Source organism: Zingiber officinale, chromosome 4A, assembly GCF_018446385.1.
Source record: "Zingiber officinale cultivar Zhangliang chromosome 4A, Zo_v1.1, whole genome shotgun sequence".
Taxonomy (NCBI): domain Eukaryota; kingdom Viridiplantae; phylum Streptophyta; class Magnoliopsida; order Zingiberales; family Zingiberaceae; genus Zingiber; species Zingiber officinale.
The window spans coordinates 53555095-53627183 of NC_055992.1; the positions used below are offsets into that span (position 1 = coordinate 53555095).

Genomic DNA, 72089 nt, shown 5'->3' on the forward strand with positions numbered 1-72089 from the left:
CACCTATTGGATACAACTTGGTTGTTGTTGTTGTTGTTGTTGTCGAGGGCATTTTGACAATTTGAAAATTATAGGAGGCATTTTAAAAAGTAGGTAAACCTTGGGGGTGAGAGTGAAATGGAATTTACCCTATCAAATTTGGTCTTTCCTTTTTAAATTCTTAAAAATCTAAAAGACCTAACTCAGTACATCATTCATTTTTGTTTCTATGTATTATCCTCTTTATTATATAGGAATGCTACCTAGCATTTATTCTACAAGAGAAAGGAAATTTACAAAATTTTCAATGCGAGCACATAGAGGGTAAAGCAAATTAATGTCTAAGTATGAAATTTACAAAATTTTCAATGCGAGATAGAGGGTAAAGCAAATTAATGGCTAAATATCAAGAGAATAGAAGCAAAAGCAAGATGATCATCATTCATTATTTTTTTCATTTTATAAATGAGGTTCTACCCAAATTTAGTTCCACAAAATCTCTCCAATTCAATATTAGAGCTACATGTTTGAACCATACCTTTGCCCATAAAAGTCCATCTAAAAGTGATAAGGTTAGTATTCCTTTGACACTTTGGGCCATTCCATGTCTTAATAGTAAGTCTTGGCTTGACACTTATGCCCTCTTATTCTATAAGATGGACAAAAGAAAGAATGGATTGCATGAGAGTCAAGACAACTTCCTTTGTTCACTCGAGGTAAAAATGATCCGCGAACGAATTGTAAATCCACGGGTGGATAAAACAAGTTTTTATCCTTTTAAATTTTCATAACAGCTCAGGCCGGCGAACTCATGGCCACGAGTTACTCTGGTGGCTTTGCCATGAATCACAATCGTAGTGAGCACAATCTCTGGCTTGGCTGCAAATTGAGATCGTGAACTTGTGGCTAGGCCATAAATAGTTCACAGTCCAACTACGGATCTAGATTACTTCCTCTTGCGAGGGCTCTCACTCCTAGGCCCTTGTGGATACCTTGGTCACTTCCCTTAGTCTCGATTTGACTGAACTTTTTTTCTCAGATAAGACATGAAAGTTTCATTGATATTATGTTTATAATAATGGGTGAGAAATTACAATAAGCGAAATTACGATTTATATTTCCTTGAGGCTAGCTAGGGTTTAGTCAGAGTGGGGTTGCAACGAGGTAGCGTTAGATATAGAATCATCAAGATTTGAGACATGCCATGATCTTGGTATTTCATTCTTGTCCAAGTACTTTAACTTGAATGTCCCAAGGTGCAACTCAATCTTCATTTGATAGGGCCCTTCCCACATTAGTGTCATCATGCCCTTCTCCTAGGGTTGACTTGCCGCCAACTTTTACATTACAACATCTCCAATTTACACAAGTTTCAGTCTAGTTAGGATTACTAAATAACGGGTGAGAATTTCTTAGGACCTTCAATTCCCTCTTCCTTACGGTTTTATTGTAACGTTTAGTTGCAACCTAATTTAGCCATGCAATTTGAGTGCAATTTGGGTGGAGGTTTGGTATCAAACTAACTCCAAGAGATTTAGGTTTAACTTGAATAACTTAGCTAAGCCTTCTGGATGAAGTTAGTCATCTCGAGTGATTGCACTATTACCTCAATTGAGATTTACCTTTGCCCTGAACGATTGGAAGGTGATTCCCCTATTCCTACATAAGGCGTGGTCCTATACAACCATAATATGTTTGGCAGATCAGCAACCGACAAGGTACCAAACTTTGCCGCTCACAGATTATTCTGTTGGGTACCTCATTTGTCTATTTGTTTGCAAATAAGTCATTAATGTGAACTTTAGATTGCTTCCATAGATTGTGTAGTATTGCTTGAATATGTCCTTGCTGAATTGTGTTTCATTATTTATCACCAACTTCCTTGATAGTTCAAATCAAATTATGATATTCTTCACAGGAATCCCTCTAACTTCTCTAGCAAATGAGTTCAAACCAGTTTCGTAAAGTAGTCAATGGCTACTACGAGGAACATCCTTTTCTCTTTCTTGAGTGGGAAGGGGCCTATGAAGTTTATGTCCCATTGTCAAAACGGGTTTTATGAGGTGTAGTCATCTCTACAGCCAAATAGTTAAGGTACTTTGGTAAAGTTCTAACGTAGTTCACATGTCTTTATCAGCTCAGGAACATCTTGTTGAAGGGAAGGCCAAAAGTATCCAACTCTCATTACCTTGAAACAGAGGTTGCAAGCACCACTACAGTTACCATAAATTTTCTCAAATATCTCTCACAAGACTAGCTAATCTTCTGGGGCTACAAACATTTCAAGTATGCCATGGAGTAGGACCACTTGTATATGGTGTCATTGATATAACTTTACCTCGAAGCTTGTGTCCTAAGCAACTTTTAGTTAGCTTGTGTGGGGAGGTCTCCCTACAAGAGATAGGTTGGAACCCCCTCGACCCAATAATTGTTATCTATTATTGTGTTAATACTATGCCCCTTGACCGTCTCTATGACAACTTCTTGGGCCCTTTCCAAGGAGATGAGAATCTCTATCTTGGATAGAGCATTCGTCATTGCATTGTGATGTACTCGTACCACAAGCGTACGGTATCGTCAAGTAATAAAAATATCGTCCACTTGGACCGTGTTGTTGAATACCAAAATATTTGCAAAGGACGTTATCTAGACAATCGAAAAAAGTAGTGTTGTGGGAAGAAAAACAAGAGTGATTGAACGAATACAATGTGAAAGCTAATTCGGAAGGCAATTTTAGGATTTCGATTTCACCATAATGTTTATTAACGAATGCACCTCTTTATTTCTACGTATAATTATATTGAAGATATTTGTTCAAAGGTAATTGAATGTGTTTACGGGAAGAAGAGAAGAAAGAAAACACCGATATGTCTATACCAATTGCAACTCATAAAATAACTTGGGATTAACCCTTTAAGTTCGATGACAAATCATGGAAGCCTCAAGAGAGGTCAACTACTTTCATGGTAGTCGTGCTTGGAACGCTTTCTTAAGGAGGTTCGTGATCTCCTAGATGCTACCCTTACTTCGTGAGAGGAACTCTCAAGTCAGTTCTAGAGGTTAGAGATTTTGGTTTTAAGTTTGTAACCTACTCTCTGTGAATCTAAAATATGTTTATATGCAATGGTTATGGGTTAGGGTTCAACACTTGGTCTATCCCAATGAGCTTGCTATCCAACTTGAACCTAGCAACATAGATAGATGGAGAGAAAAATTAGAACCAATTAAGAATCATACGCATCATTAATAAAAAGAGGATCAATGCATTATTTCGTCAAATAAAACACCAAGTTACTCCCTAATCCTAGAATTAGGAAGACTACAATGTTGGAGTTACAAGACAAAAACAAGAAGAACATCGTTCTACAACTAGAAATAAGACTTAAGTTTAGAAGGAATTCCGTTGTAGACGATCTCGATGTCTTCAGAAGAACTACACACACTCCTCGACGATGGAATAATCTCGAAACCTCGAACATGACTCTCTTAAATACGATTTCTGTCACAAACCCTTGATGATCTTTAGCCTCTACCTCCTTGTCCTTTTTAGGGTTTAAAGGTTGCTTGGTCTCTAACGAAACCCTACAAGAAAAAATGGAGGAAACAACCACACACGCCATGGTCGTGTGGCTTACTGGCTGATACGGTCCAATCCACAGATGACAAGGTCAGGTCGTGTTCGCTATTGAACCTCGCAATGTTGCTCTGATTGCGCATTTTGCCTCCAAGTATGGTACAAGTAGGCCTTGTATGGTGCTGAAATGAGGCTTTCCGACTTCAATGCGTCTAAATGCTGAGATCTTAATGTCCTGTTAACATAGAATACAAAAGAGTAGTCTTCCGAACTACAAAGATGAAAATGTTAGAAGATAATGCAAATATGCTCATGTAATATAGGAAATTCATGCATAATAAGATGAAAAATATAGGCATAAATCACACACATCAAATACCCACGAACTTAAACTTTTGTTTGTCCTCGAGCAAAAACCTACAACTAAAATCTATGTGAGTGAATGAAACATCATATCCCTAGCAAGTTCATTTAGTTTTATTGAGCAGTATTACTAATGGGCAAAGGCATACGAATTATTTTACTAAGACCTAACTTTGAAGTTCTTCATGCACGGTGCAATGTAACTCGATTCTAAAGTATCAATTACTAATCTAAGTTATTTCGTCATTTCATCATGTTCCCAGAGTTATCCACACAAGAAAAACTTATCTGCCGTATGCAAGAATCGTTCCTCCTAATGCTTTGCATTATCCACATAAAGTCTCAAAGGAGCACTCGATGTCGAGATTAACGAATAGATAAATACCTAATTATTATTTATTTCTTATTAAGCACACTTATCTACATTGGTAGCGATTTTTTTTTTCCAATTCGTGTGTTTCTCTACTAACCAAAATGTAATTAAGGGTCCCTTATGAATACTAAGGTACTAGTCCAACGAAATGAATTGTACCTTTTTTCGGATACTTCAACTCTCAAAACTAAGTTTTACGTGTATGTGAAAAGAGATACTATACATGTAGGCATACATTGAAATTTCTTCAATTCAACAATGCTCATGTCCTATTACTACAGCTAGAAAATATGAATCGCCAAAGATATGAGCATGCTATTCTTAAATACATTAAATTTTAACATGCTAAGGTTATGCTATAAGAAACAAACAAATAAATGCATGTTGAACATGATAAGTCATGATAATGCAAAAATTAAAAACAAATAAAGAGACATGATGCATGATGGATAAAGAAAAACTAACTAAACTCCCCCAGACTTAAACTACACATTGTCCTCGATGAAAAAGAAATAACGAAATTAATTACGAAGGAGAAGGGGGAGGAAATCAATCTTGATTGTCATTGTGTCAAGGAGGGACACAATCGTGGTGTGACATGTTTCCTCCTATTCTCTTAGCCAACATCTCCACATCATTAAATGAGTAACCTAATTGGAGATGGCCTTGGTGGCAAAGTCAAGTTGTGGAAGTTAAGCTCTAGTATGCCAGTTATGAGAATTGAGAGAATATATCGTTAGGATAGGGTGGTTCTTAGCTTAGGTGAGATTCAATCATTAAGATGGTCATAGTTAGAGTTCTTGTAGATTAGGGAGTCGAGCCAACCAAGGAATTGACTTAGGGTGATTAGTAAGCGAATGGAATGTATCTATTCGTGGCTAAGTTGACTGAACAATCTACTAATTTGTGGTGTAGTGGTCAGCCAATCGATGAGGAACTCCAATCGACTATTGCTTGATCTTGTAAGTCTACTTCAATGGTTGGATGACCTAAGGGTAAAATGGAGTAGTCAACTGATGGTGTGATCCAATCGATTCAAGTTGTCGTTGGTAGCCTAGCGTTGAAGCGATTAAAGGAACCAATTGACTAATGGTGGATCCAATCGACTCAGTGACAAATGAGCTATGCAACAAGTGAAGATTGAAGAGGTTAAAGGCATAAAGGGGAGTAAAATGGAGCTTTGAATATTGAAAAATTAGTGATTCACTAGATATTATTGAGTATTTCCTTATAATTCTTTAAGCTTTCCTCCCTGAGCTTCTTGTTGTATGAAGTTTCTTTACATCTGGAAGTTATATGCAAAGGAGAAAAATAGTGAGTTTTCAAAGTGACTCATTGACAAGTCATAAACCATGGAGTAGGAATGAGAGTTCTAAACTACTTTATATGCCTATGCTACTGTAGTGACATTCTTTATATTTTCATTTCTATTGGAATTCTGTTATAGGTACAATGGATAATCACCCCTCTCTAACTATCCAACCATCTATCGCAACCGGTCCCAACAATTCATTCATGCAACAATCTTACCTGAGAGTTCATATCTGCATCCCTTTAAACTAATTGAGGTCCTAACAGTCACACCCCATAACATCAGGGATTTGCATGCTCTCAAATAAATGTTTTAAATGGGGCATCTATATAGATACGTTTATTGGTGCTGGAAGCATCAACTAATCAAACTCGTGTTTTGATATTTGGCAAAGGTTTAAAGTTAAGTTATGTTGTAATCTAACAAGTTTAACTTAGTGTGCAGGAAAGTCCTAAGTGATCTTAGGCAAGGTGAAAGTCCTAATTGAGGCTAGGCAAAGAAGTCCTAGTGGACATTAAGCAGGTGGAAAATCCTAGTTTTTTTTTTTGATAAAAGGTAAATGTGTATATGGAGCGAAAGGGACATATAGCAACCACGACACATGGCTTCCGCTCGTCATGTTCAAACAAAAGCCAGATCAGAATAGAATGTCCATAGGGCCGCCTAATAATATAGCACTGCACTCAAGGATTGACACTGTACATAAATATAGTGTCGCACACAAGGATTGACACTGCATATAGAAAGCACTAGGTTGGTGTATGCAAACACCAACTAACATCACAATCACACATGATCTCCGGTACGTACACAATCAAACAACCACACTAACATGCATCACTGTCACTAACGTATGTCACCATCGTCGCCATGTGTTCACTCGTGGCTCTCCACCTCCGCAAGCTAGCTCTGGCCAATCTTCCCGTCGAGGAACCAACTACACCTGGCAATCCCTCATGGTGGAAAGGCCTAGTTACGACTAGGCAATGAAGTCTTGGTCCGTGGGACTGGTTAGAGTCTTGGTAGATTGAGGACGTTGGGCGAAATCTTAGGGTCCTAGGGGTCACGGAGAAAGGCTGGACGGGTCGGGGTTTGGATGTCCAACGGAAGGTCCTGAGGTCAAACGTCCGAACACTCTGGATGATCAATTTGACAAAAGGTAACCTTTCCTAAGAGGAGTAGGTGAGGACGCGCTCCCCATAGAGGGAATAGTAGACATTAATCCGACCTAGATTTTAACGAAACTCGAAGTCAGTACCAGACAATCCAGAGACAATCCAGAGTGTCAAAATTTACCCTGCTTTATATATTATTTATGCTTATGCTAATCTTGTGTTGCAAAAAGTTGATGGCTGAAAAAGAGGAGTCCAGACGCCTGGAGCATGTCTAAGCACCCGGACGTCCAAGCACCCGAAGTTGCTCAAGGTGCTTGAGTCAAGGGCTTCGAGGGAGCACCCAGGTGGCCAACCTCCGTCGCCGCAAGCACCCGGACCATCCAAGTCCCCAAAGTTGCTCAAGGTGCTCGGAACGATAAAATTCATATGCAGACTGAGTTGGAGTGCATCAACTGATCGACCCATGTAAGCGGTCTAGATGCTCGGAGGTGGTCCGAGCACCTGGACATGGATAAACTTCCTAAATGAAGTTTCGACGATGTGCAGCCACGTCAACCCTGTGGGGATGCTCGGGGAGTGTTGGGATATGCCTGATATGGTGTGTACTAAAACACGTTTCGTAAACATACACAGCGGAAGACTTAACGATAAATAAAATAATTTATTACATCATACACACCATTCGCATGCAAGATACAATCACGCAGACAAGATCATAAAACAAAATGAAATCAAATAATAATTATTCTAGGTATACCTTACGGATGACCTGTAACGAGAAGAGCATCAACCTTTTGCGATGTTATCAAATCTTACCTCTATTCGTATCTACATCGAGCTCTTCAAGACAACTCCAAGAGAATAAGCTTCGCCTTCGGAAGATACTAGCCACGAGCGAAGGAGAAGGATCAAGAAGAGGAAGAAGCAAAAGGAAGATCTTCATCCTTTGGGTGGTTCACGAAAACAAGAGGAGACCCTCTTGTTATAGTCGGCGACAAGAGAGAGGGAGAGGGAGAGAGAGGTATTGGGTTTAGGTTTCCAAAACCTAATCAAGCCAATAATGATTTGTGTATTAATTTTCTCTTAACTATATCAATATATAATCTTCTTTAATAAGTTGGATCATAAAACCCAAATCCAACCCATTATGCCTTAACAAAAAATTAGCCCATTAACCTTTTGGTTTGGTTCACAACTAAATTAAGTTTGTTCATGGTTAAACCAAATTGGTTCATGGCTAAACCAAATAGGGTCCAACTCTTTCATAAGAGATGTGGTTTATCTACACTCCATAATTGTTTTATATATGGTCCAACCAAACATTTATCTTTTGATCTGAGAACCCTATTCTCTAACTTGTTTTACGTCTTTTAGAGACTCATAGTGCGCGTGACGCAATAGGTTCCCGGTTTATCTTGGTCATTCATAATTAATTACTTAATTATGAAATAATCATGAGTGACATCTAGTAGTACATCATGATCTCAATTAACTTGAAAATCACAGTTGATCTCAGAACTAATTCTGAACTCTTCAGCAGTTACAGTGAATCATGCCTCGTTCCTTTTACTTGTCTTATATCCACTTAGTTCAGAACATGGTCTGTGTCTGCTCCCACTTGGCTGACTACGTCACACCTAACCCAAGTAATACTTCCTCGTTCTACAAATTTAAATTATTCGTATATGTATATAAGAGTCTCATACTCTTAACATGTGATGCTTTGGCCAAAGACTTTGAGTAATAATCCTAATGAGTGGTCAAAGGGTATATGTCTTCTCACATGGAGCGATGAATCCTTTGTAGGTTATCTAAACACCTTCGGACACTTTGACTTATACTCAATTATCTCGGGTCCACACCTCCAAGAGATGCTTGCTTAAGATGTTAAAGTATAAGTTTTTATGACCAAGATAACTTGTATACCTCAAGTTGAAGGAAATTTGCACTCGAGTTGCAGTAAGAACTTCATAGACATATCCATATATATGTAGAAAACCATATGAAGTCTTACAACAAATTACTCTAATGAACTAGTTATCATAACTAGCAAGCACGTTTAACTCTCGATATCCTAATGTCTCCATTTAGTGAGAAATAGTTGCTTGGACGAACCAAGGAATATAGCCCGTGCTAATTTTATAGAATTGATGATGTCCGAATACACCAATTCGACGACTAGGGAAATTTCAATATGTTCATAATTGTACATGTAGAGTTAATCACAAATTGTGATCCAATCACAAATTCTCTCATGCTATAAATTGTGTTGCGAGCATTCAGTAAATGAGTTTAAGATAATTCAAACTTTATATGCACTAAAATAGTGAATGTATATTTATCAAATAAATAATAAAACCAATTGCCTTAGGACATTCATCAAAATTTAACAGAGAGGTATCTAGGCGCCCAGAGTGGGCTATAAAAAGAGAGTTCGACCAATAGCTCAAGAGCATCAATTCGAACGACTTTTGCTCATGCACGCGGCTCCGGAAATGACTTGACGACGCCCAAACACCGCTTCGACAACCGAAATCAAGAATTTTCAGATCTATAGTTGTCAATAACTTTTAAATATTTTATATTGTAATTAAAATATCCTTTGTAATACTTCGAATTGAGGGTGGATTGACCAACGAAGGAGATCGATGATCGCGAGTGTAGGAGTCGTCGAACCAAGTAAATCAAAGTGTTAGCAATTGATTTCCTTTACTATTATTCCGCTGCGTTTTCTCTTTCGATTGTTTTCTGAAAAACATGAAAAGCTACGAGCGCTATTCAACCCCCCTAGCGCATCAATTCTACAATGTTCTATAAGCAAAGGCCTCCCATTGATCTCCATAGTCTAGCACACAAATCTCTAAAAGGTCCTCTAAGGTTTTTGATGGTCGAGTGTTCTTTGTTGGTTGAAAATGGTATCGAAAATTTTATACCCATAACTATTTGCAAATTTCAACCAAAATGTCGACATTGAATGGGATCTTGTTTGTAAATGATACTGAGGGGAACCCTATAAATTGATTATTTCTCTACAATATATCCAAATAATTGATTGAGAGAATCCATCTTGGAAAGGATAGAATATGGCCAATCTGTCCAATCGATTGACTATCATCCAAATGAAATCACGTCACTTTTGGGGCCTTGAAGACCAATAATAACATCCATAGGACTATGTTTTTGTTCCTACTCTTGATCTCGATCTTCTACAACGACTCTCTATTGTTCTACCTTACTCTACCGACACATAAAACGTTTAGCCAGAAATTAGCATCTCTTTCACGCGTCACCAATAATAGGACCACTTAAGGTCCATGTGCATTTGAATACTTTGTGTTCCCGAATACATGGCAAACTGAGAGCCACCACTCCTGAATACTTTTTATTTGTAGAATGTGATTCAAGAAGGTACAACTTAATTTGGATCCATAATACTGCATTAATGTCGCATGAGAACTCTGGCTTTGGCTCATGCTCTAGCTCTCCAACAATTGACACAAGGAGCAGGTATTCCAATTGACAATTCTATTTAGGTGAAAAGTACTTTATAATCAATAAATATCTCAAATGTGATTCCTTTGAGGATCAATGGTTGGTTGGGATTCAAGTTTTCTAGCTAGAGGGGAGAGGTGAAGAACCAAAAGGTAGTGACCTGTATAAAAAAAGGATAGCACAGTTCACGAAGCTCCCGCTATGCGGGGTCCCGGGGAAGGATCCATTATACGCAGTTTTACCTTGTTTTTTATAAGAGGTTGTTTCCAGAATTCGAACCCGTGACCTTTTTGGTCACAAAGCAACAATTTTACCGTTGCGCCAAGGCTCCCCTTCTTGTTTCCCTTATCCTGTTTTTTGCAAGAGGCTGTTTCCAAGATTCGAACCTGTGACCTTTTGGTCATATGACAACAACTTTACCATTGCACCAAGACTCTTCTTCAAAAATAAATGTAGTGAAAAAAAAATAAACACTAACAAAGAATAATACCAATGCTAGCACACTTGATGAAATGCGGTTCAATTACCCAGCTTCTACTTTCTCTGGTGAGCCATCTTCACAAAGATTCTACTATGATTTGTCCCTTCATAAGAGGTAATTAAAAAATCATCTTAAAATAATGTCTATAAGTGATTTCTCCTCACTTAATACAATAAATGCAAAGGTGCTTGAGTTGATGTCTGCAACCTTCTCCAAGTTCTACCTATGAGCAATATAGGCATAACAATGGAGCAGTTTCTAATTGACTTCTATGGAACAATGCCAGCTTAAACATAAGACTACTCTGTTTGGCATGGATTCCTGATGTGGGTAAATTACCCACATAATTACATTTTTTTTATTAACGGCCAGCACATTGTTGTGGGTGCAGTTATTGGTTGTTCTGGAATAATACTTTTGTTTGTTTGTTTGCTGTGATAAATTATATAACATAATCTGGACAAAGCGACAGATGTGGTATAACATGCTCAATTTTATCAACCTTAAAATGGATTTTATTTATTGTCTTCTAAAACTTAAAAAATTAGTACAATTATTCCTTTAATCATGCCTTTTATCATGGGATAACATATCATAATTCATTCCTGCTGTCCACATTTGCCTGTTTCCCGTATTAAACTTTTTGGGGACTACTGTGAAATGGAGTTTGTTAGATATTAGATCTCAATGCAGTAGTACCTATCCTTTTCTCCAAGTTGATCTAGCATTATCTCACTGAGATGTTTGTGTGGTAGACACTGTTAACCCATACTGTGGTTACAGGTGCCCCAATTGCTGGTTCAGCGGTTGATAAAATAGACCAAGTGATTGGTTATGTGAGTATAGGCTATCCTTTTGGTTTCATGGCTTCCATTCTTTTTGGGCGGCATCATGAAACTATCTTGCAGTCCAAGAAACCTAAACTATTTATCATGGGAACAAAAGATGGTTTCACAAGTGTAAAACAATTGGAGAATAAGCTCAAAACTGCTGCTGGGAAAGTGGACATTCATCTGATTGAAGGAGCTGGCCATTTTCAGATGGAAGGGCCTGCGTTTGATGCTCAGATGGTTAATTTTATATCCACATTTGCGGAGTCACTGCAGGGATAACTGTTCAGGTGCAAGCTGCAGAGAGTTATGGGAAAATAAAGGAAGTACATTCTCATCTCCTATTGTCTCATTGTGTTTGTGCTGTTTATGAAATTATTGCTATGGGGAACTGATCATTTTTATGAAATTTTAGCGAGCAAATCCTTTGTAAATTAGAATACGACACTTGGTCCATATCTACTAATGTTGCACATAATGTTATCAAATTGACTATTGTATGAAAGTAGCTTACTTGTGGTAAAACTGATTGAGACAATTTTACATTGTTAATTTGTTTCAAGAGTAAGATTAGTAAAGAATGAAATCGATCCATCGACCTCACTGCAAGGGCCTGGTATCAGGTATGCTTGCTTGAACTGGAGCCGCTTCAAGTTGGAGAAATTTCTTTATGGTCTATGACTTTTACCAAAGAAATATATTACATTTGGGATGGGCGTTATATCTTTGCATCGCTGTGAGAAGACTTAATTTGATCCAATTACATCGTATAGCACCGTATTATATGACTTAGCAAAATAAAATACCTATGTTTGACCTCTCCATGTATAAGCTGCTGTGTTAGGACAACTAAATTATATTAAAAATAGATATATAAATTAAAATGATTAAAATTTGACATAATTAAATTTATTTAAGAAAATTAATTTATATTGATATGAAATTAAAAGAGAAATATATTTATATGAATTTATAAAATTTATTGTATTTTTTCTAGATTTTATAGGAGTCTTTTAAATTTTTATTGGAATAAATGATTAACAGAAAAGTCTATTTAGATATATTATTTAAAATAGGACTAGGTTTTAATTATCAAAACCTAAGTTCATTCCTCTGCTTTCCGTCTTTGTTCGCGACAACACAGTGGTCGCCGCTCGCAGGTAGCCACGGGTTCCGCCATGCTCCCAACCGATGGCATCACCTCCATGCGAGACATCGGTACCCCATCCCTCACCTTCTCATCTCTGAGCTGAAGCCAACATCCGCCGTCTTACTTCACCATAGTAAACAAGTGTGCCTCGCTATCTCCCCGTCGAATGCTCATGAGCACCTTGGTTGATCGTCATTGTCTGTCGCCTTCTCAAAGAAATCCTGCACTGTCATCCTAAGAGACCAGCCACCGTCGCTCGTAGCCTCTTCGCATCCGATCTCGGTGCCTCAGTGCGTGAGAAGCCATTGTTGTCCACCGTGAGCGCAAGGGCCACAACCACGTTTCCTTTTGGCTAGCGCACGTGACCCGTCGTGCTAGGCGTCCTTTACCACTGCTAAGACGTCGTCACCGTCGTGGCCCTCCTTCGTCATTCCTCCTGCAGGTCGGGAGACATAGGTGATCATGGTCTTCGCCGACTGTTGTGTTCGTCGCTGTCGAAGAGGAAGGAAGAGAAAGGAAGCCGTGAATGTTATCTGATTAGAAGATTAATCAAATATTAATAAGTTTCATTAATTAATGAAAAAAAAGCTAATTGAATCAGCTTGAGGATCTAGTTATGTAATCAATTTAAGAAATGATGGAGTGATTAAGTGATTTATTAGATAATTGATTTAGCAGGTTAATCAATTGGGTGATTAATTAAGGTTAAATTTATTTATCACATGGTTAACTAAGAAAATTATGAGTCGATGCAATTAGATTAACACTGGATTAGTTAATTGAATAATAATTTATTAACTGTACTACTCATGTTTATTAAATGGATAAATACGATTTAAGGCATAATAAGTTTAATTGGATTAATAACATTGATTAATTAATTAGTTACAATTTATTGATAACGATAAATCACTTATGTGGATATTTTAAATGATTAAATTAAGTTATTAATAATTAAGATAATTTAGATGAAGCAAAGTTTTAATTAATGAAGTTTAATTGATTAAGCATTTATAATTAATTTAGATAAATTAATCAATTAGATGATCAAGAATTGAGTAGTAATGGATTAATATAATCAATAGATTGATTAAATGATTTATATATCCTTAGATCGACTTTGTATCATATATTTATAGGACTTGAGCTCGAAGTAGACTTATAGTTTTTGCTTTGACTTCTATAATTTCTTTGATCTTAATGCATGATTATTAATTGTTATATATTCATTAGACATCAATTACAGTTTATATTGACTCCACTCTATTTGCTTCCTAAGTTGATACTTAGTTACTTGTACTAGTTTGATCTATTTAATATCCATGCATCCTCGTTCGCTATCTATGCTATTTATACTTGTGCCTTTATATAGCAATATTGTAGTGTAGGATATCGAGCATCCTACTAGATGTTTGTTTGTTATTTAGGCTCATACTTATATGATAGTAAGATTGTATTGTAGTGTAGGATATCAAGAATCCTATTGAACTTTTGTTTGTTATATAGGCTCATACTAATACATTAGTAGAGTTTGAAACCATTTATGTAATTAAGGATATTTATTGAATTAAATTATAATTTAATTAGAATTCAAATTTATTTAATTAGAATTTAGATTTATTTAATTAAGGAGATTTATTAGATTAATTGTAATTTAATTATATTTTAAATTTATTTAATTATAATTTAATTAGAATTCATATTTATTTAATTAAGGAGATTTATTGGATTAATTATAATTTAATTAAATTTTAATTTTATTTAATTGTAATTTATTAGAATTCAAATTTAATCAAGAATTTATTAATTTAATAGATGGATTTAGTTAGATTTAATTAAGTTAGCTTATATTTATGGAATTGGAATTAATCAATTAAAAAAATGGTTGAATATAAATAAATTTTATTTTAAAAAAAACAAAAGTGTATATAAAAATTTATATAACCCATGTGTGCAAATTTTTATATAAAAATGTATATGACTTAGTAAATATATAAAAAAATTATAGGACTTAGTATACATACAAAAATTACCACTACAAGAAAAATGTCATTCAACAACACTCAAACGACAACGGTTTTATACCAAACCGTTGTCTTTTTGCCTTTTAACAACGGTTTTAACCAAAACCGTTGTCTTTTAGCAATTTTTTTTGCCTACGACAACGGTTTTTAAAAACCGTTGTCTATTTATGTTTTTTTAAGACTACGACAACGGTTTTTAAATGCTACAACAACAGTTTTTGAAAACTGTTGTCTATGTGCGCTTTTTTTTTTGGATTACGACAACAATTTTTAAAAGCCGTTGTCTTAAGTGATGTTGAATACTAGTGTTTTTTTTTCCTTCGCCGTTTTTTCCCCTTCGCCAATTTTTGCCCCGCTTTTTTTCTTTCCCTCTCCCCGAAAGTTTTTTGCCGCCGCATTCCACCCTTTTATCTTCTCAATCCGTCCCTCTTTTCTCTTTTCACACAATCTCTCGCTCACCGGAGCCGCGTAGGAGCAGCAGCAGTCCACGAGTCCATTAAGGACGCCCTCACCGGCAAGACCTCCGACATGAAATCCACTAACAGTAAGTGTCCTCTACTTCTTCCTCCTGCATCTTCTCGTCGAAAACCCTAGATACTCCTGCATCTTCTCGCCGTCTCGAAGAGCCCGTCAGGGGATCCTTGTCCGGGGAGCTCGCGGAGATCGAGCAGAGGATGATAAGGGAGCACCGGACGTTCAATCGAAGCACCAGCAAGAAAGCGGATCAATGCGCGTGGATGAGGCATTTCATCGAAGGGGACGGCGGTGACCTGGAGCACGTCGCGTTCTTGGCGCTGTGGCTGTCCCGGTTCGTGTTTCCTGGTCCTCCGATCAAAACCGTGAAGCAGCACATGCTTCCCATTGCTGTTCGTTTAGCACGGGGAATAAGGATTGCCCTAGGCCCTTCTGTTCTAGCTAGCTTCTACCGGGACTTGAGGCTTGCCAATGAGTACCTTGTCTTTCAAACCAGCCAAAAGGGCGACCCTTTAGTTTTGTGGGCGCCTTTAGATTACCTCCAGGTCTGGTTGTGGGAGCATTTCTTGGCTTTGAGGCCAGATAAGCAGAACCTGATCGATAATGGCGAACCTAGGATAGCAAGGTGGCATGATGTGGGTAAGAAGTCAGATTTCTCTCTTGTTGTTCAAGTTTTGGAGTCATCGAATTTTCTCTGGCGCCCATATACCATTAGCCTGGAGAATTGGACTAGGCCATCTTTCTACAGAGATGATGGTGTGTGGGTTCGAGGTGAAGAAGCAAAGAACGAAGAGGTTCGAACATTTGCACAGTGTTTAAAGGTTGCTGAGCTTGTTGGGGTAGACTGTGTGGAGCAGTATCTGCCTCATCGCGTGGCAATGCAGTTTGGATTGGATCAGGATTTACCTTGCCACTTTCCTCGTTATAATTCGGCATGGGAAATTGCTTGGGGGACTTACGATATCACTTCCAGAAATTGCAGATGGGTTTCAACCTCTAGTGTGAAATTGCAGATGGGTTTCGTGAGGTATACAGGCTACCAAAATGGGAATTTTACCTACTTCGATTTAAATCTATTCACTGCAATATTTTAGCTCATGATCAAAGTAAACTTAAAGGATTAATCCAGAGCCTATGGAAACTTTCTGAATTCATTTTATTTAAGGTATTCTTTCCTTTAATGGTCATCCCTTTAGTTTTCTTTGTATCAGTATATTGTTATGTTACATATCTTTTTTTTGTGGGAATACTGAAGCTAGTTACATGATTATCTGTCATAATTGCAAATAAAACTAAATTTTTATGTTTGGGGTGTTTTCTGTTGTCAGTCTTATTATTGGGGTACTTTCTGAATTATTTTTAGAGTTCAACCATGTGGAAGGAAAATGCATTTGGTAAATATATATACAACACGACAGAATATGTTGCAATTATGCTTGTCTACAGAGATTTTCAGTTTATTTGTATTTCTTATATTCTCTGTATTATTATTCCTCTATTCTCTGTATCACTTATTTATTTTTTATTTTTTTGCCAAGTTACTTTATAATATTTTACTGTTACTTTTTGTGCAGGGACTTTCCGTTCCCAGATGCAATCAACAGACGAAACCAATGAAGACAAGAAAATATTTTATACTCTATTTCTTACAAAATAGACAAATATTTCTTCACCAATCGGTACAAAGACAACAATTGAAAGTTGTAACTATCTGATTGATAAGTCCTAGGCTATTTGGTTGAGTTCAAGTGATCATTGAAGCATTTTCAATGTTTCATTATATTAATGTTCAAGCTACATAGTAATTTGCATGCCTAGATGTTAAGCCTACCTAGGGCTAGACTGATCTTTGATCTTTAGTTTTTTTATATTTCATTCCTGTATTTTGTAATACCTTTTATGCATAGATCTTGATCTATACAACTTTTTATTGGTATGTTAAAAACATTTTGCTCAATTCATTTTTTTCCAATTAGCGTAAATTAAATTCCTTGACGTTTGCAACTGTTGCACCCATTTCATAATTGATGAAATTAATTGTTTTGTTTAAAGCAAATTTTTATTAGATGTTGTCATTTTTCCCTGGTTATTATTCAATTCTTTTTTTTAATGCATCTATTGTAGTGATGTGGAGATGAACATTATGTTGGAGAGCTCCTTGAATGCAAAGGAGAAAATAATCTCTGAGTTGAATATGGAGCTTCATAACATGGAATCCACATTATTAAAGGGGAGGGAGCAGCATTTGAATGAGATAAAGAAGTTGAATGCACTAATCAATGAAAAGGTTTCAGTTCTTTGTTTATACCTAATTTTTTATACGATAACTGATATGAAGTATAAGTTGCAACATTTTGGCATTTGAGATGACCAACAATTATAGTTCAATTAAAATTTTATCACAATTTCTCGGCACAACAATATGATCTTGGACATGTTTAAAGCTATCACATCCTTTATTAACACAATTAGATTTGATAAAATAGCAATGCTTACAGTTCCTAATCTCTATATCTCTATTTTCTTGCAGGATAGTGCTCTTTTGGAGATAAGAAGAGAACTTCAAGAAAGACCAACCACAAGATTAGTTGATGATCTGCGTAAAAAAGTTAAAATTCTTCAGGTCCATAAAATGCAATTGACCATTGGATTCACCTTCCTAACATTTGTGCACATGCATTCTTCTTTTGGATTCCTTTATACTGTTTGATATTGCATACTCAAGAGCCACGCTTAAACAATTTTGCAATATAACTATACTTTTGAAGATCCACTTAGGTATTTAGCCAGTAGTTGTTTCAGTTCATCTACATTCTTCCTTTCTTTATTCTTAGTAGTTTGTTCCTAATTGATGATGTATTTAGCCATGCTTTGCTCCCAGTGTAATTATTTAGAGAGATAGTTTAACATACTTGTAGTTTGTCCATTGGAGGATTTTTGACGGTACAGTTCAATGCTACAAATTTCACTTATTAAGTGTACATATGGTGTTATTCCATACCAATGCAACAGTGAAATCAAAGGTCCATTTTCAATGCTTTGCTCTCAAGTTGTTTCGGTTAGTAATGATCCTAAAGATAACCTTTTATTCTTACAAGATTGTTCCAGATAGCCTCTGTCACAATATTATTTACAATTTTCCTTTATCATGACTATTTCAGATATATAATTTAACATAATTTCAATTTATTAAGTTAAGTCACAGTCTTACTTGAGTGTACTAACAGGCACAATGCATTCAACAATACAATTTAGTTGCTCAGGAAATAGTTGAAACAAATGCATTAGCTTGTTCATTGATATAGGATATGGTGAAACAAATGCATTAGTTGAAACAAGCTATCACATCCTTTATTAAACAGGAAAATGCATTTTTATTATTCATAGGCATTTAGTTTAGATCAAGTGACATTTCTTTATCTTCTTCTTACAGGTGGAGTTTGAAGGATTAGGAGAATTAAGAAGCAAGGATGAAGAAGATGAAGGATTAGGAGAATTAAGAAGCAAGGATGAAGAAGATGAAGGCATTTAGTTTATCTTCTTTCTTTATCTACTTGGTCTACTTCGATCCAAGTACGATGCAAACATGGCAAGGATGAAGAAGATGAAGGATTAGGAGAATTAAGAAGCAGTGTTTTGTTACTCTTCTAGTGTTGTACATGGTAAAAGTAGTTCAAATGATCCAACTCTTCAAAACTGGATATCAAGATTAGGATGTTGTGTTACTCTTCTAGGATTAGGATGTTGTGTTGTTCTACCTTTATTTTAATAGTGTCGTTGTCATTTTGTTGGCTGCTTTTGAAATTTCTTCGGAATGTTGTAAATATTATTTTCGAATGTTAGAAAATTATATGTTAAATTTTATTTACAAATTTAGTATTTTGAATGATTTATAATACTAGAAAATTGTATAATAAATTTTAATATATTTTTTATTTTTTATCAAAAAAAGACAACGGTTTTTCACTATTGTCGTAAATAGTTTAAAACTGTTGTTGAAGACCCTGTTATTAAAGGTAGACGCTTAAAGACAACGGTGAAAAACTGTTGTCTTTGAAGGAAAAGACAACAGTTTTTCACCGTTGTAAAAACTGTTGTCTTTGTCTTCAAAGACAACGGTTAAAAACCGTTGTCTTTGGGTACCCCCTTTAACAACACAGCCTTTAACAACAGTCCGAAAGGGGCTACGACAACGGTGAAAAACCGTTGTTGTAAGGCTTTTTTCTTGTAGTGTACTTAGTATTTATATAAGAAATAATATAATATATTGATATAAATTTTTATATAGAAATTATACATGACTTAGCATTTATGTGTATAAATTATCCTTCTAATCTTAAATGAAATGTAAATAATATATACTATATATGATATAAATTATAACGTGTATATGAAAAAAAAATGTAGATCCGCTATATTAACGCCCCCTCTAGTGTCGACCCTATGAATATAGAGGGAGGTACATGCAGGTACATAGACGTCAGGCGCATGGTGAGATAAACCCTATAATATGTATATGAAAAAACTATAATATGTGGATAAAACTTAGCATAGAATTAAAAGACTTGGCATTTAGGGATAAAACTTAGTATGTATAAATTTGTAGAGATTATTCATCTAATTAATATAGAAATAAAATAATATATTACTTAGCATAAAAGGTATAATATAAATTAAAAATAATAAATAGAATTAAATAAGGAAAATATAGGATGAATATATATAGAACGTGCACTTAGTAATCAATTAAGAAATTATAGTAGTATAAATTATATATTATGTATCATGGATAAAATTTATATGACTAAGTAAAATATATATGGAATTATATAACCATGGATATAAGTTTTTATCTAGACTTAGTAATAAGTTTTATAAAAATAATATATATGACTTAGCATTTATAAAATTTATAAGAATTAAAACTTAGACCAAGTTCTAAGTCTCTCTTCTATTTAAACCCTCACCTAGAACTCCCCTTACCTTCTTGTTGCCGCCAACCCTAAGGAGATTTCCCCCTCCCTTTTGTTTCTCCACCGGTGCTAGAGTTTCAAGGGAAGACAAGGACTTGATAGCTAAGTATTCAAGGCATGTTCTCAACTATGTTAATGCTTTAAATTAGTTTCTATGTCTAGTGAATTTTAGATTTTATAGCTTATAATGTTTGGCTTGTCTTTCTTGCTAACGATATCATGTTTCAGCCTACTTAAATTGTGCATGTTCCCTATCTTAGTTGATACTTTAGCTAGGCTCTATAAATTGTGAAGTTTTGGATTTTATAGCTTGTAATGTTTGGCTTGTTTTCTTGCTAATGACATCATGTTTAGGTTCTTTTTCTTATCCTCTAAATTGATTGTGAAGAAGTTGTATTTTAGATTTATAGAATTAGTTTAAATTATATTTTAGAAGTTATATATATATAGGGATGTTGCACTACAATTTGGGTCATATTTCTAGTTGCTTTCCATTAGAAGGTAGGAAACTTTTCTATGCTCAATTCAACTTATATAACTAGAACATTTCAGATCTATAGGAATGGTTTACTATTTTAGAAGTTTAATTATCATGATGTTGCACTACAAGTTTCTTCATGTTTTACTACTTGTTTACCCTTAAAAGTTAGAGAACTTTACATGTTCAATTTATAGAGTAGGACTTCCATGTTTTGGATTCTTTAAGGCTTGGGTTAAATTTTGTTTTAGGGGTTTCATTTTATGTTTTATGTTAGTTTTTCAGGTTCATGTATGTTTAGGTACCTTAAATGAGTTCATTATTTTGATTTATGTTCTACTTATCATGATGACTATGTATATATGCTACGTCTAGGTTTTGGATCTCTAGATTAGGTAAGTTCAAGTTGCTTCTTGCTCCACATCATGATAGTTTAGTAGGCTATATGTATGATATGAAATTGCATGCTTGCGTCTAAGATTATGTTCTTCTTATGTCTTATTATGATACCTTATTATGATCTAGGTTTAGGTGGATGTTATGTTTCCTCTTATATCTTATCATGATAATGAAAATTACTTAATGAGAATACCGTGAGGGAAAAGGCTCCAAAGGGAGTTCAATATCGGGTTAGTTGACTGTAATAAAGTAATAATGAAAATGATAAAAATTTAATGAGGATACTATGAGGGAAAAGACCTCAGAGGGAGTCTGTTTACAGGAAAAGACCTCAGAGGGAGCCCAATATCGGGTAAGACAACTATGATAAAATGATGAGAATTTGATAGGAATACTATAAGAGAAAAGACCCTAGAGAGATCCCGTTTACGGGACAAGGTCCCAGAGGGAGCCCAATATCGGTTTCCATGTTAGGCTATGAATAAGTTAGATTCATGATATGCTAAGTTCAGATTCATGTTATGCTATGAATATGTTAAGTTCATGATATACTATAAGTTCATGTTATGCTACAAATATGTTAAGTTAATGATATGCTATGTATGAGTTCATGTTATGCTATGAATAGGTTAAGTCCATGATATGCTATGAATATGTTAGGTTCATGATATGCTATAAATATGTTAAGTTCATGATATGCTATACTCATGCTCATGTATGCTCATGTATGCCCATGTATATGCTCATGATAAAGTCTATTTTTATGTGTATATTTATACCATGCAAGTATGCTTATGATATGCTTATATACATTCTCATGATTAAGTCTATCCGTATGCTCATGTTTATGCTTATGTTATGCTTGTGTATATACTCATGATTATGTTTGTTCATATGCATGCTTATGTTTATTTTCTCTTGCTTATGTATGATGCCAATGCTTACTTTCATGATATGTTAGTAGGAAGGTCCTAAGTTACCTAGCATATATTTTTCCATAGTACACTAGGCCATAGATGCTAACTATTGCATAACACAGTTTTGAACGTGCTGAGTCTCTCGACTCACAAACTTTAACTTTTTTTTTTTCAGAAAATAGAACCAACGAGATAGGAGACATTGACCAGTGAGCTAGTTCGAAAAGTGAGCTAGTTTGAAACAATGGTAGTACAACCCGAAGACTTTCCAGTTTAGTTTTCACATTTAGCTATATTTACTTTCTTCGAGTTGTGTATGTAATTTTATTTAAACTGAGAACCCGCTATGGTAGTATGAGTAAGTGATGTTCTGCAGTTTATGTATTTTCTTAAATGTTATGATTTTTTTTTTTAAAAAAAAACTAGGGGTGTTACAACTGTAGTGTAGGCTTGGAAACAAAAGAGGGTTCGGGTGGTTTTTATCTTGGTAGATCGTCGCCCACACGACATCCAAGAAGAGGAGAGGAATACGGCAGAAGATCAAGAGGTCTTTGTCTACAAAGAAATGCACAACTAGTTGTTTATTCCGTAGCGCAACTAGTTTTTGTTTTCTTTGTATGGATCCTGAAATACCAACACAAGAGGCTAGCGATTTTGTGTTTTCGTTTTTGTGCTTCGATTTTGTGTTTCAATCTTGTGCTTTGATTGAGGTCTCTGTAGTTAAACCTAAGGTTACTGTGAGAAGTTTAAATATTTAATTTCTTTGAAAGGCTTTATCTAGGAAGTGGTGGATGATCCCATAACTAAGAAGGCCTAGTGCCTCGTCAACAACCTGGAAGCCAATCCTTGAAATAAATATTTAATAAACTTCTGTAATATGGTTTAACTTCAGAAGAACATAAAGGTTGAACTTGTAGTAAAAATGTTAAGTTTCATTTCCAATTCAAGTTTAACTTTGAAGAACGAAGTTGGAGTAAAAATATTAAGTTTCGTTTCCAATCCAAGTTTAACTTCTGAAGAGCACATGGGTTGCTAAGAAAAGTTCTGTGCTTGTACAAATTTTTTGTATAGGGGAAACAGAACGATATTCCAAGTAGCACCTAGCACAGCTCCGCTTGCTTGGGTGATTTCGGCCAACCGAAATAAGGCTCACCCGAACCCAATTTCGGCCTTCTCCTTGAGCAGGCTTCACTCTGGTTTCTTATCCCTCGAATGTCGCGCACGTTCTTCTCGTCCACCAGTGTACTCTTCCGCAGCTCTTCCATCCCTCAAATGAACGGAGCCTTTCAACTCCCTTCCCGTGTCATCCTTCTCGCTAGCCGCGTCTTCCGCTCGACTTCCTGTGCTCCTAAGCTCCTGCACACTTAGACAAAGGGATCAAAAACTAATAGGACATAACTTAACTTATTTGATCACATTAAAACAGCCTTGGGGTTACAACAGTTTTACTTTAGCCAAAGACTTATGAGTAATAATTCTGATAAGAGGCCTTAAAGTATACGTCTTCTTTATAAATGGATTGGTGAATGCTCTGTGTGTTATTCAAATATCTTTAGATATATTGACTTATATCTAATATCCCAAACCTACACCTCCTATGAGATATTTTGCTAAAATGTCAAAATATAAACTTGCATGACCAAGATGACTTGAATACTTGAAGTCTAAGGAAATTTACACTCGAGGTGTAATGAAATCTTCATTTACATATAAAAAGCCACATTAAATCTCATAGCAGGTCACATATGATAAACTAGTTACCCTTAACTAGCATCCACATGTTAACTCTCAACATCCTAATATTTTTTGTCTATAAGGATCAACTACTTAGTTAAATCAATGAGTATAACATGTGTTAATCTCACAGAATTGATGATGTCCAGTCTCATTAATTCATTGACTAGGAAATATTTGAATACGTACATAATTACACATGATGAGACACCCATTAATTGTGATCTAATCACAGTTTCTCTCATGTAATGCATTGTATTGTGCACATCATTAATTAAGTTTAAGATCAAATCACATACATATAAAAACACCTTCAAATAATTAATTTTATTTATTAAATAAATAATACAATTTTTAAAGCGATTGCATTTTGGGCACTCTCAAATATAGCATTTGTTCGTCGATATCCTTTATTGGTTGGCTCATGATTAATTCACAGAGCTTCCCCACTTCCTTATCCTAGATTGTGCTTCCTTTGCCTGTATGCATGAATTCATGGCCAATCTTAATTCAACTTCAAATGAGTTTTAATTAGTTATATGAATTCACAAAGAAAACATAAATAGATCTAGTTGAATCAATGATCACCTCCTTGTCCCAGTTTGTTCCCACTGTAATGCCAATGAGCACTAAGGTTTGCAATCCTACTCCTATGAGCATTCCACTCCACATCCCCTACATCCAAAAATCATTAATGAGAGAAATGAATTAAAAAAAGGACAGTTCGATATATAAAGCTCTCACCAATATGACGTCCCGAGGAAGGTTTATTGTATATAATTTTACCTTGCTTTACAAAAAGTTATTTTTGAGACTCGAACCTATAACCTCTAAGTCACACAACAACAATTTTACCGTTGTGTTAAGATTCCCGAAGAAATAAAAGGCAAGAAAAAAAAACGATTATGATATCATATCAAATTCTTATATATACCTTCACTCCCAAATCAAAATAAAATGATAGAATGTAACCAGCAGGAATTCCCACAAGATAGTAGCAGCCTAAATTGACATAAGCCACCAATGTTTGCCATCCAGCTCCTACTGCCACACCTGCAAATGCTCAGATAATTAAATGTCGAGCTGTTGCTGCAAATTAGGAAATTAAGAATTGATGATTGCCAAAAGAACCTGTAAGAACAGGTTGGATGCTGCTGAGAAGAAGTGTGCAGGCAAAGACCAAAGCAAGGTCAGTGATTGCATGCACAACTTCTGGGCTGTTAGTGAAGGGTATGCCGTAGACATCCCTGAGAAACAAAACCAAGGAGAAGAAGAGGATGCCAAAGATGAGTGATGACACAATGACTACCAGTATCGAGAACTTGGCAGCTCTAGGCCTGCGTGCTCCCAGCTCATTTGAGATCCTAACACTGTATTGAATATCGATTTGTTTTAGAAGGGAAAAAAATAAATATGAAGGATATAATATATATATATATATATATATATATATATATATGTCAATCACCTGATTGCAGCATTGAAGCCAACGAACACCATAATCTCCCAGCCATATAGGTTCATGCTGGAAGGGGAGAGTCAATTGGTCACACAAGTTAATTGCTAAGAAACTAGAATACTTGAGCAGTTGGAGACTAACCATATTGAAATAGCAGCCACTGCAACTTGTGCGTTCTTCAGGTTGCCTGCTAGGACAATGAGGAACATGTAAAACCAGTACTCCACGCTGCATAAATAATTAGAGGCAAATGCATTACTTATTACATTATGTTGTTGAGTATAGACGAGGCAATTTAACGATCAACTTGGGTGCGTACCACATCATGACTGCAGAAGCTATGGAGAGCCTGGAAAAGGCCGCGAGGTCCCTGAAAGCGCCCCAGCTAAAGCCATTCCAAGCACCAGGGCAATGCCCCATGGCGATGTATGCGAACTGGCCGAGCACCACGAACCACCACGCGACGTTAAGCGAGATGGCCGCCCCCACGAGGCCCAGGTTGAGCTGCGCAATGAGGAGCCAGCTGAGGAGGAGGTGCAGCAGTAGGGCCACTGCAGAGACGGCGGCCATGGCCATGACCTTGCTCTGGGCTTGCAGGAACTTTTGGAGGGGGAAGTTGAGGACATAGGCGAAGAGCTGCGGGATCATGTAGAGGGAGAATTTGCCGGCGAGGAATGCAATTTGGGGGTCCTGGTGGAAGAAGAGGAGGACCGGAGTGGCGAAGACGTAAATGGGGAGAAGGCAGATGGAGGTTGCGGTGAGGATGACCCAGGAGCGCTGCATGTAGACGCCGAGCATGTCTAGCTGCTTGGCTCCGAAGGCCTGGCCGCAGAGTGTCTCCAAAGCACTGCCCATGCCGAGCTGCGTCGGAGAGAAGCAGATGAGATGGTGTGTGATTCTTGAAATTAACCTCAAATAGGTAACATTGTCAAATTTAGTAATTGACCAGGGAGGCGATGCATGGGTTGGATATGACATCACATGAAACAAATACTATATTATTTAATATTTAACTATGTTTAATATTTTTTCTAAATTCTAACTATGTTTAATATTTCTATTAACTAATACTATATTATTTATTAATATATTTATATCCACCTTTCTATATGTCACTCTTGTTGCCATAATCAACAAAATAAAATATAATATTTATTTTTTAATAAAAGGTGGAACCATCATATCAATGGCTCTCCTAGAGTCAGGTCCCATGGATTGACATATATAAAAGATGTACAATGTTAGTCAAGGATAGTTATTCATATATTATATCTTGAGTACATATTCAAGGATTGGTATACATTAATTTGTACTTTCTTGAAAATCACCTCTACATCAAATCTCACACTCTCAAATAAAGAATGGTTCCTTATCATCCATACATAGTGGATCATGGATGACATAGTAAGGTGTCAAACTTTCAACAAGCTACTAGTCCCACAGTAGTGGAGTATGAAGACCATCAGCATCCTACGATATATAGACATCTTCTCTCTCATCTGCAACTAATATATGATCCACCTCCATAACTATTTGAACAAGTTGCATGTTAAGAACAGATGCTCCTACATCTCCTCTAATCCACAAAAGGTGCAGCTCTTGCCATCGAGGTAGTGCAACCTATCCCTAGTAGGCAGTCTCTTGTATGCTAGCATCTATAAGGTGAAGGCATGACTAGACTGTAAGTAGGTCCTCCATGCTATCTTTACCCATGGCTTTCTCGAACTAGGACCTTTGAAATAATCATATGCCTTATGTACTCCCCCCTCCCTTGTTCTGACTAAACCATGATGTCAAACACTGTGCTACAACCTCTTAGAATCCAACTGTGGCTATGAAACTGTCCCTAATCTACAATAATCTCTTGATGAGAGGAGTGTATGTGTGCTTGGCTTGCCAATCCCAAAAATATATATTCTTGAGATAGTGGTAATGGATCCATCTGATCCATAATTTATACTACTTCTCCTGAATCTACTAATAGAATTGTCAAATAGGCCAATCAGTAGTGGGACAGACCAACCCATGGCGGACCTATCATTTAGGAGGGTGGGACAGGGCAGGGTGGGACAAGGTGGGACAAGGTGTGGTGAGATAGGTTGACCCATCATCTTGACTAGTTGGGAAATCCCCAACCCACGATGGGTTGTGGGTTAGGCAAACCAACCCACAAGCCCACCCAAAAATAAAAAATATGTAAAAAAGATTAAAAATTTTAAATTTAGATTACAGATTAAGCGGGTTTAGAGCTTATGGCTTTCATGGAACTATAATCAAGCAAGGTTTTGTGTGTTTATTGTCTTTGGAGTTCATGTCAACAAAGAAATTATGAAAGGATTAATAATTTGCAATACTTATTTGGTTATGGTATATTAATTTTTTCCTAATGAAGAGTATAACTCATATTTATTTTTTCTAAAATTTAAGTGCACAAAGGAGCACCTCTAAATTTCTTATTCCTACTTCTTTTATTTATTTGAGAAAAAAAATTCTTTGGAGAATTTTTTTTCTTCTCAATCTGCTAGCCAACCCAAGCTTGCCACAGATTGATCGGCACAAGTCACGAGATTTAACTAGTCAACCCACCTAGATGTAAGTACCCCATGGTAGTTTTGGTATGATCAACCAAGTCAAGTTAGGTCATGTTGTGTTTGATCCTTGTGTCTAAGTATGCAGGAGCTTAGGAGCATAAAAAGTCGAGCGAAAGACATAGCTAGCAAAAAGGATGGGATAGGAAAGAGTCAACGAGCTCAGTGCGTCCGAGTAATGAGGTGCTGCAAAAGAGTATGCTGGTGGATGACAAGAAAGAGTACAACATTTTCGAGGGATGAGAAGTCAGAGCGAAAGATTGCTTGAAGAGAAGGCCGGAAGATGGGTTCGAGTGAGCCTAATTCTGGATGTCCAAGATCACCCAAGCGACGGAGAAGGCGTTGAACGGTCAACACAAGGCTAACCAATCCAGGTGCCCGAACTACTTTGTTGCTGAAAGGGTGCCTCAATGCAGTGCATCAACTTGTTGGTGCAATATCCCTCAGGTCAAGGTTGACCTGGGTAACCAAGCTGAGTCTTGGTTTGGGTTTAGATGTTTGACAATAAGATATTGATTGAAGAAGAGTCAAGTAGGTCAAGGTTGACCGGATACTTGACTGGGAAGTCCTAACTGGGATGTTAGGCAAAATGAAAGACCTAGTGAGTGAAGCTAGGCAGTAAGAAAAGTCCTGGTGAGTGAAGCCAGGCAGAAGGAAGTCCTAGTGAGTGAAGCTAGGCAGAAGAAAAGTCCTGGTGAGTGAAGCCAGGCAGAAGGAAGTCCTAGTGAGTGAAGCTAGGCAAATGGAAAGTCCTGGTGAGGGCAGAAGGAAGTCCTAGTGAGTGAAGCTAGGCAGACGGAAAACCCTAGTGAGTGAAGCTAGGTGAAAGTCCTAGTGAGTGAAGCTAGGCAGATAGAAATCCTGGTGAGTGAAGCCAGGTGAAAGTCCTAGTGAGTGAAGCTAGGCAGATGGAAATCCTGGTGAGTGAAGCCAGGTGAAAGTCCTAGTGAGTGAAGCTAGGCAGATGGAAAACCCTAGTGAGTGAAGCTAGGTGAAAGTCCTGGTGAGTGAAGCCAGGCAAGGGAAAATCCAGATGGATCAAGGATGATCGGACATCTGGTGCTGGGAAGTCCAAGTAGGTCAAAGGATTGACTGGATACTTGGCATGAAAGAAAAGTCCAAGTAGGTCAAAGGGATTGACCGGATACTTGGCACAGAGAAAAGTCCAAGTGGGTCAAAGGGATTGACCGGACACTTGGTAAGGGAGTCCTAGCAGGTCAAGGGAGTGACTAGATGCTAGGCATGACATACCAACAGGTCAAGGTTGATCGGATGTTGGTTTGGGAGGTTTGGGACTTTGTTTTGGACAAAAATCAAGTGCTGGATCGATCAGTGGATCGATCCAGACCTGTCTCAGCGAACAGAGAGCCTCTGGATCGATCCGTGGATCGATCCAGAGGTCCCAATCGATCAGTGGATCGATTGGGACGCGGCTGCTTCGCGCGATAAGTGCTGGATCGATCCAGAGCACAGAGGCGCTCTGGATCGATCCGTGGATCGATCCAAAGCCTCCCCGATCGATTGGGAATATTCGAATCGATCGGGATCCGACCGTTGGCGTCGTTTATAGCTGCAGGCGTGTGATGGCTGCGGCAATCTTCTTCTCCGATTCACTCCAGATTTCTCGCCAGCTCCTCCACAGCACTCACAAAGCTCAGATCGCCAGTTCTTAAAGGATCTTGGAAGTTTTTCAAGTCAAGAGGCGGATCAAAGCCAAGAAGAGAAGCTAGGGTTAGGGTTTATACTCATTGTAAGCTTGTAAGCTTGTATTTCTTGTATCCTTTCCCTCTCTTCTTGTATTGAGTCTTGTAGGGCTTCTCCGCCCTTGGTAGTTACCATAAAGGAGAGTTTTATTTAGTGGAGGGTGTGTGTGTTGGTGTGGATCCTTGGATTAGTCACCTCTTGTGAGGTGGATACCAAGTAAAACCAACCGTGTTAGCGTTGTGTGTTTGTTTCTGTATTTTCCGCTGCACATCTTTGAAGGAACAAGCAACGCCGAGCAACGAGCGAACGCGACGAGCTATTCACCCCCCCCCCCTCTAGCTACTTTTGGTCCTAACAAGTGGTATCAGAGCAAGGTTGCTCTTCACCGGAATCACCGCCGGAAGGGGCAAACATATCAAGAAAAGCTAGAGGGTGAAGAAGTTGGAGCAATTTCTTCAAGTTCAAGACTTTATCAAGCTCAACTTCAAGATGCAATTCCAAGATGGGCTTGGATTTGACACAAGGGTGGCTCCACCATACACTTCTACGAGTTTCGATTCTTGGAAATCAAGAATCGAAAATTTTCTTATGATGGAGATAGAGCAATGGTTTGCTCTAATGGAAGGCTTCAAGGCTCCAAGAAATTCAAAGGGCAAAGTTCTAAAGAAAAGCAAATGGAGCCCGGAGCAAGTCCAAAGGTGCGAGGCAAATGACAAAGTGACCAAGCTTTTGGTCAATTTATTGCCAAGCACCATTCTTTGCAAAATTGGAGAATTTGAAGATGCAAAGGAACTTTGGAGCAAATTGGCTAAGCTTCATGAAGAGATCCCCTCCACTATACAAGATCATGAAGAATCCAGAGAGGGTGACTCTTTGGAGCAAGACCAAGAGGAGGACTCCGAGGTTGAGAGATGCTCAACCTCCGAAGAAGAGGAAATCCAAGAAGCTTCATCCTCAAGGGAATGCACCGAAGGGAACAAGGAGGGAGCATACTCCTTGTTTCATGTTCAAGATGATGAAGCCTCCACCTCTAGGATTGAGGGGGAGCAATTCTTGGTGACGCCGGATCAAGAAGAAGGAGAAGCTTCTACATCCGGGTCAAGTGAAGAAGAAGAAGATGGTGCCACCTCCGAAATTCAAGAAATATCAAATGGAGGAGCAAGTGTCATCCCTATACAAGAAGGTATAAATGTTTCAATTAAAAATAAAAATCATATAATATGTTTTGAGTGTAGGGAAAGTGGGCACTACAAGAGCAAATGCCCTAAATTGGCCAAGAAGAAGGGCCAAGTGGCACAAAAGGGCAAGGAGAAGCCCAAGGAGACCATCCCCGGAACAAAGAAGAGCAAGGAGCACATCGTGTGCTTCTCTTGCAATCAAAAGGGGCATTACCGAAGTCAATGCCCTAAGAGGAAGAAGGTGGTCAAGGCTCATGGAGGAAGCTCTAGTCAAGGGGGAGCCTCTAAGGTAAAGAAAAAGGTAACATTTATTGAGCCTACTCCTTTACATTATGGTAAAAAGCATGATGGTTCAAATTTATATCATTTTAATGCTATTTACCATGAAAATAGAAAGCATGATAGCGTTAAAGAAAAACATATAGCTTTTCATGCTAAAACTACTACACCTAAGGCTAGGATTGTAGGTAAAAATCTAGGCGAAAACTCTAAGGATTTTAGATACAAGCCTAGAAACAAAAATGCTCATGGGTCAAATACTAAGGACTTAGTGAGAGAAAATCAAGTCTTGAGGTCAAGACTTGATAAAATGGAAAAGACCCTAAAAGTATGGAAAATATCCTAAAAGGGCAAAATGAGCATAGCCTAGGTCTGGGAGCACATAGGTCATCTAATGGCCATAGAGGTTTGGGATACAAACCCAAGGCTAAGAAGGATGTGCCCTCTTACCATAGGGTTCCATATAGTTATGGAACAAACCCTAGGTCTCGTGGTCAAGTCAAAAATACTAGAGAAGTCATCCCTAAGAGTATTTTTGCAACAAATGTGACTAAGACTTCTAAGAAGTCAAAGAAGGTCACAAAGAAGGTCACAAGGGAAGAAATCCCTAGAGTTGACCTAGAAAAAGTGACCAAGGCTTCTAAGAAGCAAAACAAGGTCACTAGGAAGGTATCTAGGGAGGTTATCCCTAGTGAATACCTAGAGCATCCAAGGAGCACCAATAGGTTTTGGGTTCCTAGGAGCATCTTCTCTACCCCATAGATGGGTTAGAGAGTGTCAACTCCGATTAGAAGGGTAGTTAACCCAACTTTGAGGAAATTGACACTCAAGGAGCATTTTCAAGGTTGTGTTAACCTTTGAAAATGAAATGGAATTATTATTTACTCCTTGAAAGAGTAAAGTGTGCCTAATGGTGGAAGAATTGATTTTAATCTTAAATGGCACATATTGGGAAATTCATAAGAACTATCAAGTTGGGATTTTGGTATGTTCTTAGGCAATTTAAGGCAATCTGGGCCTTAAATTTAAAAGTGCTACTCTTAAAGAAAAATGGAATATGCCAACATTTGAGGACATGTTTATTTTCAATTGGCATACATTAAATCAAGGAAATTAGAAATGCCAAATTTAGGCTTTGGCATTCTCTTGTAGCACTTTAGGGCAATCTAGGTTTAAGTTGTAAGTTTAGCTAAGACTTTAAGGATACTTAGATAGTTAATCTAGGTATATTTTATTTATGCTAAATCTTGCCATGATTGTTTGCCCATAATATGCCATGACATCATGTCTAGTTTTGCATTCATGTTTTATTATGAAAAATCCAAAAATACCATGTCATGACATTCATACATCATGTAGTAATAGGATATTTTCTTTTGAAAATTATTTTCTTTTGATGTATGCCATAACATAATCATGCATTAAGTTTAATTCCTTGTAATTAAGGACGAATGGCATTTAACGACACTTATTGACAAGTGACATCCTGGGTGGATGTCTAATATCTCTAAAATGCCTAGATAGATATGCATGATCCCTAGAATAGGGCAAAACCAAATTTTACATCTCACAAAGACCTCTAAGATGACTTGTATGTGTTTTGTCCACAATAGATACAAGTGAGATGTTAGGAAGATGAACAAAACTCAAGATGTTGATTTAGTGCATTCTTTTGAGTTTTAGGTTCATCAAAACACATAGTTATGTGTTTTCCCATCATTGGGAAAGCTAATGTACAAGTCATGTGCATTAAGCCCAAGGAATGTGATGGGATATTGGTTTTGAAAATGTTTTTAAAATATTTTTGGAAAACCTTGGTGAAGGCTATCTTTTGATAGTAATCACCATTGAATAGTTAGACACAAACTTGAAGAAAACACTAAAGTTTTTGCAAGTTTTCAAGTTTGTGTCAATCTTTGAAAATATGAAGTATTTTCATAGAAAACTATTTTTCCGTGATAGTAAACGCCCTAAATAATGTCTACACGAAATTTCATAATTTTTGGATTTTTGTAGAATTTTCTAGGGGTTTCTGAAGTTGACTGAAATGGAATTTCAGCAACTATCAGAGCTCCGATCGATCCATGGATCGATTGGAGTTCCTGAATCGATCCATGGATCGATTCAAACGGCAATTCCCGCGAGCAGAAGCTCGCTGGATCGATCAGCCGATCGATCCAGGGAGTCTGAATCGATCAGTGGATCGATTCAGCAAGGTTCAATCGATTGGAACCCAACTTCAATCGATCCAAGTTGCTGGTTTTGGCTGGGAAGGCCTGATTTCAGCATCTTTGAACCTATTTTAGTCTAGGTAACCATTCCAAACCCCTTAAATACATTTGTATACATACAAAGGGTGTTTTCATGTTGAAAACAAGGATGGATTGGTTAACGAAGACTAAGTAGAAGTTTAGGTTGAGGTTGTTTCAAATTTTGAATATTTGAACCTCAAAACTTCTAAATTTGGGTTTCCTAATGTTTTAGGGATTCCAAGTCATTGTTGGTGCAATGACAGAAGTTATGTCTTAGGGGGAGGGACTCTTTAAAGACATGAAAATTACTTTTCATGAACCTTGGAAGGTGGTTAACCTTCTGTTGTGAACTTGCTCAAGGTTGAGCATTTAAACTTGAAATGGGGAGAAATGGGGAGTGGATATCCTCATTATTTCAAGTGGACACTCAAGTGGTAGATAATGCTCAAGGTTGGGTAGTTGTCTACATTGAGGGAGAAGTTAAGGATAAATGAAGGGTATGGGACCTTCATTATCGTGTTGATCACAACGAGTGATGTTGTGAACAACGATGAGCAACTCTTCAGGGGGAGAGTCTTCAACAAATGGATTTGTTGAAGTGTGCCCAGAATTGGAGCATAGGTTGATGTGTGTCCAACGATGGGTTGATGTGTGCCAATAGGGGGAGAATGTATGGTTAAGCTTAGGCCTTCATTACCTATGGGAAGGTCATAGGGGGAGAATGAAAGGACTCATGAAGTGTGTCCAGAATTGGAGCATAGGTTGATGTGTGTCCAACGATGGGTTGATGTGTGCCAATAGGGGGAGAATGTATGGTTAAGCTTAGGCCTTCATTACCTATGGGAAGGTCATAGGGGGAGAATGAAAGGACTCATGAAAGGGAGTAAGTTAGGCTTTCATTACCTAGAGGGAGTTTGCCCTCTTAGGGGGAGAATGAAGAGCTTAATTTATGCTTTCATTACCTAGTGGCATGAAGAAGGAGGCTATGGTATTAGCCTAACTTACATATGGGATTGTAAGTGTTATTGTGGTATTGTCAAACATCAAAAAGGGGGAGATTGTTGGCGCAATATCCCTCAGGTCAAGGTTGACCTGGGTAACCAAGCTGAGTCTTGGTTTGGGTTTAGATGTTTGACAATAAGATATTGATTGAAGAAGAGTCAAGTAGGTCAAGGTTGACCGGATACTTGACTGGGAAGTCCTAACTGGGATGTTAGGCAAAATGAAAGACCTAGTGAGTGAAGCTAGGCAGTAAGAAAAGTCCTGGTGAGTGAAGCCAGGCAGAAGGAAGTCCTAGTGAGTGAAGCTAGGCAGAAGAAAAGTCCTGGTGAGTGAAGCCAGGCAGAAGGAAGTCCTAGTGAGTGAAGCTAGGCAAATGGAAAGTCCTGGTGAGTGAAGCCAGGCAGAAGGAAGTCCTAGTGAGTGAAGCTAGGCAGACGGAAAACCCTAGTGAGTGAAGCTAGGTGAAAGTCCTAGTGAGTGAAGCTAGGCAGATGGAAATCCTGGTGAGTGAAGCCAGGTGAAAGTCCTAGTGAGTGAAGCTAGGCAGATGGAAATCCTGGTGAGTGAAGCCAGGTGAAAGTCCTAGTGAGTGAAGCTAGGCAGATGGAAAACCCTAGTGAGTGAAGCTAGGTGAAAGTCCTGGTGAGTGAAGCCAAAATCCGGATGGATCAAGGATGATCGGACATCTGGTGCTGGGAAGTCCAAGTAGGTCAAAGGATTGACTGGATACTTGGCATGAAAGAAAAGTCCAAGTAGGTCAAAGGGATTGACCGGATACTTGGCACAGAGAAAAGTCCAAGTGGGTCAAAGGGATTGACCGGACACTTGGTAAGGGAGTCCTAGCAGGTCAAGGGAGTGACTAGATGCTAGGCATGACATACCAACAGGTCAAGGTTGACCGGATGTTGGTTTGGGAGGTTTGGGACTTGGTTTTGGACAAAAATCAAGTGCTGGATCGATCAGTGGATCGATCCAGGCTCTGGATCGATCCAGACCTGTCCCAGCGAACAGAGAGCCTCTGGATCGATCCGTGGATCGATCCAGAGGTCCCAATCGATCAGTGGATCGATTGGGACGCGGCTGCTTCGCGCGATAAGCGCTGGATCGATCCGTGGATCGATCCAGGCGCGTTTCCAGAGCACAGAGGCGCTCTGGATCGATCCGTGGATCGATCCAAAGCCTCCCCGATCGATTGGGAATATTCGAATCGATCGGGATCCGACCGTTGGCGTCGTTTATAGCTGCAGGCGTGTGATGGCTGCGGCAATCTTCTTCTTTGATTCACTCCAGATTTCTCGCCAGCTCCTCCACAGCACTCACAAAGCTCAGATCGCCAGTTCTTGAAGGATCTTGGAAGTTTTCCAAGTCAAGAGGCGGATCAAAGCCAAGAAGAGAAGCTAGGGTTAGGGTTTATACTCATTGTAAGCTTGTAAGCTTGTATTTCTTGTATCTTTTCCCTCTCTTCTTGTATTGAGTCTTGTAGGGCTTCTCCGCCCTTGGTAGTTACCATAAAGGAGAGTTTTATTTAGTGGAGGGTGTGTGTGTTGGTGTGGATCCTTGGATTAGTCACCTCTTGTGAGGTGGATACCAAGTAAAACCAACCGTGTTAGCGTTGTGTGTTTGTTTCTGTATTTTCCGCTGCACATCTTTGAAGGAACAAGCAACGCCGAGCAACGAGCGAACGCGACGAGCTATTCACCCCCCCCCTCTAGCTACTTTTGGTCCTAACACAACTTTGGGTCCACATCAGCAGCAGTCCAGGTGCCTGGAGTGGGTTCGGGCGCCTGGAAGTGAATAAAACTTTATCACTTGGTCGTTGCATGAAGATAGAGTTTTACCATCCTGGGGGCGCCCGGAGACTGTCCGAGCGCCCGAATTGTGCCACATCAGTAAACGATCAAATTTGACTAGCAGATTATAAATAGAGCCCTGGTCATAGTGCTTTCAAAAATACACTTCTATATTTTGAAATCCATTCTATTTTTCATTTTCAAGGTTCACTTTCGTGTACGAGGTTTCTCCGCCTCTGATATTTTATTCGAGAAGGAGACTTTTATAGTGAGCATACTTTCTTTGGAGTAACAATCTTCTGATTGTAAATCAAGTAAAATTATTTGTCTCATACTCTTCTTAATTCTATTATCTTTTTGTTAAATGTGTAATTATTTAAGCCCAATAGTTTGAGAAAGGTATACTTATTTTTTTCTGTACATGACAATTCACCCTCGTCTTGCCGGCCATATAGGATTTACAACTACTATCAGAGCCCAACCGCTTTGAAAGAACTAACCACGGACCGAAGCACAGAAGACGATGGCCTGAGCAAGTATCCACCCGCCTAAGTTTCGAGGGAGACATTGCCCACTGGAAGAAGAAAATATAGATATATTTCAAAACATATTTTGATATCTTTTTAATTTTGAAAAATGGTTTTGCAATACCTACCGATAGCAATGGTAAGCTAAAGAAAGAGGAAAGATGGACAAAGAAGGAACAAGCCGAATTTGTGGCTAATGGAAAAGCAGAATTCTATCTGCTAATTGCGCTATCACCATAAGAGGTCAACAGGATCAGAGTCTATAAGGCTGCAAAAGATATCTAGAAAAAATTCCTGCAACTTCAGGAAGGATCCTCCGAAATCAAGCTTACAAGAAGAGATCTACTTCGGAGCCAACTGACAAATCTTCGACTAAAGGAAGGTGAAACGATCCATCAACTGCATGCCAAACTAAAGTAGTCAATAATTGAACTCATAAATCTCAGGGAAAAGGTAACTAATAGAGATTCGCTAAAGTATGCGCTTAACTCTTTCCCAGGAACACCAAAATGGTCAACCTTAGTAGATGTATACTACATCTCTAGAGACTTAGAGGTAAGTAATCTAGAAGAGTTATTTTCTAATTTGAAATTCATGAATCTAGATGTACAGATCTAAAGAAAGAGCAAAATCAAAATATTACCTTAAAGATAAAAATGGATGAACCAGATTCTGAAACATCCCTCGACAATGATGAAACGATATTTATGGTAAGAAAATTAAAAAAAAAATAGATCTAATAAATTCAGTCAAGTGTAGGCTAAAAGAAGAAAAAGAAAAGTGAGATGTTATCACTGTAATGAAGAAGGACACCTCAAAGGCAACTGCTCAAAATTAAAGAACAAGGATAAGGGTAAAAAACTGACCCAGAAAAAGTACAAAAACCTAGAGGCAACATAGGATGAAACGTCGTTAGAGTCAGATATTGAAGCCTACGTCGGACTTGCACTGATGGCAAGTCACCAAGAAGATAACAAAGCAAGCTCATCTGAAATTAACATCGAGAGCATTGATGAAAAGGGGGGGGTTATTAGAAAGAAGCAGCCCTACAAGGGGAGCATCATATAATGAGATCGACAAGGTAAGTTAAGTACAATCTCTACCTCCTGACAAATTATACAGGTTTATTAAGGTACAATCTCTATCTCTTGACAAGTTATACAATTTTATTAAAATATTGTCTAAGAATTTTTGTCAATTAGAAATGAAAATAAAAAATTATTAAAGGAAAACAAAGAACTAAACAAAACTTTAGCAAAATATTGTTGATTAGAAGATTTTGACAAGATGAAAGAAAATAAAAGATTGAAAGAACAAATAGAAAATTTTAAAAATTCTACATGTTCAAATTTTAATACTTCAAATTATCAATGACTAAATTGATATTTTAGATATCATAAGGGCTAAATTAGAAAATTATCATGAAAATATGTTTCTAAAAAATTTCTCATTAATCTAGTAGGTAAGAATCTATATTAGGTTTTAAAATCATGCTTAGGTTAAATTTTCATGTATGTTCTAACTTTTATTTGCATTAATATTTTCATTGCATGCTTAAAATTATTTTTTTAAATAAATTGTTTCATTCTTTTTTTATAAAATTAATTATTTTATAATTTTTTCTAGAAAAAGGATTTTATTACTTATTTGTTGAAAAATTTTCAATTTTTTTGAATGTTGTATTATTTTTTATGAATTTTTTAACAAAAATTATATCATTAAATTTAAAATTATTTCACAAAGTTATTTTTGAAATTTTTTTTTTATAATAAAATATCATCTTCTCTGTAAAATAAAATATTTTTAAAATTATTTGATCATTATTGAATTTTTTATAAAAATATTAAGTTTTAATATTAAAAAATCTCAAAAAGTGAATCTTCAAAAATTTAATTTTTCTAAAGATGTAACTTCTATTTTATATATTGAGAAAAAGATGCAAGAATTTTTTAGCTCACAATCTACTTGTTATGTATTATTTTAAAAAATATATATATCTTTCTATAGAAAATAAATTATTATTGCTTATATTAATTTCATTTATTCATGGAAATTTATCACTATTTGGATATTCTTGTTTACCAATTACAAAAATTTTCAAAATTTTTCAATGATTAAAAATAATTTTTATCTAAAATTGATTTATAAATCACAAAAATTTAGATATTTGAAATATAGACTTCATAATTTTTCTGAATGTTATCACTGTTTTTGTATCTCTTAGAATTTATTTTAAATTTATTTTAAATTTATTTTCAAAAATATCTCTATTTTTAATGTGATCAAAGGGAGAGAATTATAGATTAAGTCTAGGGGATGTATATTTTTTTGTATTGCATAACATGTTTAGTAATTGCAAATTATTTAACTGTTATTTTACTACTTTTTGTTTGATTTTACCCTAACTTAACTTAGATTGCTCACATCAAAAAGGGAGAGATTGTAAGTATCCCGTGGTAGTTTCCGTGTGATCAACCAAGTCAAGTTAGATCCTATTATGTTTAATCATTGTGTCTAAGTCTGCAGGAGCTCCCGAATTGTTCGAGTGCCCGGACAAGATGGTCTGGGCACTCGTACCACTTTGGTACCGAAAGGGTGCCTCAACGCAATGGATCAACTTTGGGTCCACGTCAACAGTAATCTGGGTGCCCAGAGCGGGTCCAAGCGCTCGGAGCGGGTCCGGGTGCCCAGAAGTGTATAAAACTTTATCAATTGGCTGTTGCATGAAGATAGTGTTTTGCCACGCTGGGGGCACCTGGAGATGGTCAAAACTCCTAGATTGTGCCACGTCAACAAATGGTCAGATTCGACCAACAGGCTATAAATAGAGTCCTAGTCACAGTGGTTTCAAGAACACACTTTTGTACTTCAAAATCCATTCTATTTTCATTTTCGAGATTCACTTTCCTGTATTAGGCTTCTTCACCTCCAAGTTTTGTTTGAGATGGAGATCTTCATAGTGAGCCTACTTTCCTTGGAGTAGCAAGTATACCTTTAAAGGATTATGTCGCACTAAGCGCTAGAGGCTTAAGGTCTAGCATCACCAGACCCTTGATTGAGATGAACAAGTTTGAACTAAAGTTTGTTGTGATCTCAATGATTCAACAAAATCAATTTGGTGGAGGACCTACTAAGGATCCCAATCAACACTTAGAAGTATTCTTAGAGATATGTGGTACCATAAAGTATAATGGTGCCTCTGTAGATGTGATTAGATTGTTTGTATTCACATTCATGTTATGGGATAAGGCTAATGCTTGGCTAAACTCTCTTTCAGCATACAATATAACCACATGGGACCAATGTGAACAACGATTCCTCGAAAAGTTTTTACCTCCAAATAAGACAATTTACTTGAGGAATCTTATCACCAAATTTATGAAAAAAAGATGGAGAATCCTTATTCGAACCTTGGGATAGATTCAAAGGACCTTTACACCAATGACCTCACCATGGATTAGAGAAGTGGCTCATCACCCCACACATTCTATAATGAAATTACCTACCAGACGAAAGTGTCCCTAGACTCCTTAGTTGGCAGTGCTCTAATCAATAGAGGGTTGGATGGGGTTGAGGAGATCATTGAGAGAATGATACTTAATCATCATCAGTGGGTGTTTGAATCACGTAACTTTGCCAAAGCCACTGGTAAGTATGATGTGAACACACTTGACTTGAGTGCATCCAAAATGGATGTGTTAGCTAAGAGGTTTGATTTGTTTAATGAAATTTTTTGAACCTTACTAATGCATCTTATGAGGTATGTGGTGATGCAGGGCATGCAGTAGACACATGTCAACTGGGAACTATTACTGCCTAGCTAGTGAAAATTGAACAAGCGGATGCGATAAACAACTTCAATGCAAGGTTGAACAATCCCTACTTAAAAATATATAATCCTAATTGGAGAAATCATTCCTTTTTTTCATACTAGAACAATCAAAATCAGGGAGGGCAGAGAAATTTTGGGCAAGCTATGGAAGTTTAATTTTCCTCCCAACTAGATAGAATGGAGAAAATGATGGAAGGTTTCATAGTCAAGCTATCCCAGAGAAGAGAAGATGTTAAACAACTGAAAGGTATGGTCAATAATTTTAAAAGTCAAATTAAAGTACTTAAAACTTAACTTGCATAGGTTGCTAGCTCCTTGATGAGAACTCTGGGGAGATTTCTAGGACAACTGGAATTGAATCCAATTGAGCATTGCCACGTGATTGTCCTGAGAAGTGGTAAAGCCCTAACTGAACCTCCTATGCCTCAAACGAACAAAGAAGGTGACCAAGTCCACATAGAAGGGCTTTGATGATGATCATACTTAAAAGGAACTTGAGAAGAAGAATGATAAATCTAGCCATAATCATCCACTGAGAACCTATGTACCTCCAATGCCCTTCCAATAAAAGCTAGTGAAAGCTAAGAAGAATGAAGAATTTGAAAAAAAAATTTTGGAGAAGATCAAGGTGGTGTGCATAGATATACCTCTCTTTGATGCTCTAGACCAAGTGCGAAAGTTTGTCAAGTTTATAAGAGACATCATTTTGTACTAAAGAAAGAAGGAGGATTTTGAGACGATATCATTGACGGCGGAGTGTAGCGCACTAATTCTGAACAAGTTGCCTCCAAAGTTAAAGGATCCAAGAAGCTTCTCCATGCCATGTAACATCGGTATAGCCAAGATAAGCAAAGCTTTTTCTGATCTAAGAGCAAGAATAAGTCTCATGGCTTATTTTGTTTGTAAGAAATTTGATTTAGGACATTTCAAATTAACTACTATGGCTTTCCAACTCGTTGACCATTCTTATAGATACCCTTTGGATATTCTAGAGGATGTGTCAGTAGATGTAGGTAACGTTATAGTGCCTACCGATTTTGTAGTCCTAGAGATAGGTGAAGACCCTAAGATTCCTATTATCTTGGGAAGGTCTATTCTTGCTACCGTCAGAGCTATAATTGATGTGAAACATTATAAGCTCTCCTTAGAGGTAAAAAATAATAATAGTATAATAAGGTTTAATAGACAAATAATCTTAATGAAATTTTTAAATTTTTTTAGAAATTTTCAGAGAATTGTTCAGAGCTGGTATGATGTATTTTGAGGGGATGAATTTATAGGCTTGGGACAAGCCTGTTTGGAATACCATTCAAGTGGGAGTTGATTGAGGAATTAATTTAGGTTTTAATTAATTAAACCTAAGTTATATATTTATATATATATAAAAAAAACCTAATCATTCTTCTCCCGAATCACTCTCCTTTTCCTCCTCACCGCCGACCCTCCTCTCCACATCTTCTCCGTTGACCTTCTCTTCTCTTCCTCGCGCCCCTCTCCACCCGATCCTCCGCTCGTTGAAGCTCGATCCACCGCTAGCTGAAAGTCGCAGACTTTCTTCCTCCGCGATTTCCACTTTCCCAATCTCTTCACCTCCCCCAACCCAACACGACGACTCGTTTCAGTTCCTCTTCTCCCACGCGTACAAAACCCATCGGTCAAGGAAAGCCTCTGTTACAATGTATACTAAAAGACAAGCTTTTTGTAAACATTTATTTTGAAATAAAGAATCACATTGGTCAAATGTCTACATTTATATGCAAAGTGTAGTTGTTTAATTAATTTATATTGTAGATAACATAGTGTGTGGTGTCACACACAGAAGATCATGTTATCAGTTCCTTATAAATTATAAATAGTAGCTCACGACTAAGATGGATAGGAACAAACCATTGGAATAGTTGTAGTGTAATTTGGTATTAGTTTATCTTGATTATAAAATTACACTAGTACACTTTGAGTGTATTGAGCATGACTATTTGAGGTAGTTTCTTTTATACTGACTCTTTAAAAGAACAAGACCTCTGTTATTATGGGAGTGTGTGCTCTTAATCATGATATAATAACAAGCACGTATATTTAATATTTATTTCTTTAATTTCTCAAAGGGTGCAATTTAGTTCAATAAATCAATAGGCCCGATAAGTTGAGAAATGATATTATTTATATGGTGTGTTGTTGATTATAGAATGGAACTGTGTCCTACGAATCTAGGTTGATGATGTCCCTAAGAGGAGCTCATAAGGATTGTCATGTAAACCTTACAGATGGACTTAGTCCGACATGACGATAAGGTTGAGTGGTACTACTCTTGGAGCTATACATTAATTAAGTGAATTGTCAGTAGCTCATTTAATTAGTGGACATTCAATATCTTAAAAACAGGGAGATTAACACACTCATGATAAGAATGAGCTCATATAGTAATATGGGATTAGTGTTGTAGTTCAATAATAACTCTTTAGTGATATGAGTTATTATTGATGAACTCGAGTTGGGTGTTCGGGGCAAACACGGGAAGCTCAAGTTCATCCGGAGACCAAAACTAATTCCTCCTCTCGGTCCCTATCATAGTCTTTTAATTATAAAGTGTTATACCCATCCATACCCACCTTCTTACCCACCTTAAGGTGGTGGGCCAAGCTTAGCTTGGAGCCTAAGCTAGGGTCGGCCAAACCAAGGTTAGATGAGTCAAGTAGGTGGCCGACCCTAGCTTGAACCCAAGCTTAAGTGGTCGGCGACATAAAAAAATAAAAGGAGTTTATTTTAAATATTTCCTTATGTGGAAGCCATGGTTTTAAAAGAGAGTTTAAAATTTAATCTTTCCTTTTAAAACTTTCTACAAAAGATTAAGAGAAAGGTTTGATATCTTTCCTTATTTGTAGTTAAAAGGAAGATTTTAATTTTTGATAAAACTTTCCTTTTTTGTAACCATCCTCATGATTTAAAAGAGAGTTTTAAAATTAAATCTTTCCTTTTATAGTTTCTACAAAAGATTAAGAGAAAGGTTTAATATCTTTCCTTATTTGTGATTGAAAAGAATTTTAGAGAAAACTTTTCTTATTGTAATCATTCACATGTTTTAATAGAGGGATTTTAATTTATAAAAGTTTCCTTTTATAACCGACCATGAAGGAAATTTTTAAAGAGAAATTTTATTTTAAAAATTTTCGGAAACAAATTAGAAAGTTTTAATTTTGTGTTTAAAACTTTCCTTATTTGGAGGACTTGTAGGGGCTGGCCACAAGAGGGTTTATAAGGAAATTTTTAATTAAATTTTCCTTCTTAAACATTGGCAAGGAATATAAGGAAGTTTTATTTATAAAACATTCCTTATTTGCCAAGACCAAGGAATATAAAAGAGAGGGTAGAGGTGCCTTACCTCATAACAACATATCATCTAGTATTCCTCTCTATTTTCCGTGGTGGTGGCCGACCCTAGTCCTCTTGTTCATCCTCTTCTCTTCTTCCTTGGCGGCCGGCGGCATCACATCTCTTGGAGCTTTTGGTGGCCGGATATAGCTTGAGGAAGAAGGAGAGAAGAATGAGGCTTTATTTCCTAGCATCCCTTGGATCTTGGTGGTGGTGGCCGAAACTTGAAAGGAGAAGGTAGGCTTGGGTGGTTTCTCGTCTCGGTAGATCGTTGCCCACACGATGTCCGAGATAAGAAGAGGAATACGGCAGAAGATCGTGAGGTCTATAAGCTACAAAAGGTATAACTAGTTATTAGTTTCCGCATCATAACTAGTTCATCCTTTTGTTTAGATTTTGAAATACCAAACACAAGAGGCTTATGATTCTAGGTTTCAGATTTATGATTCGAATTTGTGTTTCTTTTGTTTTTCAATCTTGTGATTTGATTGTTCTTATTGGTTAAACCTAGGGTTACTATAAGGAGATTAAATATTGAATTTCGTTGAAAGACTTTGTCTAGGAAGTGGTGGATGCTCCCATAACCAAGAAGGCCTAGTACCTCGCTATGTTTAACCTGGAAGTCAATCTCTGAAATAAATATTTAATCGAATTTGTAACATAGGTGGATTTGGATCAATAATATTAAGCATCGTTTGTGATCCAAGTCTAAAACTCTAAGAACAGATAAGTTGAATTTGGAATCAATAATGTTAAGTTTCGTTTGCGATTCCAAATTTAATTTCTAAAGAACACAATAGGTTGTTAGGAAAGGTTCAGGACTTGTACAAAATTTTTGTACAGGAGAACCGGTACGATATTCCGAGTAGCAACGAACAGCCTCGAGCCCTCTCCCTTGCGTCGTCTCCTTCCTCCTCTCCAAATACTATCGACCACCTTCCCTTTGCCCTAGCATCGGCAACCCAATTCCCTCTCACCTCCAACCGATTGCCACCTGATCTGCCCTCCAGCCGATGTTGTGGATCTCCCTCGACGATGAGACATCGACACAGACACTGTCAGTCGCTGTCGATCTACATAGTTGTCATTTCCCTGAGCCGTTGCCGAGTTTCCGTCCTGATCTAGCCACAGTCAAGCTTACCTTTGGACATACCCTAGCCTTAGGTCCATTACCTTTCATCTGGTTGGCTGGTCGTCACAATAGCATTCAGATTCCGTCCGAGGGAAAATCTGTGGATCTAGTTCCAAGGGTAGGTGTTAGATTTATAGAGGTTGGATTTCATTTTCGATTTTGGGACATTGTGATTAGCTACTTATCTAATTCTTATAGCTCTATTACATAATTCCAGTAGTGGTATTCTCCAGCTGTGGATCATCGGCTGAGGCATTATACTCGGGTGAGTTTTTTTGGGGATTTGTTGGATGCCCAGCTAATGGTTAATTAGTAGGTTTATGGGTGGATTGTTGAAATTGATTGGATATCAGCCTAGGTGAATTAACAGGACATTAATTTGATTAAATTGAAGATGGTGTTATGTTTAGTTGAATATGAATTGCTTATTGGAAATGCTAATTGTGGAATAGGGATGAATGGAATTGATTCATGTTTAGCCTAGTCTAATTTGATTATGGAAGGGTTAAGATTTGGCTAAACCTAATTTAATCAAATGGATTGGATTAAAGAGTTAATCGATGATCAATTAAGGTTGATTAATAATTAGAGTTTCATAATTGAATTAGGAATTTGATATAGTTAATTGATACATGTTAGAGTAGCTAAATTATACGTTTGATTTGCAGGACTTTAATTTGAGACGAGAGTCTCGATATGAGATTGTTGATCATGACCGACAGATTAAGACGGGTACCTTTGACTTATCTCTTTTGATATTATCATTCTGATATGCGTAATAGGTTATATCTAGTAGTAATGGTTATGTTTATATTTGCTTAGTATGTCACTACTTGATACCCGTAGTATGCCCATATTGTTATCTGTTATGCATTTATGTTTATGCCTCTTGATTCTTGTCATGCGTACTTATGTTCATAGAAGTAGTGACATACAATGGATTACCGGGTATAGGTCTAGCTACTAAATATACTTGGCATGTGTACCTAGATTTATTATTTGGCATGTATACCTAGATTTATTATCTGACATGTGTACCTAGATTTATTACCTGACATGTATACCTAGATCCTTGTTATTGACTCAGTTTTCCTTTTGGTACATATTATATGGAGGTTGATATTTTCAGGAGTTACATGCTTTAGTGTCATGCACCATTTTACATGATTGCATACTGAGCGATTGTCGACTCCTTTATAGTTGAGCACATCGCCAGTTACATGATCTGCACACGTAACCACTCATGAGTTAGTGGTACATCAGGTAGGGTGTGTGTAGTTTGCTCTGTCAAGGCTCCGCTGGTCCGCTCATGGGTAGTGTGACTACAACGTGGTGGTGGGCAGGGATCCCTCCTCTTAACTATGACACAGGGAGATGAGAAGTTAGGCTCCCCCACTATGTTTGGGGGTAGGAGGATAGGTGTACTCTGATATCATCCTGTCCACTTAGTCACTCAGGAGTAGTGATGGCAGAGTGCACAGTTATCATAGCCCTACCTACTCGACATCACCATCGCGTGTGAGGTGGTTGACTGGCGTCAGGGGTGACTATGTCATTTGCATCATATGCATGGATTGTATTTATTGCTTGTGATTGCTGCATTTTGGTGGTTGCATATGATTGACATGCATATAGGAGACATGAGGTATTTGGTCTAACGACCCTTGTATTCGGATAGGAGGTCCTAGTGAGTACAGCTTCTTCTATTATTTAGTTTTACATTTTCTGTTATTATTCAAAAGACTGAAATGTATAATTATTACTGATAGTTATATTTTACTATACATATTTAAGGTATTTAAATTTAAATTGTCACAAACTTGTGTTAATAGAGAAGTCGCTTTCTCATACATGTTTCATACGTTGAAATCATATTGTAGCCATGTTCCATGATACCCTAAATAATGATTCTCTTTCAGCTCAGTAAGCCGAGCTCACATGGTTCGGTTCTATATTAGCAAATCCAACACACATGCATGGTATCAATCCGCCTCCTGGCTTAACCTAAACCTTTGAGTCATTGACAGGACTCAAGTGTTCAGCATCTCTAAGATGCTCAACAGCCCAAGCATCTGTCTTGACCTCTAGAAAGCTCCGCAGCCCAAGCAGCCTCTAAAGTCCTCGGTACCCTAAGCATTCAGGGGACTTGGCCATCCGAGTGCTAGCTCCAACTCAGCATCCTCAGTGCTCGACAACTTGAGTACCTTGACTTAAGTGTCACAAATTCAAAAAGATCCGCTCAAAGTATGATCGAGCTTCATGCGCAACTAATATCGCAAGCATGCATGCTTCTCAAGCCTCGCATGGTGGTCTAGCCCTTTAAAAGGCCACAAGCCCCGATCATCCTTGACCGTACAGGCAGAACAAATAAATAATAATTAGACAAGCATTTTGTAGGAGGAAGCTGCCTTAAGATCCAACCAGAACGGGCATACAGACGCCTCGAACAATGGTCTAACGATCAAATGTTTTCTTTAGTTTTTTTAAGATATTTAAGAGTTAAGAGTCTCAGTCTCCATAAATTAAGGATAAATTGTTTTTAATAGATGATTGATTTAAAAATACTAGGATGGTAGATCATTCGCTATGTGTATTTTTCAATTTATCGTAATAACTGATAAAAAATTATCATAAAGTCAGATCAATCACTTGTAAAATTAATATAAGTTAAATACATAATTCTAACTTAACAAAAATAAGCAGACAATATATCCTACCAGAAATGGTCACAAGAGGGAGGACATTAATGTTGGGAGGGGACTTAGATCTTTACTGGATAAGCACCTCTATATCCATATCACAATGACTTCTCACTTAGGAAACAAATAATCATATGGATCACAAGATTAGACTCGACTACAATTTAGAGTCGTTGTCTTATCCATGATAATTATATTAGTTCATGATTTAATTCACGATTCATAACTATTTAAGATAGTTCAAAATTATTATTATATTTTAAAATAATATTAAAAAATTATAAATGTATAAAAAAATTAAAATAAAATAAAAATAAAAAATCAACCGCCCGAACCGCGTCCAACAGCCGAAACCAACCATTGATTGGTTTACAAGTATAGGTTGGATCCGGTTTAGACCCGTCCAAGAATATATATATATAGTATTGATATTCTGCGCGACGTGCACAGTGCGCGACTGTGTGCGTCGCGTAGGATATCAACCTTTTTTTTTATTTTTTTTAAAATTTTGAATTAAAATATTTTTTAAAATTTTATTTCTAAGAGTCATGCTTTTCAATTGGGTTATAATTTGTAAGTTATTTTCTTTTTTTAAGATTTTACCTCTAAAAGTTAGATTTTTCAATTGGGTTATAGTATTTAGTAAAAAAAAAATTAAAAATAAAATAAATTTAAGTATTTATTGAGTATTGTAATGTGTTTAGATCATATATTCATGAATTAAAGATTTATATATAAGGAATTATTGATTTTTTAAATTATTTTTTTAATTCAAATAATAAAAAAAGAAAAAAAAAAAGTTGATATCATGCGCGACGCGCACAGTGGCACGTCGCGCAGGATATCAATACTATATATATATATATATATATATATATATAAAGTTATATTTTTTAATTAATTTTATTGGTTCATAGCTTTTAGCTATAGAGATATAATTTTATTGTTAAATAAATTATGTTTATTAAATATATTATATAAGTTAAATATTTTTTATAAATTTAATATTAAATAAATAAAATATGTCTATTGAGTAAATAAGAGTGTTCAGTAAGATTAATAAATTTAATGAGTTAAAATAAAATAGTCTCAATTTAAGGCAAATAGGTTATAAGATTAATAAATGGAAAATAAATAGTTAACTTTAACATAAAGGTAGAATAATCTCATATTAAAAAATTTAAGATAAATAAATTGAAATTTTAACTTTAATAAGAGAAGGGTAGAATAATTTCATATCAAATTAGGTTAAAAATATTAATTTTAGTAGAGATATAGAATATCTTAATTCAAGATAAATAAGTTAAAAATATTAATTTTAATAGAGATATTGAATAGGTTAATTAATATTGAACGACAATATTAATTTTACTAAAATAAATAAATATTATTAAATAAAAAAATAAAATTAAGAAAATCTGAATAAAATTATTAAAAATAAATTTATTTAATAAATCAACCGTTAGGGCTCAATCCGTAACCGACCCATTTAGAGACTGGTCGGTTATATATTAGGTATGTTGAACTCGATAATTACTTGATTAACCTGGTTAAAGGTCCGATCGAGTCCAGCCAAGTCTGGCTAGGTCCGATTCAGACCCTGGGTCATGTCTGCACAGGATCAATCATTAGAAAAAGTAGACCGACCGACAACACTAAGAGGATCCAGATTTCATACTCTCCAACTCCTCTCCTTTATGTTTCTATTTTCTCTTTCAAGTTCACGCTATCAGAGATTTAACTTAAGCATTAAAAAAGATTTCTTGGATATTTTCCATACCCTTTTACGCGTGCTAATTCATGTAAGTTTATCTAAGAAAATTTAATAGTTTCTGGGATTATGATACCGTGATAAAATATATAGATTGTCACTCAGATACTCATAGTTCGATTATAACTTATTTATAAGAATTTTTCTTTTTTTTAAATAGGATTGTAATCCAAGGATGTTGAGCTCTTGACCTGTTTACGACGCGTACTTTTTGATTTAACTTGATGATCGATAGAAAACTTTCATAGGACCCAACTAATTACCTATAGAAAAACTCAATAAAACTAATTGAAATTATATATTTTTTATCCAACAAACTTTAATACCAGTTTCACCCAGTAAATAAATTTCGATCACATCATTATTATTTTAATGAGAAAAAAAGAATATTACCATGATTCCGAAGGCGAGGCCGGCGATGACCGAGTTTTCTGTTGAGACGGCATCAAGCTCGAGCGTACTGAGGTGGCCGGCGAAGATCTGGGTAACGGCACCAAGAGAGTACTGTGCGATGGAGGTGAAGATGGCCGGCGCCGCCAAGTACCACAGCTTCTTATTCTCCTCCACTCCATGCCTGAGCAGCTGCCCCAAGCTGCTGATCTCCTCCATGTCTTCATCCTCATCAACGCTCCTAAGCAAACTCTCCTCCATCCGTTTCTTGCCCACCTCTTCTGTGTGTTTGACAACCTTGTCGGGGAGCATCTAATATACCAAAAAAACGTACTCATTATTCCCATTATATCCCTCTACTAAAGATTATTATGTTTTTTCGTTTTTCCTTATCCTTTGTATGTAAGGACCAATTTCTGGTAGCTCAAATCCTTAAATAAAAAATCTCTTTTCCCTCGTAATTTATTTAACGGTCGATTATAAGTTGATAGAATAATTTATTTCTTTTTATATAATTTAGACGGATTATGAGAGATACTTGTATAATTACATTTTAATATAATAATTTTTTTTCCTTTTGTCTTTTAAATTTAAATTATTTTATTTTCTCTTATTTGCCTACTTCAATAGCACTGTGATACTAATTTTAAAAGTCAACACAACATTTTAATTACGCTAATATATATCACTCTAATGCTTATTTTTAAAATTTAGTACTATGTTATTATTGATTTATAAAAATCAACATCACATTGATGTTAATTTTTAAAAACTAGTATCATAATAGTGCTAATGTGTTAATATGTAATGATCTTATCTGAAAATCGTAAAGAAAATTAGTTGGGAATATAGCTCTTCGGTTGACCACGTGAATACCCTAATCTGATCTACAACACAGGAAACGTCAATGCCAGGCAAAAGAAGGGGTCCTCGGCGTTGATCCTCCGACACTCAAGTCAGTCACCGGAATAATAGAAAATGAAGCAACATAGAATAGCGCATATCTCCGTCGGTGTATGGACCTCTCTTTATATAGTGCTACAGTAGGCGATATGCACGTTCCTTAAGACATGAGCACATTTTCCCAACTGTTCTATGAAAGGACATATTAAAAAGTATCTCTGTCACCATATCTTAACAAGACATGCAAATCCCTAACATGATCGTCTAAACTTCCATCGTATGATTTGCCTATTGATTATGCCCTATTGTCAATGGCATTACCTCCCAAAGAGATATTGAGAGATATAGGAGGGGCCCCATTGTTTGGCCGAGCGGGGGAGCCGCTCGGCTGGGGATCCACGCCCGGTCGATCTCAGTCGTTCTTCTCCGTAATCTCTTGGCTCAGTAGATTGTTTCCGCCCGACCGGACCAGCGCTCCGGTCGCCTTAGTGTTCCTCCTATCTGTGATGAGCATATGATGTTCTTGTCGTAGTGCTCTTGGCTAGACGGACGATCTGCTCACACAAGCCACTTGGCATATCAGACACTTCAGTCCTGATCGACGGTTGGAGTCGAATTCCACTCAGCCAACTTTAGCAAGACCGTTGACTACTGTTGACCATGTTGACCACCAGGACTTTGACTTCCACATCGGCTGCTATCTCCATCCTTGACCCGCACTTAGTGGGCCCCTCTTATCACTGCATCATGTAGTATTAGTTTTTTAAAAACAGTAAAGCTAATGTAGGATCGGAAAGACCTTAGAGGGGGAGGGGGTGAATAGCGTTGTTAAAAAAACTCGATTTAAAACTAAGTTATGTAACGGAAAAAAAAAAGAAGAAAAAGACAATGCTAACACAAGTTAGTTTTACTTAGTTCGGAGCCTTCGACAACTCCTACTCTAAGGTTCACACTCGTCGAGTGCTTTCTTTAGGCAGTACACTATCAGTTCAAATGGTTACAAATTGAGTACAGGAACTATATATGAAAATTACCAATAACAAAGAAAGTAAGAAAATTTTGATCAACGGTTGTCGGAGATACGTCATAGCGTCATAAGAGCTTTTTCGGAGCACCGAGTAAGAGTGAAAGTCATAGTAGTTGTTGTTTAGAAGCTCCTGGTCAAAGGTCTTTATATATGGCCATTTCAAGTGCCTGGAACCCCTCTAGGCGCCTAGATCACGTGGCTCGGCCAGTCAACATGCTCCACATCAGCTTCTAGATGAATTTTACGGTTCGAGTGCCTGAACCAACTCCGGGCGCCTAGATCGCCAGGGCGCCCCAGGCACTTGTCGGGCGTGCCTGGTTCAGACGCCCAGACTAGCTCCAGGCACTCGGACCCCCTTTTTCAGCTCCTTTTCCTGTAAAAAAATGATTAGTCCTAGGCAACAAAAATAGGTTCTTTCTGCAAAACAGAGTTAGTACAACTCAACAGATAGGAGTAGCAATCAGATCATGTCTCCTCGAGATCAGGATCTAGTCAAGATCTCAACTCACTGGATCTCTCCTTGAGTTGCTTATCTTCACTTACCAATGTTGTCACATGACTTGCCTTTGACCCACAAGGTCTTCCTGCCAATTGTTAGGTCCGCAAACCTAACTAGATGTCTACCGGTTGTCAGGTCCTATAGACCCAACCGGACTTCCCGTCAAATATCGGGCTTTGCGGACCTATCTGGACTTCCCACCAACTATCGGGTCTCGTAGACCTAACTGGATTTCAGCCTGGTATCAACTCCTCCAGACCAGTTAACTCATACACACTTGGTAGAAGGGTTAGATAAACAACACATCTAACTTTAACCTATTTGTCATACATCAAAACTAGATTAAAAATGCAGTTGCTGTGAGGCTGTGATGCTAACAGTATGAAAGTAACAGGAAGAAAGATAACGGTCTCATAATTGTTCACATTTATTAGCCTAAAAAATATAAAACAAATAAAAAAGCTCAATTAAAAAAATATATTTACTCGTGCACTTTGCACGGACAAATTATAGTTGCTGTGAGAATGTGATGCATAACCGTATTGCAAGAAGATAAGATATAATTTAATATTTATTTGTTCCCTAAAAATATAAAACAAATAAAAAGCTCAATTAAAAAATATATTTATTTATAGGGGTAAAAGATGAATACGTTCGTCTTTCGTGCCTCCGTCAATCCCTCCTAGGTTAACAAGAAAAAGATAAATCACAGACGATTACTAATTTTTAAAATAATGACTGACACATAAAAAAGGTATTTATCTCGACTTTATTGAAATTTGAATCTTATACTTCATGATCGAAATTTGAATCTTATATTTCATGATGATAATATTTTATGTGCTAATTACTAGATCATCCTAAAAAAAAAATAATAATAATAATTACTCATGCTCTTTGCTCGGGCAAATTATAGTTGCTGTGAGAATGTGCTGCATAACAGTAGGAAAGTAACATGAAGAAAGATAATGGTCTGATAATTGTTCACATTTATTAAGAAACTTGTAAAAAAAACTAAATGAATGAATGTCGGCCACCACAGTCGAATCACCCCAAATAGAGTATGTGTTTCTAGTAAGACACCTTCAGGGATTTCATACCCCACACACCACACAATAGTTTAGAGATTCCACACTACACACATCACACAATAGTTCAGAGATTCCACAACCACGAATCAAAGGTTTGCTCGCCGTTGGGGGAAAAGGTTGGAGTTAATTGGGGATTCCAAGCTTGATAATCAAGCAAATAGAAGTCGCGTCTTGCATGGTGTTTATGTTATGGTGTGTGCATGGGCAGAGAAAGAACAGCATGGTAGTTTTTCCTAGCCGGATCATTGCAGACCAAAAATTTTCCCAACTGGATCATTATAGACAGGATAAATCCAAACTAAAAATTTAAATCATATAGGATCCTAATCGGAAAATAAAATCATAAAAACAAACACAGATCTGCAAGAATTTACCCCATCTGCATATTAAAATCTAAATGGAAAATCAAAGGTCGACTGATTAGGTAGGTGCGATCGGCTCCGAAGCAAGGCAAGACGAATGAGGATCCTTTGCGTCAATTTCTCGCGAGATGCTGAGGTAGGTGGTGAGGCGGACGAAAAATAAAGACGGACGTAGGGTTTTACAGTCTTTACATATAACGAAAAAGGATAGTACAATAAAAGTATGTTATGATGTTTATGCCTAATTCTGACATCTCTAGGATAGATTAATTGTCTTCTTTTAAAGATTATAATTTTTGACTCAGTTATCAGAACAAGACATAATGTTTTTTAATCGAAGCTCATTTGAAAAACTATATTTTTTACCGAGTGAAATCTATAATATCCCAGTTTCAAATCTAAAAAATATCATTTACAGTCTTTACAGGTTCATTAAGAGATTTCGATCAAAACTCATTAATGGATTTAAAGCGCTCCGATCAAACTCATTCCAAGTGATACACGTTTATAAAATACCCAGAGTCTATATGTGTCCAAAAATATCAACTTGAAGTCATAACGATAGTAATCAGAATGTTTTAAATATTTATGACTTTAAGATAATTGACACATACACAACTTATTGTAGGGATGTCAGAATTAGATATAGATATCATAAATATTTTCACTGTACTACTCTCTTCCATTGTATACCAACTTTTCAAAAATCAAAATCGCCTAAATCTATCAATAAATTTCGATCAAAATTTATTTATGAATTTAGAGATATTTCAACTCCAGTAAATTTTAGTGTGCTCCAAAATCTAAATATACTTTTTCTTTACTATTTTTAAAAAACCAATACCTCAACTTAATGCACCAACATTTTTTTTACCTATTTTTTAAAAATCAGTATCATAATTTGAAGAAATCATGATAGTGAGCACCAGAGTAATACTAGTGTAATTAAATTGTGATTGATGATTTTTAAAAATAGTACCATAATAATGGTTATATGTATGTATAGATGAGAGAAAATTTTAATTTAATTTTAAAAGAATAAAGAAGAGAGGGGAAAAAACAAATTTCTACAGAGGAGTATCATCGGAATAATGTACGTTTTTTGAGAAATTTTAAAATTCAGTTAGTGTTCCCAGCTAATTAAATTTTAGATGCATCTTTTAAAAATATATATGTATCTTTAACTCCCTTCTATTTTCTATCTTCTATCGAGTAAAATTTTCTATCAAGTATTTTACTCTTCTATATTTTAAAAATAATATTTAACTCCTTTGATCAAAATCAAATATGAACATTTTTTATAAAAGATAATTATATCGTGTCTTTTTGATATTTTTTTTTTGATAATTTAAAGAGAAAAATATCATATTAAATTTATTAATAATTTACATCTACTTATGTTTCCTTATCTAAATTAAATTTAGACAATTCAAAATCTCAATTAATATTTTCTACATGTGCATCATTGTTAATTTACTAATTAAAATCAATAAATTGTATATAACCACTAATAATATATAAAGATTAATATTTAATTATACGAATAAAATAAAATAAAGTAGTTTAAAATATATATTTTCGCCGACCTAGTGCGTAACCTTCGAATACAATATCCATGATTATATAAGGTTATGTGAAAATAGGTAAAGATATATATTTTTTTTATGCGAAGGTAAATTTTCTTCGTCTTCTTTGAGCTCTTTTGCTTTCTCATGCATGCAAGCCTCACATCTCAGTCATCACTGACTTAATCGTCAAAGAGGGTGACACCGACTGCATGAAGACCTAATGGGTCAAGAGACTAATCAACCAACAGTAAATTGGTAAGTAAAAGTGAGTCACTGGAGGAGAGTGATTGAATGAGGATGCGTCCTGGTTGAGGGACAGTAGGTGTCAGTCCAAATTAAATCCATTTTGGAGTCCTAATATGAGATCTTGATTAGTTCCTGGTCATGGGAGTGTTGGGATGTATACTATAAGCCTAGTTTTTGTATGAACATCTGTTTTTGAGATATTTTGAAATGAGAATTACTCTGATCAAATGTCTACATTTTATATTTATATATATGTTGATGCAATTGTCCATTTAATTTATATTGTAGATAGCATGGTCTGTGGTGCCACACAGAAGATCATGTTATCGGTTCTTTATAAATTATAAATAGTAGCTCACAACCAAGATGGATAGGAACGAACCATTGGAACGATTATAGTATAATTTGGTATTAGTTTGTCTTGACTATATAACTACACTAGTACATTATGTGTGTATTGAGCTGGACCATTTAAGGTTGCTCGATTGATACTAACTATATAAAAGAACAAAACCTCTATTATTATGGATGTACGTACTCTTAATCCCGATATAATAATAAACACATATACTTAGTATTTATCTCTTTAACTTATCAATGAGTGAGATTTATTCGTTAAATCAATAGGCCCGATAAGTTGGGAGATACTACCATCTGGTGTATTGTTGATTATAAAGGGAAACTGTGTCCTATTTATTTAGGTTGATGATGCCCCCTTGAGGAGCTCATAAGGATTGTCATGTAAATCCTGCAGGTGGACTTAGTCCGACATGATAATAAAGTTGAGTGGTACTACTCTTGGAGTCAGATGTTAATTAAATGAGTTGTCAGTAACTCATTTAACTAACGGACATATGATATCTTAAACACAGGAAGATTAATGCACTCATGATAAGTAGAAGCTCATATTATAATATGGGATTGGTGTGGTAGTTCAATAATGACCCTTTAGTGGTATGAGTTATTATTGATGAACTTGAGTTGGGTGTTCAGGTCGAACACAGAAAGCTTAAGTCCATCAGGTGGCCAAAAACCAATTCCTCCTCTCGGTCCCTATTGTAGCCTCTATATATAAAGCCTTGCATCCACCCATCCATGACCGGGTTTGGTTTAATTTGATTCGGTTTAACTTAACTTGATTTGGTTTAAATTTAACTTGGTTTGGTTTAACTTAACTTGGTTTGGTTTAACTTAACTTGGTTTGGTTTAAATTTAACTTGGTTTGGTTTAACTTAACTTGGTTTGGTTTAATTTAACTTGGTTTGTTTTAACAAAATTTGTTTAGATTTTTTCTAAACAAAATTTTGTTAAGTTTTCTTTCCTTGTAACCAACGACAAGTCTATAAAAAGGAATAGGATGTGGCCCCTAAAACCTAACTTTCTTATTCTCCATGATCCCTTCTCTCCTTATGGTTGTCGCCCCCTCTCCTCCTCCTAGGGATGGCGGCACAAACTTACTCTCCTTCCCCCTTTCCCTCTCCTTCTCCTTGCTTAGGGTCGGTGCCCTTATTCCCCCCTTCTCCCTTGGTGGCCGGCGGCCCCTTCTCACTTGGTGGCCGACGCCCCTTCCCATCCACTTGTGGGCGGTAGCTTGAAGAAATGCAAGAAAAGCAAGAAGAGGAAGAAGAGGAAGAAGAGGAAGAAGAAGAGAAGGAAGGAGATTAGAAGGTGCCCCATCCTAGGGACTCTTTTATGGCTGGCAATTTTGGAAGAGAAGAAAAGAGGGTGGTGTTGTCTTGGTAGATCGTCGCTCACACGACGTCCAAGAAGAGGAGAGGAATACGGCAGAAGATATTAAGGTCTTTAGCTACGAAGAAAGGTAAAACTAGTTCTTTAATTCCGCTGTGTATCTAGTTTCGTTTTTCTTTGTATCGATTTTGCATATCAATTTTGAATACCAACACAAGAGGCCAGCGATCCTGTGCTTCGATCAAGGTGTGCTTTGATCAATCAAGAACTTGCTTGATTGATCAAATACATGTCTGATCAAACATGTGAGTTATTAGGAAATGTTCTATGCTCGTACAAATTTTTGTACAGGGGATTTACACAGAATGAAATTCCCAGCGCCAACAGGGAGGACAGAAGCTAATTACTACTACTTATTATCACTGTGCTAATTTTGTTTTGTTAATTAGATGTTTTGGTTTTCGACCTACACAATTTGTAGGGCAAAAAAAGCAGAAAACCTTTCGATGAACAATATCCGAAGGCGCCTTCAAGTAGTGGAAGGCGCCTTCAATCCTAACTAAGCTTCTCACAACAAATAATATACGAGATACTACGCGTCCATTTGAGGTTCCAACTGCTCCAACTCCCTGTTGTGACTCTGCTACGAAGGTGCTATGTCCGACTACTTCTCCAAAGACTTCCGATCGCGGTCGGCAGACCGACACTGAAACACGAGCGCTTTCACTTCGATCCCTACATGTCGGTAACGAAGTTATTTTTTTGTATTTAATTACTAAAAAAGGGAATACTATGTCCCTAAAAACAAAATTCAATCAAAATAAATCAAATAACCCACTCTCAACCTCTAAAATTAAACCTTCAATAAATTCAAACCAAAGGAATCAAATAAAATTAAATCAACCTAAACTAAGTAGAACCAAAGTTAACCTAAACTCCAACTATAACCAAGTTTATTATAATTATAAAAATCGACACAAACCCAAAACTTAAACCTTGCCAAATAATTCAGGGCGAGGCTCTAAATTAGCTTGCACCTCCAAAATAATAGTGTACCCAGTTGGGTAATTAGGACTAAGTTAAATAGGGATAAAAGTTTAACTTGATAAATGATATTGGAGAAGTTTTGGATAATAGTAGGTTAGAGAAGCTTTGTCTATTCATGTTTAAGAAGATATGACTTCGACCTAATGCATTTGGCTGAGTGGAACTAACTGAAGCTACTTGTCACACCCCGAGAGTAAGGTTGTCCGATGAAAATCAGACAACACCTCCCTTATAGCAGTGACAAATAAAACCAATATACATTGCCCCAATGCTACTCATAAGCCATCAGCAACCCACACGACTAGATATAAAACACAATCACACAGTTATATATACAGCCCACATGGCTGAAATAAAAACAACATAACCAAGTAGTTGAATGGTAAGCATCCCACATGACTGTAGCAAAACACATTGGAAGTCACAAAATAACGAACGTAAAATAGAAGAATGGAAGTAATAACAGAAGAAGTCACTCGATGTGACATGGGATTGACAAACAGGATCTCCAAGCGACTCCATAAATTCTTTACCTACTACCTGGCGAAAGAAAACTAGTTTATGGGGTGGTGAGTGCTGGGACTCAGCGGGTAATAGACAGATAGTGCATGGACATAATAAAAAATTAGAGATACAAAGGTATACAGTCTCATAAGGAAAATAGCAGATATTACAGTGATATCATAATAAATGTCCATACATGAAATCATGTCCTAGGCTAGAAATAAAAGGTTAAGAGTAGTAAAAATCTGCCATAGTACTGCTCATAACTGCAAGAATAACATGTGAGATATATGCATACTACTAACAAGTAAGCCAGTGTCTAAGCACATGCAACAGGTATATAACTCAACGTATGTAAGCATATTACATTGATATAATAAAACAACTGCATAAGTAAGTAATCAACAACATCAGCAGGTATAATAATAACAACGTGTGCATGGATGGTAACCCCGCCCACCCCTCTGCACCATGATCCCTGTATGGTCGAGAGGTCAGATTGATGACAACCGTACTCACTCAAAGGCCGCCACTACTCTCGAATGACTGAGTGGACAGGTGCTGAGTAGCTATCTAGCTATATAGCAAAGGGGGTCCATGCTGTTCACAACTCCAGCTACCATTGCCCATGAGTGGCCAAGTGATGAATGATAACGACCCAATTTTGTCGCGAATTGGGCATCAAATGATGAAATACCAAACCCCTCCCACGCTAATATAGCATAGGAATGACTCGGGTCGTCCGCCAACGAAAGTAACGATAGGATGATAAACTTAGGATCGTATATTATTTCTATTTTTTGGGGGTTTTTAATATAGAATTGGGGTTTGGGTTTTTGATTCTAAATTTAAGAAATGAAAAGCAGAACAAGAAAGAAACTAATCTAATGCTGGAATGAAATTTAACTAGGTGTCAATAATTAATCCACAACGCATTGTCACTCTACGCTATGGGTTAATCACCAACACGATTAATCTAAGAAATGAAATGACAAAACATTCAATGAAATCTAATCTAAATAATGAAAGACAATGCAAGTAAAGAAAACTATATCTATCCTAACTAACCATTGAAGATTTTCCTACATCGCATTGTCACGCTACGATACAAGATTATCTATCAATGGACATAACATGAAATAAAGCATTAACGAAAATAAGAATATAATGAAGTCTAAAGCATGAAACAAAACCTAAACTAATATATCCTAATTGCATTCAATCGAAACTAGAACTCAACTAAATTGCAAGAACAAGACAAAGCAAGTATTAAACAAACTAAAATGCATTAAATTGAACCTAACTATTGGTTGAAACATTTCATCGAACACATTGTATGCATGTAACTAATTAAGCATCGTAAGTGCAATTTAACATGAAAGGTCAAATTAGCTACAAGCATTCAACAATAGAACTTCAACACAAACAAATTAACAAAATTAACAGAATTAAACTAAGAAAATCTAAACTAATCCAACCACATTCACAGTTCTTCTTCCGATCCAATGACTACCCTTGCCGTTACACAAGGACCCGGCTCGGAACCCCCAAAACCGGTGAACAGTAGCTCTCTCCGGTTGCTGCACACTTCGACAATAGTAAGGATGATGAACGAATCCTCCAGCGAGAACCCCTTTGCTGGAAGCTGATCGGAAATGGAGATGGAAACACAGCCGGACCTCCCTCTGCCTTCTTCTTGCTGCCGTCTGAACCCCAGACTGAGAAGCTGCCAGAAGGTTGCCGGAATGTGGAGGTCTCACCGGAGATTGCCGCTGGAATCAAGCAGAGGAATGTGGGCTGTGGCTGGCCGGCCGGCAGCGGTGAAGAGAAGAAAAGAAGCCGCCGGCCGGAGTTGAGAAAGAAAGGAGGAAGCTGTGGAGAAGCTGTCGCCGCAAGCCCTAGCCGCTGCAGAAAATCGCGAATAGAGGAGGGTTTGCCATTGTTCCGTGCGGGTGAGAAGGAGAAAAGGGGTTTTCTTAATGGGTTTCGGGTTTGGGTTTAAGGAAAAGGATCCGGATCCATTAATCAATAAGGTTTGAAATTGGGTTAATGAATTGGGCTTTTAGATTGGGCTTGAAGATTGGGTTGTGTTTGGATTTGGCTCTTCTTGATTCAACTTGGAATAACATGAGCCCTTGGATGCCTTGATCAAAATCAACGGTCCACATTAATTCATTTGGCCTCCCAATCAAGTCAAATTTGATTCGGTCTGACCTTAATCCATGGCTCTTTGAATTTCCTACAAAACCAAAATAAAAACATGCGATTAAATTCCATAATTGTAGGAAATTTACATTTAAGTCCAAAATAAATCCTACTCATAAAATATAATATAAGCACAAAAAAAAACATATGAGAAGATAAAAATGCTAAGTATAAGAGTCAAAATAATACATAAAAATACTCATTATCAATGAACAACAGGACAAGTGACATCTACTCCAGCTACTACTACCCATAAGTGGCCGAGTGTGTGACTCTGGCCAACGACCCTCTCAACCATAAGGGAGACATGGTCATCGACATACATGCAATGACATGATGTGCAAGATGTAGTAGTCATCACATATATAAACAGAAATCAGGTATGCTACATGAAGCCAACATGCTCAACAAGGTATATGAATAAACAAAAATTAAAACAAGTATGATATCTAGTATCTAGTATCTAGTATATGCTAAATATCATGGATAACAATGTGAGATTATATAGATATAGAAACAAGTATCTCAAAGATCGAGTGGATAAGCATCAAGTAAAGGAAAAAATACGAGTGGAGTCAATGTAAATACAGTAACTATCCGAATATATAGCTCATGCACTAAGGTCAAAGTACTAAATAGACAAAGCAGGAAGTACCCGCCTTTATCGTAACTCATATCAACTAACTCCCATGTCGAAACGCTTGTCTCTAATTAAAGTCTTGCAATAAGATATACGGTTTAGCTAAATCACTCATGTATCAACTAGCTAAACTAAATCCAAATCCAATAAGGAAACCATAATCAACACGATCATTAATTATCCTTAATTAATGATTAACTTCAATTACTTTCATCCATGAATTCTTTAATCTTTCTAATCATAGTCTAAAATCCATTAATCAATCCAATACAACTTAATCAATTTTTATAATTAATTAACTAATCATTCAATCCAAGATCTTCCTAAATCAACTACTAACCATGATAGAGAAATGAATGAACCAAACTTACCCAATCCGAATGCACCACTGATGACTTACTATCAGGTAACTCCACTGCCAGTAGCTATGGCCGAAACTAAGTGAAGTCATTATCCTCCAAAAGAGATACCCCCAAATCATCCCTAAGAAATTGCTCAAATTATCTTCTAGGGTTGATTGTTTACCTTGAGTACAGTAGCACTGTGATCAGTACTGAGGGTTCAAATGTGTAAGGGTGTGCAAGGGGTAGATCTGGTTGTCTGCAATGCCCGCTATGGCTGAGGCTATCACCAATAACTGTGCTGCAACTTCGGTGAAGGATTCACTACGACGGTGAAAGGGAATGAAAGATCTGCTAGTGATGAAAAGATAAGGGAGGAAGGCTAACACCTGTGATAGTTGTGACACTAACCATTGCTAGTGGCGCTAACTGTGAAACTACCTCGGTGAAGAAATCACTGCATTAGTGATCAGGAGGTGATGTGCTTGTGAGATCATGGAGTCGAGCGGTGTAGATGCGTGAGATCAACAGAAGATGGAATCGAGGAAGAAGGGAGAGGTGCCCGTCGGCAAGCTACACTCCCTGCTCTTCCAAGGTCAGTGACTGGTTCACAAGAGGGCGGTCATCATTTGCGATCGGGAGGCGGCAGTGGCGTCGAGTGTAGGGTGGCACAGCGGGACTACAATGCCAGGGCGATCGACGTAGGGAGACGGTGGTGCGATCCAGCTCGAGGAAGAGGAAGTGTGTGTCGGGTGAAGGAGGAAGAGGATGATGATCAAGTGGTGACACTTTCACTGGCCAGCAGCATTGCTCGTGGCTGCCGGCATGGCGATGACCGACAACAGTCGACAACGATAATTGGTGGGGCGCAACATTAGGGATCAAAGGAGAAAGGAGATCTGCGAGTAAAGACAGTGACCTAAGTTTTAAACATATATATATACTTAGGATTTAATAGTTATAAACCTTAGATTAATTAATTCAATCAACTCCCACCTAAGGTATATTCCAAATAGGTTTTCTCCTATTCTAATAGAATCATCTACTTGAAACGTGTCATACAGACTCCGTTTAAATCTCAAAAAATTTCTAAAAATTCATGAAAAATCCAATAAGGTTATTTCTCCAAAAACACTTATTATTTAATTGCTAAATTTTACATTCTCACCCACTAATAAAAATTTGGTCGCTAAATTTATTGCTCAACTCAGGGATCCTCATCCAAGAATAACAACCAAGCAATATATTCATATACCACTCATCCAAGAATCATGAACAAATCTCCCAACCGTGGGGGATCAAAGATTCCCTTATAAAACTACCAGGTGATTCACTTCGAAGTAGATAGTGATGACTCTATGAGTTTTGATATCACCTTCCTTCCACTACTCTCAAACTGCTACCTAGCCAACTGTGAGTAAATTAACTACCTCTAAAATTCATAACACACACTATCAGCAAATCCTCTAATGTCCCTACAGTGCACTCAGACTATCCATCTGTCTGAGGGTGGGAAGCTATATCAAAACAGAGCTCATTACTCATAGCCTGCTGTAACACTATTGGAACCACAATGTGAATTGAAAATCTCCATATGATACAATACTCAGAGATATACCATGAGGTCCTATAATCTCTCTATAGTATAACTATGCTAACTGATCCCAAGAATCTGTCCTACGTGTTGGGATATGTCCGATATGGTGTGTGCTAAAACATGTTTTGTAAACATGTGCAGCAGAAAATAAAATGATAATAATACCTAAATTATTATATCACACGCACCACACGCATACAAAGAAAATAAATTATTACATTACATGCCAAACATGATCATATAATTAAATTTTTACGGAAGGTAAATTTATGTTAGGTGTACCTTACGGATGATTTGTAACGAGAAGGGCATCAACCATAGCGACGTTGTTGAACTTTGCCTCTATTCGTATCCACACTGAGCTCCTCAAGGTAACTCCTTGAGTACAAGTCTCTCCTTCAGAAGTTACTATCCATGAGCAAAGAAGAGGGATCAAGAGGAAGAGCATCACACAAGGAAGAGATTTCTTCCTTGTGGTGGTCACGGCAATAAGGGGAAGGGCTTCCCCTTGTTGGCGGCGGCAAAGAGAGAGGGGAGAGGGAGAGGAGAAGAGAAATTGAGTTAAGATTTTTCAAAAATCTTACAAGCCAATTAATGATCTCATGTGTATAATTTTCTCTCAACCATATCAATATATAGCCCTCATTAATGAGTTGGATTAGAAAGCCCAAATCCAACCCATTATTCCTTAACCAAAATTAGCCCAATAATCCCTTAGTTTGGTTTACAACTAAATCAAGTTGGTTCATGACTAATTTATGATTAACCTAAATATGGTCCAACTGTTCCATAAGAGATGTGGCCCATCCGTTCTTCTATTGCGACAAATATTTCCATATTTGTCTTATGTATGATCCAACTAAATATTTATCTCTTGATCTAAGAATCATATTCTTTAACTTGTTTGACATCTTTTAGAGACTCGTTAGTACGTGTGACCCAATAGGATCCCAATTTATCTTGGCCGTCTATAATTAACTACTTAATTATAGAATGATCATGAGTGACACCTAGTAGTACATCATGATCCCTAATTAGTCAGAAAATCATAATTGATCTTAGAATTAATTCTAAATCCTTCAGTAGCTACAGTGAGTCATGCCTCATTCCTTTCACTCGTCTTATAGCAACTTGGTTCAGGACATGATCTATGTGTCATGCCCCCACTAGGCTGACTACGTCACGCCTAGCCCAAGTAATACTTCCTCGTTCTTCGGATTTAAATTACTCATACAAGTAAACAAGAGTCTCACACTCTTAACATGTGATGCTTTGGCTAAAGACTTTGAGTAATAATCTTAACAAGTGACCATAGGGTATACGTCTCCTCGCAAGGAGCGGTGAATCCTCTGTGGGCTATCCAAACACGTTCATGCACTTTAACTTATACCCAATCATCTCGGGTCCATACCTCAATGAGATGTTTGCTTAAGATGTCAAAGTATAAGTCTCTATAACCAAGATGACTTGTATACCTCAAGTCGAAGGAAACTTGCACTCGTGCTGCAGTAAGAACTTCACAGACATATCTATATATATATATAGAAAACTATATGAAGTCTTATAGCGAGTCACTCCAATGAACTAGTTACCATAACCAACATCCACGTTTAACTCTCGACATCCCAATATCTCCAGTCAGTGAGAAAACAATTGCTTGGCCGAACCAAAGAGTATATCGTGCTAGTTTTACAGAATTGATGATGTCCGAATGCATCAATTCGACGACTAGGAAAATTTTAATATATTCATAATTACACATGTAGAGATAATCACTAGTTGAGATCCAATCATAAATTCTCTCATGCTATGAATTATATTACGGACATTCAGTAAATGAGTTTAAGACAATCAAACATATAATATGCACTCAAATAATGAATCTATACTTATTAAATAAATAGAAAAAATTGTAAGACGATTGCCTTAGGAAATTCCTCAAATTCTAACACTGCAATTGACTGAAGGTGAGCAAATTTAAGCAATCAATCAACGATTACCCAAATCATATCATATTTTCTCCGTGTCCTGGGTAGTCTCACAATTAAGTCCATTGTGACATGCTCCCATTTCTATTCCAGTATCTAAATCTACTGGAACAATCCTGCTAGTCTCTGATGTTCAGTCCCCACTTGCTGACATACTAGACATCAATTTACAAAATCTACAATATCTTTCCTCATGTCGTTCCACCAATAGGAACACTTCATGTCTTTATACATTGGGTACCACCCGGATGTATCACAAATCTGGATCGGTGTGCTTCCTGGAGTAATTCCTCCTAGATTGGATGTGATTCAGGAGTACAGATAATCCCCCACAGAAATAAAGAATCTCATTCTCATTACATGAGAATTTTGTCTGTAGTCCTGAGACTACTCTGCCACCTATAAATCGAAAATGCTGATCACTAGCTTGATCCCTTTAAATCTGCTCAACAATAGGTAACTACGTAACTATGGACTTCGAGTCCCTCGCTCTGTCTATCTCTACTCTACCAATCCCAACTTGGGAAATTTTTTATCAGTCCTGTAATCAAAACCTGGTGACAAGTCAGAACTCCTCAGGATTTTCTACTCAAGGGACATTATCTTTCCTTGGAGGGTAGCTAACTCCAAATCATGAACTAGATCATTCCTCTCATGATCTTTCAACTGTCGAGAAGCATATGATACTACTGCATCAAAATTGCACCTAACCTCTGGTTCATTATATTTGTGTAGAGTATAAATCTGTCTACACTAGAAGATAAAACTAAGATAGGTGCAGTTGTCAGCTTTCGTTTCAGCTCCTGAAACTGGTCTTGCAAGCCTCTATCCAAGAAAATTCCATACCCTTCTTAGCCAGTCTAGTCAACGGTATAACAATATTGGAGAAACCCTCAACCAATCTCTGGTAATCTCCAACCAAACCAAGAAAGTTGCGAGTCTCCTGTATAGCCTGCTCTCTTCATAGGGTACTATCAAGCTATAGAAATATATTACCATCCAACCAATGGTGTATGACTACAGAAGTCTAAGGGATATCCCTTGTCTTCCTACTCAATAATCAACAAATCTCCAAATGATAGAGATACATTCAATCCAAAAAATATGAGTATAAAAACTCTACTAATCCTATCTAAAAATATTCAAAGAGTATGTCAAATCTCATCCTTCCAAATACTCAAATATCCATAATAAAGAAATGACAATCTAAAGTCCAAAGGATCACTCAACCTCCTGACTAAGAGTCTACCCATTAAAGAATATCACCATAAATCTCATAATCATACTCGAAAAATATCCTCCGATAACTGTCGACAAAAGATTGAATACTCTGATCTCAATTATAGACTTCAAGACCTTTAGTAAATGATCATATTGTCAAGGTCTTGAGCTACTTATGGAGACAATGCTAATTGAGTCAACAAACCATTGTCTTGTAACACATCCGACTACACCTGCTCTACTAAAGGTTCGGGAACCTCTAGCAACGAGCCATGCACACAAGGGTAGAGGAGCACTATCAACCAACACTCTGCTCCTCATAAATTATCATATGATATTTTCACTCGGAAACGGTGGAACTTCATAGGTGTTAATCAATTAACACCACCTTCTCCCTATCATTGAGGGTCATATATCTCTAGGTATCATCAAGGATATCTAACCATATCTGATTGGTCCATGAGTCTGGATCTCTCATGGAACAATGTTAGGCGAGTCAATTGACCATATTCTTATAAACTGTTATGCTTCCAAAAGAAGTAGAGAAGTGTTCTCTCTCAAAACACCCCAAAATAATCACCAAGAGATGTTTTGTTCTCAAAATTCATCTTTTGCATCTTCCTTCATGTGGTGCCTGGTCATATAAAGGATACACAGCTAACATCGTCTTTTCCGCACCAGTACAAGTCATATATCTGAATGTACTCACCAATTCATACACCTATATAATAGATGTATTACATAAGTGTTAAGTAGCTGTCTCTATACTTTTCCACATCAGTGGGGGTGTCTATCCGAATATACCTTCTAGGTTATTATACTAGGTACATACAGTTCATGGTCAAAGTCCCCATGGAATAGGATACATCGATTTGCTAGCTAGAGCCCTAGAGCCAATCATTTGATGATTGTATTTTGGACTTGTTGTATCATATTCTATATAAATAAAGACATTTGGTTTTTGGTTATTATAATTACTTGTATTGGTGCCAAATAAACTAAGTATAATAACATCCTTGAGTAGAAGGTTCTTACCTATATCAATCGATTGGTTGAATCGATAGTGAGATGATATAGGGAACACTACTCTTAATCATTCCTAGTCAAGTATTAACATTCAGGGACAATGTTAATGGAATAAGACTAGCATGTAGGTCAACTTGATAACTTGATCTCACAAGTCATGGATATAGAGATATCAAGTTGACACATGGGTATGCATTAGAGAATGTATACTGAATGACCCGCCATGAGAAAGTATCATGGATCGTTATATGAGTGTCATACACTTTCTCATGTGGCTATTAGTATGACTACTAGTCCTTAGACCTGAAGTCACCATGGATCCCTACATAAGGAGTTATGTACTTTGGTTTCGTCAAACGTCACCCGTAACTGGGTGGACTATAAAGGAGATTACTGGGTATGTAACAAATTATACGGAGGGATGTGAGTGATGTAGATGGGATCTATCCCTCCTATATGACGGGAGAGACATCGGTATTCTTGATAGAGTGAGATCACGAAGTGCATGGCCATGCCCAAATGAGTCAATATGAGATATTGAGCTCATTTGATTTAGTGAGTCTACTTGGAGTTCAGGATTTAGATTGATTAGAGGATGGCACGGTCTATGCCTTACATTGATCAATCTAGATGTCTAGGATAGAAGGACACTTGTCATATATTGTGAGGAGTCACAATTAGTAGTCACAAGGTGATGTTGGATCTCAACATTTTTGTAACTTGGGTAGTAATGATGTATTGCTAGATACCGCTCATTACTTATGCTTCTAAATGAGTTTAGGGGCATTGCCAATGTTACAAGAACCTATTGGGTCACACACAAAGAACAAGTGGATGGAGATTAGGTTCATATGATGAACCAAGAGGATTAGATTCATGTGATGAATCAAATTGGATTAAGAGTAATCCTAATTGGGCTAATTGAGTTGGACTCAAGTTGATTCATGTGTTCAATGAGTATAATTTAGATTATGACTCATTGAATCAATTTAATTAAATGAATTAGATTCATTATATTAAATTGGCTTGAATTAAATGGTTGGATTAGATCAACAATGAAAGAGATTAAGTCAAGTTTGACTTGACTTGAGAGGAAGAGGAAGAGTCAAGTTTGACTTGACTTTATGCCACATCATTTGTGACTTAGCATTAGGAGAACTAATGATGATGTGCCACATCATCACATGTGCCACCTCATGGAGGTTGTAACTATTCTCTTTAATGGCCTCCACATTAATTGTGATTAATATGAAGGGGGTTACACCACTTAATGGAAAAAGAGAAGGTTTCTTTTGGTGAGTAACTCTCATTCAAGTCATCTTCCTCCTCCTAAGCTCTCTTCTTGCTCCTTCTCTTCTCTTGGTCGTGGGTTTCAAGCAAGGGGGAAGAAAGGAGAGTGAATCTAATCCAAGAAGAAAGGTTAGTGAAAGTCACATAGAGATTTTAGAGGAGTGTGTTCTCTTTTTTTCCTTTCTTCTTCTTCCAATCCCATCCGAGAGGATCAAGAAGTGCTAGCACACTTGTGGTGTTCTCTTCTCCATCCTTGAGTGTTAGAGAACACTTCTTGTTCGTGTGGATACTAATAGAGGTGTGTATATTTGAACACACTCGAGATCCAACATATCTTGGACGAGCGGGATTTGCAAAGGGCACGCATCGAAGGTATAAGATTTTCTCCATGTATATCTAAGTGTAGATCTAGGTAAACTCGTACTCGTAGTTTTTCAAAAATTTTTCTTTGCACGGATCAGGTGGCACGGGGGTTTCAGGGTTTCCGCGACGCGAAAAAGCGGTTTTCGCGGCCCGAAAAACCCAACAGTAGTATCAGAGCCACTTGCGAAGATGAATACTGTTAGGATCCTTCGTACTCGGCTAGAGAGGGGGGGTGTGAATAGCCGCCCCAAATCGCTCGTTTCTTCCTACAATTTGTTAGCGCAGCGGAAAATACAAATAGAAACGAAAGGAAGAATACCAAACCTTAACACAAGGATGTAACGAGGTTCGGAGATGAAACTCCTACTCCTCGGCGTGTCCGTAAGGTGGACGAAGCCTATCAATCCGTCGGTGGATGAGTCCTCGGAAAACCGGCTAATACAATATACTCCTTGTGGGTGGAGAAACCTCGCCACAATATTCTTGCAACAGCAAGAAAGGAATACAACAAGAAATACAAGAAGACAAGAACAATGAATGTAAAAACACAGGTTTTCTTGCCTCCTCGCCGACTGGATTTCGTTGAAGCAGCAGCTCCTCAGAACACCTACAACAGCAGAATATCCTAGTCGAGAAGCTCACGCGAAGCTTGCGAAGAAGAGCTCAACAAAGCTCAAGCACCGAACTGCAGCTCAGAAAGCGTAAGAGAAGAGGAAGAAGTAAAAGTGCAGCAGCTCTCACCCTTTATACCGCCAAGAAGACAATGAAGAAACTAGCCGCGCAACGGCTAGAACTCGATGGTCCGCAGATCGATTAGCCTAGGCGCATGAGGCTTTTGTCACCGATCGGTCCCGCACCGATCAGGTGTCGCGATCAAGCCCCGATCGGTGCGGACCGATCAGAACCTCTGATCGGTCCATAGACCGATCGAGCCGCCTCCTCATGCCATCGATCTATGCTCGATCGGTCCGCCGACCGATCGTCATGGGTGGATCGGCCGATCCACGGTTTTCTCGCAAGGTTGCGTTGCCTCCGATCGGTCTCCGCATCGATCGATTGCAACCGCGAGCCATCGATCGATTACGATCGGTCACCGGACCGATCGGGCAAACGCAAGATCACCGGATCGGTCACCGGACCGATCCAACTCCTCGGTTTAGAGTGCCCTCTCTAACCTAGTTCGGAGAACGAGCCACCGAGCCCTCTCCGACTCCATATGCCAAGCTTCACTCACTTGACTTCTCAACACCGGATGTCCGATCACCCTTGATCCATCTGGATTTTCCTTGCCCGCTTCACTCACGGACTTTCCACCGGCTTCACTCACCAGATTTCACACCGCCTAACATCCCGCTTAGGACTTTCTCATTCACCTAGCTTCACTCACTAGGATTTTCACCTGGCTTCACTCACCAGGATTTTCCCGAATGCCTGGCTTCACTCACCAGGACTTTCACCTTCACCTAGCTTCACTCACTAGGATTTTCACCTGGATTCACTCACCAGGATTTCCCGACTGCCTGGCTTCACTCACCAGGACTTTTCCCGAATGCCTGGCTTCACTCACCAGGACTTTCACCTTCACCTAGCTTCACTCACTAGGATTTTCACCTGGATTCACTCACCAGGATTTCCCGACTGCCTGGCTTCACTCACCAGGACCCGTGCCAAACTCCCTGCTTGGACTTTCCCGTGCCAAATCTCCATACTTGGACTTTTCCAGCCAAGTCTCCATACTTGGACTTTTCCCAAGCTCCCTGCTTGGACTTTTCCGTGCCAAGTCTCCATACTTGGACTTTTCCAATGCCAAGCCCTGCTTGGACTTTTCCGTGCCAAGTCTCCATACTTGGACTTTTCCCGTCAGTCAACCAGTCAACCTTGACCTGTGGTTGCACCAATAATCTCCCAAACATCTATTCTTGTCCCACATCAAGAATAGAACTCTCTCACGAGTGTCAAACATCAACATGCAACACAACTAGGTCAACCTTGACCTAAGGTTGCACCGACAATCTTCCCAAGTCAAACATCAAAATACAACTCGAGTCACGTCAACTCGAGTCGGGTCAACCAGGTCAACCTTGACCTAAGGTTGCACCAACAATCTCCCCCTTTTTGATGTTTGACAAAACCATAATCAAGTTAGGTTAACCCGATAACCTAACTTAGGTTTTCCAATCATCTTCCAATGTCCAATGTTCTTTCCTTGAACATTCTCTGGACATTCTCCCCTTAGGTCAACCCGATAACCTAACTTGGGTTCTCCAATAATTCTCCCTCTTTTTGACACACATCAAAAAGATTACCAATGTTCTTCCTTGAACATTCCTTGACATTCTTTCCCTAGCTTAGGTTAACCCGATAACCTAACTTGGGTTCTCCAATAATTCTCCAATGAACACTCTCCCCTTTTTGACACACATCAAAAAGAAAAAGGAGGGTATCAAGGTCAAGAGTTTCTTCCTAATGAAAGTCCCATACCTTTCATTTGAAACTCTTAATTTCCCCCTTGATACTAAACTCAACAATCAACTTAGTGATAATCTCATATCACTAATCCTTAAAAGTCTTTTGGAGTAAAACTCCCCAAAAGTCAACCCCTTGACAATTAGGTAAACTTTCCCTAAGGTCAACTCCCTTGACCATTGCACCAACAATGTCTTGGCGAGTTTCAAACCTTTAGAAATCCACAAAACCCAACTTCCATGAAATTTCGACCAACATTGAAAATCGAACCGCACGCATCGATCGGTCCCCGGACCAATCGAATCCCCTGGATCGGTCCCCGGACCGATCCACGCTTCATCTGATCGATCTCAACGATCGGTCAGAGCCGATCAGA

General features: G+C 37.3%; 2 protein-coding genes and 1 pseudogene across 6 annotated transcripts in view; 1 reads left to right on the forward strand and 2 right to left on the reverse strand.

Moving 5' to 3' along the window:
• Positions 1 to 11831, forward strand: part of LOC121969913 — a 15581-nt gene extending 3750 nt beyond the window's left edge. Inside the window, exon 2 of the mRNA XM_042520230.1 lies at positions 11473 to 11831. Coding sequence (XP_042376164.1) covers positions 11473 to 11801 — 329 coding nt within the window. The 3' untranslated portion in view covers positions 11802 to 11831. The remainder of the gene's footprint in view (positions 1 to 11472) is intronic.
• Positions 11832 to 23090: 11259 nt separating this feature from the next.
• Positions 23091 to 49940, reverse strand: LOC121969914 (protein DETOXIFICATION 30-like). Of its 5 annotated transcripts, none has more exons than XM_042520231.1 (8): positions 49644 to 49940; positions 25447 to 25988; positions 25269 to 25355; positions 25137 to 25193; positions 24800 to 25038; positions 24603 to 24721; positions 24257 to 24343; positions 23091 to 23290 (listed from the first exon to the last, which is right to left on the reverse strand). In XM_042520231.1, the coding sequence occupies exons 1-8, from the start codon at positions 49899 to 49901 to the stop codon at positions 23123 to 23125; spliced, it is 1557 nt and encodes a 518-aa protein (XP_042376165.1). In that variant the 5' UTR covers positions 49902 to 49940; the 3' UTR covers positions 23091 to 23122. The 5 variants fall into 5 exon arrangements, 2 of the variants coding, with proteins under 2 accessions (XP_042376165.1, XP_042376166.1); XM_042520232.1 differs by lacking the exon at positions 23091 to 23290 and adding an exon at positions 23905 to 24147; XR_006108730.1 differs by lacking the exon at positions 23091 to 23290 and adding an exon at positions 24085 to 24147 and having other exon boundaries at positions 24257 to 24498.
• LOC121973950 lies at positions 39808 to 39906 on the reverse strand (annotated as a pseudogene).
• Positions 49941 to 72089: the final 22149 nt, after the last annotated feature.

Bases quoted from the DNA above. Each gene is read 5' to 3' on its own strand.
- LOC121969914 (XM_042520231.1), bottom strand. From the start codon at position 49,901: ATGGAGGAGAGTTTGCTTAGGAGCGTTGATGAGGATGAAGACATGGAG. The intron at 25,039-25,136 runs GTGATTGACATA...TATTCAATACAG, and splicing joins GGCTTCAATGCTGCAATCAG to TGTTAGGATCTCAAATGAGC. The intron at 24,344-24,602 runs GTATATATAAGA...TTTTGGATGTAG, and splicing joins ATTTTGATTTGGGAGTGAAG to GGGATGTGGAGTGGAATGCT.